Here is a 72,089-nt window from a genome sequence, read left to right as displayed (position 1 = left end):
GGCCTGCCAGATAATCAAAGATAATCACCCCATGTTAAGATCCTTAACCATGTGATCCTTAACGAATCACATCTGCCAAGACTCTTTCCATGTAAGGCAATGTTAATAGGTTCTGGGATTAGGATCTGGATATCTTTGGGGGGCTATTACTCAGCCTACTACCCTCCCCTCTGTGTGGGGACCCCCGGTCCTAGAGCTGGAGGGTCCCTCAAGCACAGTGGGCATTAAAGATTGGGCTCCTAGGAGGAGGCAGCTCCCTGGGACACGCCCACCCTCTAGTCAGGGGTGACCAAGGCCTCCACCCCACACACTGCCTGAGAGGCCCCCCGAAGCAAGGTGAACCACAGCTGCAGCTCCAGGCTGGGTAGTTTCCCGGTGAGTGGCCGAGACACATTGGCGCCACTTGATGCAAAGCCTTGAAGAACCTGGCCCTCACTCTCCCAGTCCCATGGGGTGGCTGGTAGGGAAGCAGACTCCCAGGTCCAGGAATCTGGGTCTCTCACAAGCTCCCAGGGGACTCAGGTGCTAATGAAGTCAGAGGACTATTGGGGTGTAGTTCACCTCCACTGACAAGCGAAGGGTTCCCCTGAAGATCATTGTCCTGGGGGCTGCTTGTGTTCAGAGAGGTTTCTTTCTCACCTCTGCAGGTCAGGAACTTGGGGGTCCTGTGAGCTTGGGGGTGGGGGCAGGAGGGTGAGTCTAACAGAACCTCCCCAGGACCAGGTAAGCAGCAGTGTCCACACTTTGACAGGTAAGCCTGGAAACAGAAGCATCCCCAAGAGCAGAGCCCCTGGAGCTCACCAGAGATAAGGTGGAAAGGCACCCCTAGAGACAGGGTCTGACCACTGTCCAGGTGACTTCTCCCATCCTGGGCAACCCTGTTGCTGGAAAGTGATCTTCTGAAAAGAAGGTGCATTGACCACGTTATGGCCTCGGGGGCCACCCCAAAGGATACTCAACCTTCCTTTCGGATTGCTTGCTTAGCAAGCCCAGATGCTTCCCATGGTCCCACAAATATCACTGAAGGGCCCAGCCCAGGCCACACACTTGGGACACCTTTGTGAACAAAGGAGAGAGCTCTATGGCCCCTGGAGCGAGTCTTCTAGGGGGTGGGTATTTAGGATTGAGCTCCTCTGTGTCTTCATTGGAGCAGCAGGGATGCAAACCCACCTCATGAGCAGGACAAAGCAAGGGCAGAGGACCAGGAGCGATCCCACTCATTAACTTTTGTTCCTACCTGTCCTCCCTTCCCCAGGGTGGAGTCTGCTCCCACGTGCTCAGGGGCTTGTCTGGGGCACTCTGAGTCCTAACATAATACCATGCTCCCCACCATGACCCCATCCCCAGCTGGTCCCAGGACAGCTTTCTGTCCATGAGAGAGAAATGTCTCAGAACAGGTGTCCAGAAATCCATGTGGCTTTACCACTGACTCCTGCAAGGGGCCAGCTAGGTGGCTATCCACTGCTTCTATGGGCACAGCCCCCACCCTTCCCTTACTGCCCACCTCCCAGTGCCCGTACTGGCTTCTGTCCCTGGGAGGGGAGGAGTAAGTGGAAGGAGCCTTCCCAATAGGGCACAGGCCTGGAAGCCCAAGGAGAATCTACTAGCTCAGGCTGTGGCATTCCTAGACCCCCAGCCCCAGGAGACACCACTCAGGGCATCTCCTTTCTTCCACGATCCCCCAGCACCAAATTTGTGCTATTCCTCTTTCTTTTGAGGAAATTCTCCTGTACACACTGCTTCCTTCTGCCACAAGATCCGCATGCCTGCCGAGCGCCTGCTACGCACTAGGCACTGTTCTAGGCACCGCTGATACAGCCATGAACAACCTGCACCAAAGCTCTGCCCCCGCGGGCTTGTATTCTAGCGTGGGGAGGGGGAGACAGGACACACACAGGCATGGGAGCCAGGCGGCGGAGCGAGACATGGAGAAACAAAAGGCTGGCTCCGTGGACCGTGAGCACCAGTTGCAGGAGAGGGGGCGGGCACAGGTCCCATGCAGAAGGGGACACTTGAGCAGACACCTAGGGAGGGCAAGAGAGGGAGCCATTCTGTCTGGGGAAGAGCCTTCCAGGCAGAAGGAAGGTCAAGGGCAAGACCTAGAAGGGGGTCTATTCTCAGCTATGCCCTTGAGTTACCCTCCCCCTACCTCCCCCCAACCAGCCACAGATTTAGGCCTTTGGCACCTGCTGGTTCAATCACAGTAGCCAGCCCTGGTCAGAGGGATCTGGAAGCATGCGCACAGGCGGAGGGGATGGGGAAGGGGGTGTGGCGGGACTTCAGCTGGAGCCAGGTCAAATGGGAGCTCCTTTTACCGGGAGCACAGAGACGCGGCTTTGCCTCCGGTCCTGGAACGGAGGCTGCCACGTCTCCACCCAGGGTACAAGCTGGTCTGGCTGAATGAAGCCAACACACACGCAGAAGGCGACGGGCAGGAGGGGAGAGAGGGCAGTTGGCGTGCCTGTCGTTGGCTCCTCCTCAAGCCTCCTCTCCTCTGCCCTTCCTAATCTGAGTTGGCTTCTGTATTTACATTTTTTTGTTTTCCATGTATCACGAGGTTTTGGCATCTTTGGGGGAACAAATCTTCCCGGCGGGGGAGACTGCCCCTCCTGGGGCTAGCCAATTCATGGAGATGGCAGGGGCCCAGCCCAGGGCATGCCTTTGTTATGCAAACTGCACACTAACTGTTGGGAAGCCTGTAGCTTCTCGACCAGGCCCACAAAGCCCAGGAGGCAAGGTTCATGGGCTTTGATCGTCCCAGGCCAGGTGACCCGCAAGCAGGGACCACCGCTCTAGCTTGGAACCGAACCAGCCCGTCCTAAACTGTTCACCCTCCCTGAGGGCACCCCAAGAAAAGGCTCCGGCCCAGACCTCCCCCACTCTTGTCCTCTGCCTTCTGACCACACTGGTGTCTTTTCCATGTGTCCTGCTTCCTGTCCCTAGAACCAGTGAGTACAATAAATTTTATTTTCCTGAGCCTCTCCTGGGACTCCTCTGTGGCTACCCCTGACCGACCGTCACATAAAAAAAAATCTGTGAGATGTCTGTCACTTCCCACCAGAAGTCCTTCCCTGACTCCCCGACATGGGAAACCCTTCCTTATTCCTTTAGATCTAGTTTCAGTGGCACCTTCTCTAAGAAGCCTCCTTCAAGTAGCCTCCAAGAAGGCTCCCTCTTTCCCCTGGGGTCCTGCACTCCACAACTCAGTTGTCAAAGGTCAGACTTTGGGGGCGGAAATGCTCAACACTCTGTGTCGCCCAGAGCAACACGCAGGAGCGCCAGGCAAGTCCAAGTTAGAGGAGATGCATCTGGGAGGGAGCTGGTACAGCCCTTTAGAGAAGAGTCTGGCACAATGTGGCAAGAACTTCCAAAAGGGTACGCCATTGTCCTAATACTTTCATTTCTAGGAATCTGGCCTTTGGAAGTAATCTTTAAAAATAAAAATAAATTTCTCCGTAGAAGTGCTCATCACAGTGCTATTTGTTCTAAATTTATTGTTGGTCACCAAAGGTATGCATGCATACAGAGTAGAGACATAAGAAACTATATAAGAATTATATCAAGAACAGCAGTCCTTCCATGTCAAATTTTCTAGTTGATTCTGTAGGCATTAACATTCATATCTCTAAATAGGATACTTATATTGCTACTTCTGGACTGTTTCATTTTAAGTTTTTTATTGCATTTCCACAGTGCAAGATGAAAATTTAGCTCACGTCCCTTCTTTCTCTCTCCGCAGCCCCCATGCCCACTTATAATCCCTCATCTTCCCCATATATGTGGTTTCGTTGGCATTCTGGCTAGATTGCTCTTCAGGAGTTGTATCATTATGTCTATGTAAATGGTGTTCACAGCTGAACATGTGGTGCCATAATTACTTTTCCTTTTGTAGAACAGCCTTTTGTTTGCACTAACGGTAATGACTGCCATCTATTTTTCTGTATACTCATCACTCATTTCATCTCTAAGCTTTTTTTCCACTTAGGTAAATCTCCTTTGACTGTGTAAAAAACATATTAAATGTGTTTGCATCTTGAACTTCTTGAGAGCTCTCTCCTGGAGTCTCCAGGCCCGCTCCAGTCTGTACAGGTGGCCCTGTGCCTGGCAAATGGCTTTGACCATCATCCTGGGTCCACCTCTGCTCACTCCTGGGCTGGAGCATCGTCTTAGATCCTATGTTGTTCTCTTTCCTGATTGTTTCCCTTGCGCTATCAGCACATTCTATAACAGCTTCTAGAAACCAGAAGCATGGGAGGCCTTGAATGCCTGAAAGTGTCTTTAATTTTCTCTTACACATGATCGATAACTTTGTTGGATATAGATATCTAATTTGGGGATAGATTTTCCCCCATTACTATGATGGTGTCTGCTTCCTTCCCAGAGTCATTATCAAGACAACTGAAGCCGTTCTAATTGATTGTCTTTTTTTTTTTTTTTTAACAGAATCTGTTTTTCTTCCTTCTTGTCTGGGATCTTATAAAATATGTGCTCTTATTCAGTATGCTAAAATTTCATTATGATGTATTTTGGTGTTGGTGTATTTTCATAAATTATGCAGAGCACCTGATGAAGGAGGTATGTTATTTTTCTGGCGACTCGTGTTTCTGGGAAATTTCTTCAATTATTTCTTTGGTTTCTCTTTCTCCTTTGTTTTCTCTTTCTGAAATTCCTGTTATTCCAACGTTAGACTTCTTGGGCTGGACTATGTATTTAAATTTTTTCCTTGTATTTTCCATCCCTTTGTTGAACTTTATATTTCTGGGATCAAATTTTTCTTTTCTTTTTTTTTTTTTTTTAAGATTTTATTTATTTATATGTCAGGGAGAGAGAGAACAAGTAGGGGGAGCAGCAGGCAGAGGGAGAAGCAGGCTCCGTGATGAGCAAGGAGCCCGATGTGGGACTCGATCCTAGGACCCTGGGATCAAGACCTGAGCCGAAGGCAGACGCTTCACCGACTGAGCCACCCAGGCGTCCCAAATTTTTATTTTCTAAAAGCAAGGTTTTTTTTTCTCTGAGAAATGGTTTCCCACCTTTTTAAAATATAAAATTCTGTTCTTGCATTATGGATGAGGATATTAATAATGGTTTCTTTTTTAAAGTTTTTCGTTCCATGCATGGTTTCTGCCTCCTTCAAGTTACTTGTTTGCTTGTTAGTTTTGGTATCCTGACTTAGTATAGGAAAATTTACTCGCATGTGTGGTGGTCCCTGAGTTTCCAATCACATTTAAAATGGGGAAAAGTATAATGGAGGATTATTAGTTCCAGACATGACAAAAAACAGGTATTGGATTTATCTTCCTCCCCTAGAGAACTACACACTATAGAAGAGATATGAAGTGAGCTTCGAACACAGGAAAACATGGTAGGCTCTACATCCATCCCAACCTTCTGTCTGGAAGCACCTTCTAAACCACAAACTATTGCTGAAACAAGAGCCACTGTTTTATGGGGTGGATAAATGGGAATTTGGGTTTAGAGCTGCTACCCCAGCTAGAATCTGTGGGAACAGAATAACAGAGAGGAGGGAGGTGGGCAGAGAAGGACACGTAGAAATTTGCATAGTGGTCCCTTTGAGTCTTCAGCCAAAAATTGAGCTGGCGTCCTGAGAGTAGGACTCTGTGAGGCCACTTGGAGAACAATAATTAGGAAACTGAGCTGAATTGAGATTCCTGAGGTATATAGTATTGGAAGGAATTGCAATTCCAAACAGCCAAAAGAAGAACTGGATGGGACACCACAAAGATAAACAAAACACAATACTTTCTAAAGGAAAACAACATAATCTAGTCCCACAATAATGTAGCATAACAATGTCCAGCATATTATCAAAATTTATTAGGCATCAGAAGCCCATAAAAAGAAGGAGGAAAAGTCAACAGAAGCCAACTCAAATATGACAAAGACACACTGGGATTGGCAAACAAAGTAATCACAAAAAATTCAAGGAAAAGATGGGGTCCCAGTACAGAAATGAAAATATGAAAAAGGGAAAAAGATTAAAGTTCTAAAACTAAAAAATGAAGTACCTGAAGTTAAAAATTCACAGAATGGGTTCAATAGGAAAATGAACAGTAGAGAAGAAAGGATTAGTAAACTTGAAGTAAACTTGAAGGCGGGTTAATAAAAACTACCCAAACTTCTGTACACAGAGAAAAACAAAAGAGTAGAGCTTCAGTAACCTGAAGCTAGCATTCTTAAGATGTATGTAAGTAGAGTTTTAGAAGGAGAGTTGTATTGGGGCAGACAGAGTATTTGAAGGAATAATGGCCAAATTTTTTCTAATTTTTTCCCAGTTTTATTGAGCTATAATTCATATGTAACATTGTATTAGGTTTTTAGGTGTACTACGTGATGATCTGATATATGTATATATTGCAGAATGGTCACCACAAAAGTCTAGTTAATATCTGTCACCCTACGTAGTTACAACTTTCTTCTCATCATGAGAACTTTTAAGATTTACTCTCTTAGTAACTTTCAAATGTAAGATACAGTATTGTTAACTTTAGTCACCATGCTGTACATTATATCCCCAGATATAATGCAGATATTATGCAGAGCACCTGATGAAGTGCTCTTCATCTTATAACTGGAAGTTTGTGTCTTTTGACCATATTCACCCATTTTGCCCACCCTCCACTTCTGCAATGATCAATCTGTTCTCGGTATCTCTGGGTTTGGGCTTTTTTAATATTCCAAATATAAGTGACATCATACAGTTAATCTTTCATGTTTTTTTAAAAAACCCTTTAAAAAAACTCATGTTTTTTTCCTTCTGTATATCCAAAGACCATATATTTAAAGCACATAGTTGGATCTTGCTTTATTCAGGTTGACAAGCCGTGCCTTTCATGGGAGTGTTTAGTTCATTTACATCCAGTGATATAGTGTATACATTGTATATATTGTAAATCATCTTTCTATTCACTTTCCATTTGTCCAATGTATTCTTTGTTTCTTTTTTCTTCCTTTCCTGCCTTCTTTCAGACTAGTAGTGTAATTTTTTTTGGAAGTTCTATTTTATCTCTTTTATTAGATTTTTAGCTGCATCTTTTTATTTTAAACTTTTGGTTGTTGTTCTAAAGATTACAATAGTCATCTTCAACTTATTACAGGCCACCTTGAATTACTGTTATACTTTTTCATATATAATTTAAGAAACTTAAAATAGTATACTTTTACTCTCTTCTGTACTTTATACTATTGTTATTACATTTAAAAAACTCATATATGTTGTAAACTCCACATTATATTGTTTTTGTTACTTGTTTGAAACAGTCAATTGTTTTAAAAAAATAAAGAAACTAGGAAGGAACTAGAGTGGCTAGACAAAGTAAATTTCGGGACAAGGACTATTACCAGAGATAGAGACATTTCATAATGATAAATCTTCAATTCATCAGGAAGATATAATATTTATAAATGTGTATACACTTAATAGGAGAGCTTTCAACATTTAGGAAGCAAAAACTGACGGATCTAATGGAGAATTAGACAAATCCACAATTATAGGTAGGAATTTTAACTCTCTCCCTCAGTAATTGATATAAACCAAAGTAGACCAAAAAATCAGTAAGAAATGAATGCTTTTAACATTACTGTCAACCAACTTAATCTGATATTTATAGAACACTATAGTAAACAATCTTGGAATATAAACTCTTTTCAAGTGTACATGTAACATTCATCAAAGTAGACCACTTGTTGGTCAATAAAACATATCTTACTAAATGCAAAATGATTGAAATCATACAGTACATGTTCTCTGGCCATAGTGGAACTAAATTAGAAATCAAAAACTAAAAACAATCTGGAAAATTCCTAAATATTTTAAATTGATCAGAACACTTCCAAATAATGAATGGGTCAAAGAAAGAATGTTGTGGAAAATCAGAAGGTATTTAAACTGAATGCTAGCAAAACAACCAAACCAAAACAAAAAACCAAAATATCAATATCTGTGGAATGCAGCTACAACAGAGCTTAGAAGGAAATTTGTAGCATTTGTAGGGGTTCAAGGCAGACCCCCTCCCTCCCAAATGTGCCACTTTGACGTGTGGATTATTTTGAGTTGAAGGCGCTTGAGACCCTGCAGGCTCAAAAGAAACTTTTATCCTCCTTTAATCACACAGAGTTATTAACAGAGGTAAATTTTATCTGAGTGACCCATCTGTATGGTAGGGCAAACATCTAATTACCAAAAATCTGTTCTTCTTATCATCCTGTGAAGTACATTCCTTTCCATCTAAGTCCCAGATCCCTATCCCCCTTTCCTTAGTTCAGAATGACATATATACCTCATTTTGCCTGTCTTTGGAATTTCTATGTCTACATGGATTCCCTGTATGTATGCCTATTAAGTTTGGTTTTCTCCTGTTAGTCTGACTGACACCAATTTATTTCTTAATCCAGCTGGAAGATCTTTAAGGGGACAGGAATTCTTGCTCCCGGACACTTAAAGTAGGCTACATGCCCAGCATGGAGCCCAATGCAGGGCTTGAACTCATGACCCTGAGATCAAGACCTGAGCTGAGATCAAGAGTCGGATGCCCAACAGACTGAGCTATCCAGGCATCCCTCTCCCCAACACTTTAAATTATTATATTGTACAAGAGTGAAAGTTTAAAATCAATTTTGTAAGTTTCTGCCCGCAAAAGTTAGGGGGAAAAAAAGAGCAATAATTTAGAAGGAAAAGGAGCTCATCACTGGCCCAAAAGCCAATAAAACAGCAAATATATAAACAATAGAGGAAATCAACAGATCAGCCTATGACAGAGGAGGGGTCCCAATGGCCAAATGTGGCCAAATGTGGGAACGTTTGAGAAACAAACAATGGGTTATAACCCAGATGGTCAAATAAATATCCACGAATCTGATATAAGTATTTAAATATATAAATATTTAAATATATAATTAAATGGGGGGAAGCTCTTTTTTATAGTGGTGTTCTAATTCATAAATGTAGAAGGAATGATGGAGATAGAAAGTCACTACTTGGCAAGCACCGCTCTAACAATTGTTGCAGGAAAGGAACCATTAATGGTTGCTAAAAATTAGTAATCTAGAAGTGTCCCCCAACAGGATACCCATTAATTACAAAGACAAAAATAGTTACTTTATAGTAGAGAAAATTGGCACCACCTGAACCAAGTGACCAAGGCTGACATTAGCAGTGATGAGACAGGTCGACAGCATGTACCTCTTGGTAGGGTGCATTGGGAAGGACACAGCAACTGCTTGCCCATGTAGCTTCTTGTCCACCCCACACTCCCACAGAAGTATTCATGGTTGCCAGAGATGACATCGAAGTGCCTTTGTGTATCAGTCAGGATCTGATCAGAGAAGCAGGACTTGCAGGCGATTACAGGGATTTATTGGAGGAGTTGGACCTTATGCAATGTGGCAGCTGGTTAAAGAAGCTGTGTTAACTCTTGCTTCTGTGCCTCCTGCCAGAGCCTGAAGTCAGTAGAGCAGGCAATCAGAAGAGAATGTTTAGGCGTGAAGAGGGGGAAACAAAGACAAGCTGGGACCTGTAAGCATGAACTGGAGCCTATGAGAACAGACTGGAACCCATGCTGAACTATCACAGTCTTCAAGCCTCCAGCTTTGACAATGAAAGTGACCTCCTGGAGAAGCAGGTGAGCTGAACATGAACCTGGCCCAGGAGCCTGAGAAGCCAAAGGAGGATCTGGCAGCAGCCGCTGCCTACACCAACCAAGTGAGCCAGTGGGGAAGTGTGCTGTGTGGGCCCCAACGGAGTATTGCATTAAAGAATATGTTGCCTGCTCCATGTCCACCTCCATAATTTCCTGTGAAATGTCTCTGTGGCGCATGTGGACCTGGAACTATGCAGGGACAGGAACTCTGGGAAATAGTTCTGGCTCAGCTAACCTGACACAATGCAAATCCACCACACTTCAACAGAGAGAAGCCACTGCCTTGGTTTCCCTCCAGGCACTCGGGGGTCCTGGTCTTCATGCCAATTCACAGCTTTCCGGGTCCAGGCAGTCACACAGACTGGGGGATTCACAGTAAAGAGGGCCCATCACCAATTCCCCATGCACTGCATTCCACTTGTATCTTGACTTCATATCTTCCAAGGAAACACTCTAAGGAAGGCAACCCCAGGTCATTTTTCCAGTCAGGCTTACTTCTGTGAAGAAAGGGTCCAGACCTGCTGTTAACCTTTTCTCATGAACATGTTCCCTCTTTTCGTGTTCTTTGGAAGAGTTAGTGAGATGGTTGCAATGTCTTCCTTAAATGTTTGGGACATCTCATCAGCAAAGCCATCTAGGCTTTCAGTGTTTTTGTAGGAAGGTCTTAAGTTATGCGTTAAATTGCTTTAATATTTAAACTCTTCAGATTTTCTGTCTTCCTCATTCTATTTTGCTAGGTTGCATTTTTCCCCCCAGCAATCTACCTATTATGTCTACATTTTCCAATTTATTGTCATAAACTTTTATATAACATCTGATGATATATTTAATGTTTAAGGAATATGAGATCCTGTCATTTGTGACAATGTGGACGAATTGGAGGAAATTATGCTAAGTGAAATAAGTCAGATACAGAGAGAAAAATACTGCGTGATCTCACTGATATGTGGAATCGAAAAATATCAAAAACATAGAGGAAGAGAGTAGGATATTGGTTATCAGGGACAAGGAAGTGGGGGAAATGAGGAGATATTAGTTAAAAGGTACAAAATTACAGTTATATACGATGAATGAGTCTAGAGAGCTAATGTACTGCGTGGTGTTTATAGTTAACACTGGAAAATTGCTGAAAGTAGATATCAGGCACACTCACCACACACATAAAATGGTAACCATGTGAGGAGATGTTAATGAGTTTGACTGTAGTAATCATTTCACTATGTGTATGTACATCAAAATGTCATATTGTTTACCTTAAGCACACACAATTTTTATTTCAAAAAAAGAATATGCAGTGACATTTTCTTTTTCATTACTGGTTATTTGTGTCTCCTCCCTTTTTCCCCCCTTAATCTCATTGGGAGTTTATCAATGTCATAATCTCCAAATAGCTGTATTTTGAATTTCTAAATTCTCACTATGTGTATGTTTCTTTTACATTCATGCATTTCTTGCTCCTATCAGTATAATTTCCTGTCTTCTATTTTATTTGAGCTTAATTTGCTATGTTTTGCAGTTTTAAAGTCATACTTATTTTAATTTTAGTGGGATGTCCATGTGGAGCAGAGCTTTATTGTGTAAGTTCAATCTACCATCTTTAACTAAAAAACCAGAATTATTTATGTATAAAAGTAGGAAATACATAATTACTCAGTCTTAGGCCTAACTCAAGCTCACAAATATGTTCTCCTATGTTTTCATCTAAAAGTTTTATAGTTTGCACTTTACATTTAGGTCTCTGATCCATTTTTTTGTTAATTTATGTATAAGGTGTAAGGTATATGTTGGGGTTTTTGCCTTTCCATATATATGTCCAATTTTTCCAGCAACATTTGTTAAAGGAATTATCCACTCTTCACTGAATTACCTTCACATACTTATCAAAAATTAGTTCTCCATATATGTGAGTCTAATTTCTCAACTATTCTGTTCCACTGATCTATTTCTCTATGATGTGAACATCATACAATTTTGATCAGATAGCTTTATAAAAAGTATTAAAATCAGGTAGTGTTAGTCTTCTAATTTTGTTTCTTTTTTTCAATGTTATGTTGGCTATTTTAGGTGCTTTTTAACTTTTATGTAAATTTTAGAAACAGCTTTTCAACTTCTACAAAAAAGCCTGCTAGATTTTAATTAGGATTGCATTGAATCTATAGTTTAATTTGAGGAGAATTGCTATATTAATTTGAAATAATTCATTGCTAATATACAGGAATAAAATTGACTTTTGTACTTTGATCTTGTATCCTGAAATCTTATTAAATTCATTTATTAGGGGCGCCTGGGTGGCTCAGTTGGTTAAGCGACTGCCTTCGGCTCAGGTCATGATCCTGGAGTCCCGGGATCGAGTCCCACATCGGGCTCCCTGCTCGGCAGGGAGTCTGCTTCTCCCTCTGACCCTCTGACCCTCTTCCCTCTCGTGTTCTCTATCTCATTCTCTCTCAAATAAATAAATAAAATCTTTTAAAAAAAATTCATTTATTAGTTCCAGTAGCATTTTGTAGATTCCACCAGATTTTTACATAGACCATCAAGTGGACTAAGAATCAAGAGTTTTCCTTCTTTTCCAATCTGGCTTGATTTCATTTTTTTTTTCTTGCCTTATTGAACTTGCTGGAAGCTCCCTAAAAAGAAACTGAAATTGAAAAACTAACACTTTTAATGGCAACAAAAATATGAAATTTGAATAAATAAAAGATGCATAATATCTGTACAAAGAAAATAATAATACATTGCTGAGAGAAATTTCTGAAGACCTAAATAAATGGAAACATATACCTTGTTCATGCATTGGAAGAGTCAGTATTGTTAAGATGTCAGTTTTCTCCAAGATGATCTATTCATTCAGGGCTCCAAAGGCCTAACAATGATTTCCCTTAGTCTTGCCAGATATTCCCCCAACCAGAGGGAAAGCCTCCTTACCCAGGAGCTCCCCTATCAGCTGGTCCAGCAACACTCCACCCAGTCTTCAACCTAACAAGTTCATCTCCCTGCTAGCCCATGAAAATACTCAAATAAGCCAATCACATCCTTCTCTAGGAAGCAAAGGTCACTCCACCCTCTTGTCACTACAAAGCCTGCCTCCCACAGCCCCTGCAGGTTCACTTCACTCCTGAGTGCAATCTCCACGTGGCCCTGCATGGCATATGGTGTCCTCTTCCCCTGGGCTGTGAGTGTATGGGACTAATAAATGGCTATCTCATTTGTCCAGTGTCAGTGTTGTATGTTCAGCCATCTCATACTATCCCTCCCTCAACAAAAGGTGAGTAAGAGGCAATCAGAACAAATGGCTAAAGTGAAAAAGACTGACCATACCAAGTGTTGGCAGATATGTGAAGACCCTGGAACTCTCAAAACTATTGGCAGAAATCTAAAATGGTACCATAATTTTGGAAAACAGTTTGGCAGTTTCTTAAGAAGTAAAATATGGGTGATATCACTGAAAATGATGGAGTGGGGAATTCTAGGGGGCTTATCCCTCTCTAAAAACTGAAAAACCTTGGCAAAAGTTGCCAGAAGCAAACTTATCAGAAGTCTAGAAAATAGTCAAGGATTTATAGGAAGCAAGCAAGAGCTTAAACAAAAGAAAGGCCACTGAAATGTGATAGGAGGGCTTTGTAGCTGCCAACTTACCCTTTTCCCAGTCCACACTCCCAGTGGGGTACTTGGGAGCAGAGTGGACTTTGTTCCCAAGAACTTGTGTTAGTTTTGTCCTGTCTGAGGTTTCCTGAAGGATCAATGCGAGGGGCTTGCCTTTGTTTTGCCAACTTGGAACGCTCTCAGGATGGAGATGTGGCTATACAGAAGATATTGCTCAAAGAATAAGCAGCTGTCACCTGGGGTTGGTGGGGGGCTGGTGGGGGTTGGATAACAGTTGAAGCAAAAAGTAAACAAGCCAGAAGCCTGGGAAGAAAAGCTACGGGTTGAGATACACCGGGGACTAAAGGCTTTGAAAAGCTCCCACGTGTAATGAGGGATCTAGAAAGCCTTGTGCATGCCAGGGAAGGGCATGTGCTCAGAAGAGACCTGAGAAGACCCTAAGTTTTTACTGCTTGCTTTCAGAAAAGCAGTGAGTGAAGTCTCAGGCTGAGTTGAAAATGGCCTGGTTAAGCACCAAAGGTGTGTCCCAGCAGAGAGATAACCCGCAAAGACCTGAAGGGTATTTTGTTCCTTTTTTCTTGTTTTTTTCTCTCTTGGCTCATGGTATCTCAAGAAATCCCTATCAAGGTTTCCCTATCAAGAAATCCCTATCAAGTTTTCGCTGTTACTAAGCTAAAGGAACAGAGACACTGGGGCCACACATCCCAAAGCACAGTCTTCATGGAAATTGTTTTTTTAAAAGTCACTACACAAGTAACTGCAACTCACAGCAAGCAATAACACACCCTGAGGAGATGTCAGAATCCGATTTCCAGGTTACAACAGCATAATATTTAAAATGCCCGGCATTAAACAACAACAACAAAGTATTAGGCATGCAATGAAATAAAAAGGTATGGCCTATTCACAGGGGAAAAAAAATTAACAGATGGTGTCCCTCACATGGAAATTACTAGACAAAGACTTTAACTTAACTCTCTTTACCACACTCAAAGGAAAAATAAAAACAAACCATGGACAGATGATGAAAAGAAACCAGAAAAACAATGTCTCAACAGAGAAAGAACATCAATCAGGAAATAGAAAATGTAAAGAGGAGCCAAACGGAAAATCTGAAGAAGGCTATAAACTTGTTTGTGTCCCCCCTCCCCAAATTCGTATGTTGAAATCAAATCCCCAATGTGTTAATATTTGGAGGTGGGCCTTGAAGGAAACTATTTGGAGGAGGAGGGCCCTCATGAATGGGATTAGTGTCTTTGTAAAAGAGACCCCAGGGAGTCTGTTTGCTCCTTCCACTACGAGAGGTTATAGTGAAAAATGGCAGCCCATGAACCAGAAGGAGGGCTCTCCCCAGACATCAAATCTGCCAACACCTTGATCTTGGACTTTCAGCCTCGGGATGGTGAGAAATAAATTTCTGTTGTTTATAAGCCATCTGGCCTGTGGTATTCTGTTACAGCTACCCTAATGAACTAAGAAATGAGAAGTCCAATACCTAAAATGAAAAATTCACTAGCAGGGACCAACTCAAATTTGAACTGGCAGAAGGATAATCAGAGAACTTAAAAATAGGTCAAATTAAATTATCCAGTCTCATGAGTAGAAAGAAAAAAGAATGAAGAAAAATCAACAGAGCCTAAGAAACCTATGGGACACCACTGAGTGTGCCAACATATGCAGCACAGAATCCCAGAAAAAGACAGAGAAAGGAAGAAAAAGAATATTTGAAGAAATAATGGTCAGAAACTTACCAAATTTGATAAAATACATGAAAGTACCCATCCAAGAAGCTCAGCAAGTTCCAAGTGGGATAAACTCAGAGACCTACACTGACACACATTATAATTAACCTGTTGAAAGATAAAGACAGAATCTTGAAAGCATTGTGACAACATAGGTGAACCTGGAGGACATTATGCTGAGTGAACAAGTCAGACACAGAAAGAGAAAGACTGTCTGATCTCACTCGCATGTGGAATCTAAAATAGTTGAATTCATAGAAACAGTGAGTAAAATGGTAGTTACCAGGAGCCGGGCGGAGGGGGAAATGGAGAGATGTCAAGGAGTACAGGGTTTTAGTTATGCAAGATGCACAAGTATTGGAGATCTAAGGCACAACGATGTGACTATAGTGAACAACACTTGATTGACTACTTGAAATTTGCTAAGAGGGTAGATCTTAAGTGTTCTCAACCCCCCCCCCACACACACAAACACACACAAAGTGGTAGCTATCTGAAGAGGTGGATATGTTAATTAGCTGGAATGTGGTGATTATTTTGCAACATATATCAAAGAATCAAATTGTACTTAAATTTATTATCTTAAATATAGAAAATTTTTAATTGTCAAATATAGCTCGACTTAAAAATTAATTAACTTTTAAAAGAGAGTAAAAAGACAACTGACAGAATGGGAGAAAATATTTACAAATCATGTGTCTGGTAAGGGTCTACTATCCAGCATATATAGAGTTCTTACAACTCACCAACAAAAAAGACAATCCGTTAATAAAATGGATGAAGGACTTGGATAGACATTTCTCCAAAGAAGATATACAAATGTTCAACAAACACATAAAAATAGACCCACCTTCACTCATCATCAGGGAAATGCAAATCAAAATCACAGTGAGATACCACTTCACACCCCCCAGGATGGCAATAACAACAATGAGGCTGTGGAGTTGGAACCCTTGCTGGTAGGACTATAAAATAATGCAGTCACTGTGGAAAAGTCTGGTGGTTCCTTAGTAAGTTAAACACAGAATTAGGAGATGACCCAGCTATTCCACTCCTAAGTAGACACCTAAAATAATTGAAAACAGGTACTCAAATAAATATTTGTACGTGTATTTTTATAGCAGCATTATTCATAAGAGCCCAAATGTGTCAACAATCCAAATTGCCATCAATACATGAATGGATAAACAAAAGGTGGTATATGAATACAGTTGGCCCTTGAACAACACGGATTTGAACTGCATGGGTCCATTCATATACAGTACAGTTCTGTGAATACATTTTCTCTTTCTTATGATTTTCTTAATAACATTTTTTCTGTCTTACTTTATTGTGAGAATATAGTATATAATACATCTAACATACAAAATTTGTGTTAGTCTACTGTTTAATATTATTGGTAAGATTTTTGGTCAACAATAAGCTATTAGTAGGTAAGTTTTGTGGGAGTCAAAAGTTATATATGAGTTTTTGACTGCATGGGGAGTTGAGGCCCCTAAGCCCTGAGTTGCTCAAAGGTCAACCGTACAATGAATTATTATTTGGCTAAAAAAAAGGAATGATTTGCTGATCCATGTTACAACTTGGTTGACTGGGGAAAACATGCCAGACATAAACCACACATACCATAAGATTCCACTGACATGAAATGTCTGGAGTAGGCTGATCTATAGAAACAGATTAGTGGTTGCCAGGGGTTGGGGGCAGGGAGGAACAGGGAGTGACTGTTAATGGGTAGGGGGTTTTCATTTGAGATGACAAGAAAGTTCTGGTACTAGATAGTGGGGATGGTTGAATAACAGTATAAACGTATTTACAGCATACTGAATTGTATGCATTAAAATGATTTACATGGCAAATTTCATTATGTGTATTTTACCACAATAAGAAAAAAGGTAAAATGTATATCTACCATATGATGCAGCCATTCCAATGGCCTGGGCTCAAGTCATGGTTGAGGCCTTAAGGCCATACTTAAATGGGACATGAGGGTCCAGCACCTTGTGGGTAGGGGTTGAAATCAGATCCTGGGGCAAGAATCAAGGAGGTTGGCAATGAGCTCACCTGTGCAAGCCTCTAAATGTCAGCCTTGGTGTCCTGAGAAGTCACAGGGGACATCATAGAAAGAGACAACCTGCTTAGCATGAAGGTTGGCATTTCAACTTTACACCTAAGCCAGTAACCTTAGTGAGATTACCAGCCCCTCAGAACCTCAGTGCCTTCATCTGTGAAATGGGGACAGAATAACTATTGGGGACTATGGTGAAGAAACGGTGTTGAGACATTTTACATGATGTCTTGTTCTAAGAAGGTTTTGAGGCAGTGCGGTAAATGTGTGTCAAGAACCTAGTGCCAGTGAGTTTCCTTCACCCGGTTCCCTCTCCCCTCCACAGGCCCTCCTTCCTTCCCAGATACTCTGCCTTCATGACCTCACCCCTTCTTCACCTGAGATTTCAGGAAAGGGCTTGACAATCTCACCCTAGTGGGAGAAGGCCGTCTGTGTATGAGCACAGAGTCCCAGGACTGGAGAGAGGAGCTCCTGGGAGAAATGGGAGCGGACAGGGCCTTTTCTGGAGCCCTGAAAGCGCCCCTTTGCTCCATAGAAAGCTGTAGTGCTGAGTTCTCACCTGGGCTCACAATCCATTCCCGAGGAAGTTGTATCTATGGCCAAGGCAGCGTGGTACCAGCTTGGAAACACCCCTGCCCTCCACTTCTTGGCCGGCCCAGCTGTGCCTTCCCAGAGGGCAGAGCTCACCTCTCCAAGGCCATCTACTGCCCAGGGCCCAGGCACACATGCCTCCAAGTGCGTGTAATCCCAGTGCAGTCCCCAAAGCACTGCTTGGGCCTCTAAGTTGTGACAGCTCTCAGCACTTTGCTTTCCAAGCTCTCAAGCCAAAGTATGTAAGTCAAAGGGCCAGGCCCTTGCTGTGAGAGGCTCCCCCACCCCTTCCAGATTATTTCATCAGAGTAAATTCCCAGCAGTGAGATGATTGGGCTAGAGAAGATGAACAAACACTTTTAAGGCTTTTGCTGCTTATTGCCAAATTTTCTTCCGGTGCTTGTATATTCTCACTACACCAAACGAATTTACTGGTTTCACTAGAGTGTTCTTGGCATTGATTCTTATCCTTAACTTCTCAGCATTTTTGCAAATGGCTTTATTCTTTCATTTTCAGAAGTACGAATTGCCTGTCGTAAGATTCTTATACCATAGAGAGGTCACTGGTAACCAGACATCTTTCACAAAATAACTAAATTTTTGGTCTGCCGTCATCATAGTTTTACTTAAAAAACAAATCCTGTTTTGTCCCTATATACCTCATAAGCACATTTCCCTACATAATCATAATGCTGTTATAACACTAAATGACCGAGAAGTCTTTGGTGTTCCCAAATGTATAGTCCATAGTCCCATTTCCCCATTGTCTCAAAAATAAGGCCTCTTCTCACGTATCTTGTTCAAATAGAATCCATACAAAGGCCACAGATGATATGTGGATGTTATGTTTCCTAATTCTTTTTCAATCTAGAGTGCCCCCACCTTGCCTTTCTTGCCATTGACTTGCTGCACGAGCGAGGTCAATCATCCTGTAGAGTGTCCCTCCTCCTCAATTTGTCCAGGCTGCCTTGTGGTGTCTTATCACTGGATCCTCTATCTTCTCTTCCTCCTCTAATCTGGAAGTCAGTTCTAAAGGTGTTTCCTAGGCATGCCTGGGTGGCTCAGTCGTTAAGTGTCTGTCTTCGGCTCAGGTCATGATCCCAGGGTTCTGGGATCAAGCCCCGCATCGGGCTCCCTGCTCCGCGGGAAGCCTGCTTCTCCTTCTCCCATCCCCCTGCTTGTGTTCCTTCTCTTGCTGTCACTCTCTCTGTCAAATAAATAAGTAAAATCTTAAAAAAATAAATTAAATAAAGGTGTTCCCTGGATTCAAGCTCAGTTCTTTGGCAGAAACCTCAGAGATGGGGCTGGGGGTTTCCAGCATATCCCATTTGGAGGCATAGGACATCTGGAAGCTCCTCTCTTAGTGACTCCAATATTGGTCTCTGCAAGGCAAATGTCCCATCAACATTTTGGGCATTGGCTAATGCCTATTGATTAGCAGTCAGCAAGGATCCACTCCTCAGCTTGGTGCCACAGGGGATGGCCATTTGATCATTCACTGATTAATTCTTTGCATTTGAAGATAAATGTGGAAAGAAATAAAGGAAGCCAGCATTCAGTGAGCACCTACTAATGTGCTGGCACAGTGCTCAGTGCCTAGCTGTGCTCGATTGTATTTAATCTTGGCAACATGACGAGCAAGAAAACTGATACGATCATACCAGAAATAGCATTCAGTAGCATTTGGGATGCTTCATTTTATTCAATCCTACCCTTGAGGTACACTCTGTTACTATCAAAATTGCCAGTGAGGGAATTGAGGCTCAGATGTGGTCTTCATTGGCCCAATGGCACAGAGCCAGTAAGTGGGAGGGCAGGATGTGAGCCCAGGCTTCTTGCCTTCTGCAAGGCTCCTCCTTGCAATTCAGGATGGGTCATGAATCACAGCTGGCATTGGCATTGGTTGCCTTCAAGCAGTGGTAATCAAGGAAATGGTCAGTGTGTAAGCATGCCCACCTAAGGCTTCTAGAATCCTTCTAGAAGGACTCAAACATGACCAACACTGTCTGGCTCAACAAATATTTATTGGCCACAATGTCTGCTCCTGTGAAACATAGAGGTCAGTCTGTTGGTGGCCATGCCTGTGGGCTGTCCAGTAGAGGTGGCCAGATGAGGTTCACACTGGAGATAGAGATGTGGGATCATTGGCAAGAGATAAAAGCTAAGGCAAGGCGGTGGAGGAGACAGCCATAGAGCATGTGAAGAGTAAGGGGGCAAATGGTCTTGGAGACACCCCATAAAAATGGAGGATAAATCATCTAACTCAAGGAAGGGAACTGCAAAATCTTACCCAGATCCCAAATATCCATCAGTAGGAATGAGACTATACCAGCCAGTCTGGTCATCCTGGGGAAACACATTAAGAGGATGACAGAGGGCCCTGCACTGATATATGTTCCACCCAATAAGACAGTCGATGGTGAGAAAATCAAGCTGCAAAACAATATGGACTGATTATGCTATTCATAACACACACATACAAATGCTTTATATACACTACAGGCAGACAGGTGTGTCTATAAATGCATAGAAAATATCCACAAGGAGAGTCAGCAAATCCAAACTATGTTCATCCGGGCCTGGGATTCACTGAGGGCCAAATGGTCAAGGAACCCTTGGCTTTATTGAAATAATTTCATTTGTATAAGAAAAATGTATTCATCTGTTACTTGAGTATTTAAAATTAACAGTATAAGTGAAAAGGCACTCAGAGACTTTGTGGTGGTGGCTGTTATCCAGCCTGGAGGCTGCCAAGGCTGGGGATGCTCCAGGGAAAGGCAAAATGGACGACTCCCTGGGGCCCAGCCCCTGGCTACCACCCTAGGCACTGGGGGATGCAGGAGGGGACTTGTGCCAAGCTCCTGGCATCCAGCCAGGCCTGCAGCAGGCCCTCCTGCCAGGCGGTGGGGGCTGTTGTCCTGGGCGTTCTCCCCGGTTCCCTCCTGAGGGTGGGAGAGGGACCAACAGGGAACCTGGAGGTCAGGACCCTGAGCATGTGCAGAGAATGGACTCCTGGTCCACCTGTGACACGGAGAGGTCTGGAGGTGAGGCTGATCTGGGGTGGGGCGCTTTGGTGCATCGGCCGCCATAGACAGCCTATGGTCATCCAGGCCCCCTCTGTGGTCACTCCCGCAGGTCCAGAGCCTTCCAGGTGGCAGTCAGGGGGTGAGGAGGTGCTAACATCCCCACTTCAGTCAGAACAGACCCAGATCTGGCCAAGGGGACATAGAGGCACTTCCCTCCCAAGTTATGCTCTGGACACTGAGCCCCAGCTTGGAAGGCTGTCCCAAGGCTCTGGAAGGCTGGGGACCAAGTGGAGCTGCAAGAGAGAGAGCTTCTGGAGAGAAGAGCTTCTGGAGAGAAGAGCGAGCCGGGGCATTCAGTAGCATCTTGGAACCCCTGAGAGCCTTGACACTGAAATTCCGTTTCCAGTCCGCTATGGTTTGAGTCTTGGTTTTGGGAGGCGCATCTGTTCCTTACAGTTAAAGCAGCCCATTGCTAAATTGCAGAGGGGGGCCAGCTGAACCCCATCAGCAGCCATGTGCTCTAAGATACTTGACAGCTTTGCCATGAAGAGGGAAGCAGCGGTGATATTGGAAAAAGGCCGATTGTCTTGCTTAGGTCCCCTGCCCACCACTTTCTGGTTGTGGAATGGTACAGATGTGTTCAGTGGCTGCCCCAGCCAGACCTGCCTAAGGTCACTTGGTACTCCTGGGTCTCTTTCCCCACAGTCATTCGATTATTCCAGCTATGAGCAGGGTAGGTCCAAGGTGCTGGGGACTGATTGCCTCCAGATGGAAGTGGGTGTGGAAATACATCAGCCCCCATGCTCCTCAATGGGATTCCCCAAGACGTGTGCTTCCAAGTTTCTCAGGAGGTCCTGTGGGGGACTGAGCCCCAGTGGTAACCTGCTCACTAACATGGTCCTTATGGACTTGCTTTCCTTCTCATGTCCCTTTCCTCACCATGTTTCCTGGGGACTTGCACCCAGCTAACCTACCATAGCACCCGTGTCACTACTTGCACCCAAACCCTTGTCTCAGAATCTGTTTCTGGAGAACCCAAACAAGACGGCAACATTTGGCAAGTGACTTCCCCACTCGGTGCCTCAGTATCCCCGTCTGTAAAGTGGGCACAATTGTGAGTGCTGGTTCCCCAGCATTGATTCATCCTGCTTCAGGTTACAGCTGAAGCTGTGGTCACTCCACTTTCGTCTGCCCCATGGTCAGTCTTTTTTTTTTTAAGATTTATTTATTTATTTGAGAGAGAGAGCATGAGTGGGAGGGGCAGAGGGAGAGGGAGAGAGAATCTGAAGTAGACTCCACACTGAACATGGAGGCCAATGCAGGGCTCCATTTCATGACCCTGAGATCACGACCTGAGCCGAAACCAAGAGTCAGATGCTTAACCAACAGAGCCACTCAGGTGCCCCTGCCCCGTGCTCAGTCTTAGTGCCACCTTCGATTTGGGGACTCAGGCCTGTCTTGATTGGGAGGAGAAGACCAGGCAAGGCCAACCAGAGCAGCCCTTCTGGACCGTGAATCCTGAGGGTGTAAAGAGAGGACAGATAGCCCAGTGCCCCAGCTGAGGCCACCCAGGTACCACCTCCTAGCTCCTACTTGAGCTGGCCTGGCTCCTGCTCTTGCCTGGCTTTGGTCCCCACACATCCTGCTCACTCTGAGGCTGTCCCTTAGCCTTCCCAACACCCTGTCAAGAAAGCCAGGCTCCCATGTATGGAAATTCCAACCCCAGCCCTCTGCATTTTTGGGGGTTTCCAGGAGCAACTTACATGTTTGAGCTGGAGCCTGTGTCTCTGAGTAACACTCCCTCCCCATGACTAGTGGTCCTCATGGGTACAATAGAAAGTGGAGTCATGGCTTTTGCACATCTCACTCGGGTACTATGGAGTTTATGCTTTGCTACTCCTCATGCTTGTTCGTGTCTGGTGCTCCATAGGTGGCAAGGTGTAGAACTCCCTTGTGTCCCACCCTGCACATTATAGGAGCTAAATAGGGGCATATTGAATGGCTAGGTAATTGGCAGAAGGAGTCCAGCATCCAGCTTTGGAAAAGTCTGGCTACAATTATAATTAGAATACAGAACAGTTTCATCAAACCCAAAGAATTCCCTCATGTCACCCCTTTGTAGAAACCCAGTCCCTATACTCAGCTCCTGGCCATCACTGATCTATTCTTTCTTCCTATACTTTTGTTTTTTCCAGAATGTCATGTAAATGAAACCATTAAAGTATGGAACTTCTAGAATCTGACTCCTCATTCAGCATAATGTCTTTGAGAGTCACGTCTCAATAAATTTAAAAGGATTTAAGTCATACAAATCATGTTCTGTGACCACAGGAATTAAATTAGAAATCAATGGAAGAAAGATATCTGGGAAATATCCAAATATTTGAGCACTCAACAATGCAATTCTAAATAACCAACAGGTGAAAGAATAAATCAAAGGGAAAATTAGAAAGTATTTTGGACTGAAAGAAAATGAAAACATAGCATATCAGAGCTTATGGGATGCAAGTAAAGCTGTACTAAAAGAAGACTTTAAACAGGAGAGCAAATTAAACCCAACATGAGTGGAAGAAAGGACATAATGAAAACCAAAGAGGAAATCAATAAAGTGGAAAACCAAAACCAGAAAGAACAATAGAGAAGACCAATAAAACTGACAAATGTCTGGCCACACTGAAATTTGGGAGAACGCAGCTTACCAATAACAGAAATGAGAGCGGTGACATCACTACAGATTTCTACAGATATTTGAAAAAATAATAGAAGAATATGCTGAAAAACTTTGTTCATGAATTTGAAAACCTTGATGAAATGCACAGATTTCCTTGAAAGCCACAAACTACTGTGGTTGACTCTAGAAGAAATAGATAAATAGCATTGTATTCATTAAAGAAATTGACTTTGTAGTTACAAACATTTCCCCAAAGAAAACTCCGGGCCCAGATGGTTTCACCAGGGAATTCACCCAACATTTAAGGAAGAGATAGTAACAATCTTATACAAGCTCTTCCATAACATGGAAGTGGAGACAATATTTCCCAGCCACATTCATGAGGCCAGCATTACCCTCATATGGAAACCAGGCAAAGACATTCTAAGAAAACTACAGACTAAAAATCCTGATAAAAATAGATGAAAAATGTTAAACACAAACTTAGTCAACCAAATTCAACAATGTATGAAAAGATTAATACATCATGACCAATAGGGGTTTCTCCCAAGAAGGTAGGGTTGAACTAAACATTCAAAAATCACAATGGCGGGGCGCCTTGGTGGCTCAGTTGGTTGAGCAACCCACTCTTGATTTCAGCTCAGGTCATGATCTCAGGGTTGTGATACCGAGCCCAAAGTAGGGCTCCGCGCTGGGGATGGAGCCTGCTTAAGATTCTCCCTCCCTCTCCTGCTGCCCCTCCCCCATTCTCTAGAAACAAAAAAAATCACAGTGGAACCCAGTACACGTAGTGGGTCAAATAGTGTCCCGCCCCCGATTCAAGCACTCTCAGTACTTCAGGATATGACCTTATTTGGAAATAGTCTTTGTAGATGTCATTAGTTAAGGATATTGGGATAAAATCATTGTAGGTTTAGGATGGGCCCTAAATCCAATGACTGGTATCCTTGTAAGAAGAGGAGGGGAGAGGTCACAAAGACAAACATGAAGAAGGCTATGTGAAGATGAAAGTAGGCAGAGACTGGAGTTACCTGGCCACTACCCAAGGAACACCTGGGACTACCAGAAGCTGGAAGATGCAGGAAGGATTCTCCCCTAGAGCCTTTAGAGGGGTCATGGCCCTGCTGACACTTTATTTTCAGACTTCTAGCTTCTATAACTGTGCAAGAATAAATTTCTGTGTTTTTAAGTGGTAATTTATTACACAAACCCTAGGAAACTAGTAGACCATACTAAGTAACTCAAAACAAACAAACCAAAAAACATGTGATCATCTCAATAAATGAGGAAAAAACATTCGACAAGATCCAACATCCATTCCTGATAAAAACCATCTCAGCAAACTGGGAATAGAGGGGGATCTTCCTCAGTCCAATGAACGTGGATTAAAAAACCCTCCAGCTCGCAGCACGAATGGTTGAAAGACTGAGTGCTTTCCCCTGTGATCAGGAACATGACAAGGATGTTCACTCACACCACTTCCATTCAGAATTGTACTGGAGTTTCTAGCCAGTGCAATCAGGCATGAAAAAGAAAAAAAAGTCGTTCATATTGGGACAGAAGGAGAAAAACTGACTTTATTTGCAGGTGACATAATCCCCTATGGAGAAAATCTGATGAAATCTATAAAAACAGCTACTAGAACTCATGAGTTTAGCAAGGTTCTAAATTCAAAATAAATATACAAAAATCAAATCTATTTCTATATGCTAGGATTGAAAAATCAGATATTGAAATTAAAAACAAGTCATTGACAATAGTATTATAAAGATCTGAAAAAAGTTGTAAAAGACCTGTATATTGACACTACAAAACATTCCTGAGAAATTAAAGATTATCTAAATAAAATAATGGAGAGATAGACTTTGTTCACCAGTTGGAAGACTTTATATTCTTAGGATGTCAGTTCTCCCAAAGTTGGTCTAGAGATTCAGTGCAATCTTAGTCATATTTCCAGGGGGGATCTGTTTGTGGAAATTGACAAGATGATTCTAAAATTCACATGGCAGGGGCGCCTGGGTGGCTCAGTTGGTTTGGCGTCTGCCTTCAGCTCAGGTCATGATCCTGGGGTTCTGGGATTGAGCCCCATATCAGACTCTCTGCTCCGTGAGGAGTCTGCTTCTGCTTCTCCCTCTGCCTGCCGCTCCTTCTGCTTGTGTCTCTCTCTGTCAAATAAATAAAATATTAAAAAAATAAAAAATAAAATTCACATGGAAATGCAAAGGACCTAGAATAACCAAAACAACTTTGGAACAAAGAACAAAGTTGATGGGCTATCCCTACTTGATTTCAGGATTTATTCTACAGCTACAGTAATTAAGACAGTGTGATATTGGTCTAAAGATTCCATCTTTTGGATTATTTAAAATGTTTAGTATTCCATTTTAATTAATTTATATAACTTATGTATGTATGTCTCTGCATAGACTTTTTCATGCCCACTCTAGGGATTCTGATAGGAACAATTAATTTTTCAGTCTACTGAGACTCAATATTTTAACTTCCAGGAGAATGCAGACACCTTCACCATCCACTCTTCCTTTGCTCTGTAGTTGTTTCATGTGTATCGATGTATGTTAGAAACCCCATCATACAATACTATAATTTTTACTTTTAATGTCAAACATGTTTTAAAGAACTTAAGAGGAGAATATCTTATTATATTTACTGAGATATTTACCATTTCTGTTGTTCTTCCTTTATTCCTGATTTTCCAAGTTTCCTTTCCAAGTTTTCCAAGTTTCCTCTTCTGTCTGAAGAAATTTGTCTAGCAGTTCCTTTAGTGGGCTGGCAACAAATTATCCTGGTTTCCTTTCCTCTGAGAAGGTCTTTATTTCAACTCATTTCTGAAGGATATTTTTACTGGATCTGAAATTCCGTGTTCTTCCAACAGTTTAAAAATATCATTCCATTGCTTTCTGGGTTCTATGGTTTCTGATGTAACATCTGTAATCATTTGAATTGATATTTCCCTACATATTGTGTGTCTTTTTTCTCTGGTTGCTTTAAGATATACAAATGGTCCCCAAATTATGATGGTTCAACTTAACGATTTTTCAACTTTAGAGTAGTGCAAAAATATCTATTCAGTAGAAACTGCAATTTGAAGTCTGAATTTTGATCTTTCCCTGGGCTAGTGATGTATAGTCTGATTTTTTTTTTTTTTTATGCTGGGTGGCAGCCCCAAGCTCCAGCTCCCCGTCATCCATATGATCACAAAGGCAAATGACCAATGTAACTACAACTATACTGTACCCATACAACCATTGTGTTTTACACTTTCAGCACAATATTCAATAAGTTATACAAGATATTCAACACTTTATTAATAAAATGGGTTTTGTGTTGTATGATTTTGCCCGACTGTAGGCTAGTGTAAGGGTTCTGAGCATGTTTAAGTTAGGCCAGGCTAGGCTATGATGTTCAGTAGGCTAGGCATATTAAAAGTATTTTCAGGGGCCCCTGGGTGGCTCCATTGGTTGAGCATCTGACTCTTGATTTTGGCTCAAGTCATGGTCTCAGGGTCTAGGGATCGAGCCCCACATGAGGCTCCATATTCAGCATGGAGTCTGCTTGTCTCTCTCCTTCTGCTCCTCTCTCTTAAATAAATAAATAAATAAATAAATAAATAAATAAATAAATAAAATATTTTTTAAAAAAAGAAAGAATTTTCAACTTAATGCTATTTTCAGCTTACAATGGGTTTCTCAGTACATAACCCCATCATAAGTTGAGGAAGATCTATGTTTGTCTTCAATTTTCATCAGTTTGATTGATGTATCTGGACATGGATTTCTTTGAGTTTATCCTATTTGAGATTTGCACAGCTTCTTGAATCTGTAAATTTAGGTTTTACTTTGATTTGGTGGGGGGCAAAACTGGGGAATTTTCAGCCATTATGTTTCAAGTATTTTTTTCTATATCTTATCCCATTCTTTCCCTTCTCCTTTCAAGACTTTGATGACTTGATGTTAGACCTTTTTGGTATTACCCAACAAGTTCTTGAGGCTCTGTTCATTTTTTCTACAGTTTTTTTTCCCTCTCTGTTGTTCATTTTGGATAAATTTTATTAAATTATCGTCGGGTTCAGTGACTCCCTTTCTAGTCAGGGGAATTTATTTTGTATTTTCCAAATCTAAAATTTCCACTTAGTCCTATTTAGTATCTGATATTTGTTTACTGGGACTTTCTATCTTGCTGTCCATTTCAAGAGTTGTTTACCTTTTTTTCCTGGAGCATGAATATAACAGTTGCATTACAGTCTTCTCAGAATAGTATCCATATCATCCCTGGGTTGGCATCTGTTGATTGCCTTTTCCCTTGTGAGATGATGTCAATATTTTCCCACTTCTTCGTATGTCAAGCAATTTTGTTTTTTCTCCTGGACGTTCTGGACATTACATTTTGGGACTCTAGGTCTTGTTTAGATCCTGTACAGAATGTTCATTTTTTAAAATCTGTGTGTTTTAGCAGGCAACCTGTTTCCTGAGGGTTGTGGTTCTAATCTCAGTTCAGTTTTCAAAGCCTTTGCAGAGGTATTTATATCCGTCCTGTGTATGCATTACCCAGTGGCTAATTTGGGACCTGAATGGTGGTCCACCCTATAGTTCAGAGCTCAAAGGCATTGATTTGCTACTTAGGGTCAGATCCATGCATGCAGACACAGCTCAGAGGTGAGTCCAGGAGTTTATAACCAATTTTATTTTGAGCTTTTTATCCTAAGCAATCTCCCCAACACTTTTCTGCTTCTACTCCCACCTTGCACACTACCTGGGTTTCTAACTAGAGCACTGGGACTGTAGTTTTCCTGCTCTGTCATGTACTTCCTGTAACTGTGTCTGCCTCTGGGACCAAGCAGTGAGAGCATAGAGAAAACAAAAGCCATGGGTATTAGCCCTACACTCTTGAGCCCACATTTCCTTTAGTCAGAAAAGGAACTCAGAGTTTTAGGTACCTTCCCAGCAGCCACTGCTGCTCTACCTCTGAGGATTGCCTGGGGTAGGGGTATGGGCAAGACAGGAAAAAAATAGATTTCCTTCACTCTCTATTGGTGTTAGACCCTGTTAGTTTTACTCCCACAAGTTCCTGAGGCTCTGCCCATTTTTTCTACATTTTTTTCTCTCTGTTGTTCTGTTGGGATAAACTTTATTGAATTATCATCAGGTTCAGTGACTCCTTTTCTAGTCAGGGAATTTCTTTAATCCACCCTTCAAATCAAGGGTTTCTCTTAGAGCTGTTTTTATTCACACCAGTGCATACATCTGGGTTTCAGCCTGACTTGAGTCTAGGCCAGGTAATACCAAAGGAAAAATGGGAAACTCATGGTGGTTCAGTTGTATATAGAGGTATGTTCTCATTCCCGATTCATCTGCTCTAGTTTTTTAAAAAGTAGACTTTTTTTTTTTTTTTTGAGCAGCTTTAGATTCACAGCAAAATTGAAGGGAAAGTACAGAGAGTTCCCATATATTCCCTGTCTGACCAGTACCACACCCTCCCCATTATCAAGAGTCCACACCAGAGTGGTACATTTGTTGCAATCAATGAACCTACACTGGCATGTCATTATCACCCAAAGTCCATAGTTTACATGAGGATTCACTCTTGGTGTTGTACATTTAAGGGTTGTTGGGTGTTTTATTTTGACAAATGTATGATATGTATCCACCATTATATATCATACAGAATAGTGTTACTGTCCTAAAAATTTTCTGTGATCCTCCTATTCATCCCTCCTCATCCCCCCCAAACTCTTAGTTACCACTAATCTTTGTACCATCTCCATAGTTTTGCCTTTTCCAGAATGTCACATAGTTGGAATCGTACAGCATATAGTCTTCTCAGATTGGCTTTTTTTTCTTAGCAATATGAATTAAGGTTTCTCCATGTCTTTCATGGCTTGATAACTCATTTCTTTTGATCACTGAATAATATTCCATTGTATAGAGGCACCATGCATTTAGTCATTTATTTACTGAAGGACATCATGGTTGCTTCCAAATTTGCAAATTCTGAATAAAGCTCCTATAAATGTCCATGTGCAGGTTTTTGTGTATATTTTCAACCCTTTGGGTAAATACCAAGGAATGTGGTTGCTGGATTGTATGGTAAGACTACGTTTAGTTTTGTTAGAAATTGCCAAACTCTCTTCCAATGTGGCTGTACCATTTTGCATTCTCACCACCAATGAATGAGAGTCCCTGTTGCTCTATATCCTGACCAGCATTTGGTGTTGGTGGTGTTTTGGATTTTGGCCATTCTAATATGTGTCTAATGGTATCTTACTGTTTTTTTAATTTCTTTTTCCCTGATGACATGTGATGTGGAGCATCTTTTCATATGCTTATTTGCCATCTGTTTATCTTCTTTAGCAAGGTGTCTATTCAGGTATTTTTTTTTTTTTTTTTTTGAAGGTGTTTTGTTTTGTTTTGTTTTGTTTTGTTTAAGTAAAGTCTGTCTCTAATGTGGGGCTCAAACTCACAACCCCAAGGTAAAGAGTTGCATGCTCCACCAACTGAGCCAGCCAAGTACTCCCTGTTCAGGTCTTTTGACTATTTTTAAAATTGGGTTGTTCATTTTCTTACTGTTGAGTTTTAAGAGTTTTTTGGATAACAGTGCTTTATTTCTTTTGCAAATATTTCTTCCAGTCTGTGACTTTTCTTCTCATTCTCCCTACAGTGTCTTTCACAGGACCAAAGCTTTTAATTTTAATAAAGTCCAGTTTATCAATTATTTCTTTCAGGGATTATGTCTCTGGTGTTGCATCTAAAAAGTTATTGCCGTATCCAAAGTCATCTAGATTTTCTCCTATGCTACCTTCTAGGATTTTTATAGTTTTGCATTTTACATTTAGATCATTTTTATAGTTTTGCATTTTACATTTAGATCTATGACTCATTTTGAGTTAATTTTTGTAAAGGGTGTAGGGTCTGTGCTTAGATCCATTTTTATTGCATGTAGATGTCCAGTTGTTCCAAAACCATTTGTTGAAAAGCTATTGTTTCTCCACTGTATTACTTTTACTTCTTTGTCAAAGATCTGTTGACTGTATTTCTGTGGGTCTATTTAAGGGCTTTCTATATTGTTCCAGTGATCTATTTGTCTATTTGTTCACTAATGCCACACTGTCTTCATTACTGTATCTTTTTTTAAAAAAGATTTTATTTATTTGAGAGAGAGCATGTGAAGAGAGCATGAGCAGGGGGAGGGGCAAAGGGAGAAGCAGGCTCCCCACTGAGCAGGGAGCCTGATGGTGGGGGTGCTCAACCCCAGGACCCCAGGATCATGACCTGAGCTGAAGTCGGACACTTAACTGACTGAGCCACCCAGGCACCCCTTGATTACTGTATTTTTATAGTAAGTCTTGAAATAGAGTACTGACAGTGTTCCAACTTTTTATCTCTTCCAATATGATGTTGGATATACTGGGTCTTCTTGCTTCTCACGTAAACTTTAGAATGAGCTTGTTGATGCTAACAAAATAACTAGCTGGGATTTTGGTTCGGATTGCATTAAACCTATAGATCAAGTTGGGAAGAACTGCCATCTTGAAAATATTGTCTTCCTATCCCCTAGCATGGACTATCTTTCCATTTATTTAGTTCTTTGGTTTCTTTCATCAGAGTTTTGTACTTTTCCTTATGGAGATCCTGTACATATTTTGTTAGATTATACCTAAGTATTTCATTTTGGGGAAGTGTAATGTAAGTGGTATTGTGTTTTTAATTTCAAATTGCACTTGTTCTTTACAGGTATATAGGAAAGTGATTGACTTTTGTATATTAACCTGGTGTATTACAATCTTCCTTTAATTACTTATTAGTTCCAGGAGTATTTTTGTCAGTTCTTTTGGATTTTCTATATAACATAATCATGTCATCTGTGAATAAAGACAATTTTATTTTTTCCTTATCAATCTGTGTACCCTTTATTTCCTTTTCTTGCCTTATTGCATTAGCTAGGACTTCTGCTATGATGTTGAAAGGCAGTGTTGAGAGGGAACATCCTTACCTTATTCCTGATCTTAATGGAAAAGTTTCGAGTTCCCCACCATAAAGTATGGTATTGGCTATAGGTTTTTTTGTATATATTCTTCATCTAGTTGAGGAAGTTCCCCCTCTAGTCCTAGTTAACTGAGAGTTTTTATCATGAATAGGTGGTGGATTTTGTCATACCCTTTTCCTGCATCCATTGATATGATATTTCTTTTTTTTTTCATTTTCACTACAGTTTGCATTATACATTTACAGCTAATCCAAATTCACTTTCAAGTAACACTATGCCTCTTCATGGATAGTATAAATACCTAACAAAAATAAAATATTCCTAATTCCTCCCTCCAATCCCTTGTATAATTGCTGTCATTCATTTTGCTTATCCTTGAATACATTGTTGCTATTCTGATTTTGAACAAATTATTATCTGTTAGATCAGTTAAGAATAAGAAAAGTAAAAGTTTTTAATTTACCTTTACTTATTTCTTCTCTAATGCTCTTCCTTTCTTATATAGATGTGAATTTCTGATCTATATCATTTTCCTTTTTTTCTGAAGCACTTATTTTAACATTTCATTTTGGGGCTTTTTTGGCAGTTTTCTACCTTTATTTGACAATCAGTGTTTAATTCCCATCTATGTTAACTGTTGTATATTTTTGAAAATGGTGACAAGTACATAGGTAACCAATGTATAGAGCTTGTTTGGTGAGTTTTCATCATCCTCATTACCTTTTCTAAACAACTACACATGGATACAGAATGGGACGTTCCTTATTCCTTTGGCCCAGACAGCTTTGTTGAGCATGGTGTCAATGTGTACATCTGGAGTTTCCATCTCCTTCATGGCAAATTTCCAGATCTCTTTGAGTGCACGGGGAGCACACTTCTTGAAACCCACTCCATGGACGTGCTTATGAATATTGATGGTGTATTCCCTGGTCATTACCTCGCTGATGGCAGAACAGTCCTTCTTCTTGCCACCTTTCGTTAAGGGAGCCACGGGAAGCCAGGTGACAAGGAGCTTAGAGCAGAGTGGGACAAGTGCAAGTCAAGTCCTCTCTTTCCAGCTCAGCCTCACACTGCCCCTCTTTGGGCACTTCCAGGTGCCAGGCCCCTGAGGTCCCAGGTCCAGACCTGGGCAACAAATTCTCCTTGGCAACAAATTCTCCATATTTTTGTTTGTCCCAGAAAGTCTTTATTTCACTTTCACTTTTGGAAGATTATCTTGAAGAATATAAAATTCTAGATGGGTGGGTTTTTTTTTTCTCAACACTTTAAATATTTCACCCTACTCTTCTTGCTTGCATGGTTTCTAGGAAGTCAGATGTAAATTTTATCTTTAACTATAGGTAAAGTGTTTTTTCCTCTGGTTTCTCTCAAGATATTTTCTTTATCTTTGATTTTCTGCAGTGTGAATAGTAAAAGTGTAGTTTTTTGTTTGACATTTTTCCTGCTATGTGTTTCCTGAGCTTCCTGGACCTACAATTGTTTCTGACATTAATTTAGGGGAATTTGTAGTCATTGCTGCTTCAAATCTTTCTCTCATTCCATTTGCTCTTTCCGTTCCTTCTGATAGTCCTGATAAACATATGTGACATATTTTGTGGTTGTATCACCATTTTGGGATTTTGTATTTCACTTTTTTTTCAGCCTTTTTTTCTCTTTGTTTTTCAGTTTTGGAAGTTTCTGCTGACGTTTCATCAAGCTCAGAGATTCTTCAGTCATGTCAAGTCTACAAATGAGCTCATCGGGTATTTTTCATTTTTGGTATAGAGATTTTCATCTCTGGCATTTCTTTTTAGTTCTTTTTTAGGATTTCCATCTCCCTACTTACATCTATTATATGTTGTATATTTTGACTCTATAGAGTCCTTAGCATACTAATCATAATTGCTCTAAATTCTCAGTCTGATAATTCCAATATCCCTGCATATCTGAGTCTGATGATTGTTCTTTCTCTTCAAAATGTGGTTTTTTGGCCTTTAAGTATGCTTTGTAATTTTTTGTTGAAAGCGGGATATGATGTGCTGTGTAAAAAGAACTCCAGTAAATGGACCATCAGCGATTTGGTAGTAAAGTGTGAGGGGGAAAATATTCTACAGTCTTGTAGCTAGGTCCCAGTCTTTTAGTGAGCCTGGGCCCCTGGACTGTAAACTACAGAAGTACCTCTCAGGTTTTCACACTGCTGGGTGGGACAGGATGGATAGAAGGGATTGGAATCGGGTTTTTTCCCTTCCCTAGGGAGACAGCTAGTGGGGGGCTGCTGGTAGGCATTTTCCTTCCCCCGGTCAGTCAGACCCTGCTAAAACTCCATTGGGTTAGGCTTTGGCGAAACAGTTTCTCTTGAGGACAGGACTCTCTTTTTTTTTTTTTTTAAAGATTTATTTATTTATTTATTTGAGAGAGAGAGCACGAGAGGGAAGAGGGTCAGAGGGAGAGGCAGACGCCCCACGGAGCAGGGAGCCCGACGTGGGACTCGATCCCGGGACTCCAGGATCATGACCTGAGCCGAAGGCAGTCGCCTAACCGACTGAGCCACCCAGGCGCCCCAAGGACGGGACTCTTAAAGCATGGAATGCACCGGTGTATTTCAGAAAGGATCCTTTTCCCTGTCTCTATGGGCAGCACAAGGGGATTTTCTCTGATGGTTACTGTGAGGACCTGCTGGCATTCCTGGGGGTAAAACTCACTCACAAGAGTCGGGGGGGGTCCCCCTGACTGGGTCCTTCTGGAATTTTTAACTCTCAGACTTGTCCACACCAAGCTTCCAATTGGTGGGTTGCAGGTCAAGTTTTTCTACTCCCGCAATGGTTCCTAGGGATATTTCTGTTCCCCTCTTTCCACTCTGTTAACTTGTGATTCTCTATATCCATCTGTGTGTCCATTTCGGAAACAGTGATTTGCCCTATTAAGTCACGGCTCTGACAGATCTAAGAAGAGTTATTGATTTTTCAGTTTGCTTAGCTTTTTATTTATTAGGGTGGAGTGATGATTTCCAAGGTCCTTATATGGCAGACTGGAAACTGGACATCTCATTTATTTTTCAGAGTTCCCAGATAGCTTTTCCACACATTCTGTCCAAGGGTCTCAACTGCATTTAGTGGGACAGATAGGAACTCTACCTTTTGGAACAAAATGCAGTAAATATATGGTTGAAGATAAAACTGAGAGGATATTTAACAAAATCTTACAAGTTATTTCTGGGTAGGACAATTTGGAAGGGTTTCTTACTCACTTTTTGGTCATTTCCAACTTTTCTCTAATGCACATTATTACATAATTAGAAAAAGAAATTATGAAACACTCTTAAAATAACCCAGGCATGGTGAACTCACATTTGGTGGTCAGAATAATTTCTAAGGCATATGTTGTGCACTATATGGACAGATGGAGAGTTCGCATGAAATGCTGCTTGGGGAGAAAGGCACAGCCTAAACAATGTGAGCATTCTCATTCCAGGCCTGGACGCCACATCTGCTCATGTAGAAGGAAGAGAACAGATGCTAGTCCATAGTCTTTCAAACAACAGGGCCCTGGAGGTCTGTTTATTTTACTTTTTATTGTCTATTTTATATTGCCTAAACATTCTATTAAAATAAAAATGTAAAGAACAAACAAAAGAGTCATTGTCATTGCTCTGAGGAGTCCTCAACCCTCACCCCACTCCTTGGCCCTGAAGACACACAGAGCACTTGATTGGTGGCCCACAAAAAGGTGTGTCCAGGTTCCTGGAACCTGTGACTGTTACCTCATTTGGAAACAAGAGTCTTTGCAGATGTAATTAAGTTAAGAACCACGAGATGAGGAGATTGTTCTGGATTACCTGAATGGGCCCTAAATCCAATGACAAGCGACCTTGTAAGAGACACAGGGCAGAGGAGACAGAGTTGAAGGAGAAGGTGATGTGAACATGAAGGTAGATATGGGAGTGGCGTGGGCTCAAGTGAAGAAGATGGCAACCACCAGAAGTTAGAAGGGGCAAAGGAGAGATTCTCCTCTGGAAACTCAGGAGGGAGTGTGGCCCTGCCGATACCTTGGTTTTGGACTTCCAGCCTCAGGACGGGGAGAGAATAAATTTCTGTTGTGTGAGGCCATCAAATCTGTGGCAATTTGTTACAGCAGCCCTAGGAAACGAATATAGCTTCAGAGAGGCCAGACTGCTGACAGGTCATCCTGCCCAGGCCGGCTCAGTCCAGATGCCAGACCTCAGGCAGACGGATGAAAAGTCAGTTACAACCCAATGTGTGCAGGCAGAAGCCCTAGCAGAAGACTTATAAAGAGGGAGGAACCCAGTGTCCTCTAAGAAGGGATTCTCAGGATGCCTGTGGAGCTACCCTAGTGAAGTATCTCTGAATGAAATAGTGAAGGCTGCTCAGTGTTACAGCCTCGGGCAAATGTGGGCTTCAGTCAGCATAGCAGAGGGCATGCTGCAACAACAAAGAACCCTCAGCTCTTAGTGAACTGTAACATCAAAGGTTGACTTCTTCCTCATGTGACATGTTTATAACGGTTATGAACGGGTTCTGCTCCCTATGTCCTATCTCCATGACCCAGGCTGAAGAAGCAGCCTCCATTTGAAACATGAATAGTCACCAGGGCAGACAGAAAGAGAGCTTTGGCAGATCCTGCACAAGCCATTAAAACACACCAACTCATTTGTCTAATTCATGAGTCATTCAAACCCACCCAAACAAGGAGTTCAGGAAGTGTGATCCTATCATCCATCCAGAAAGGGGGGGAGCTAAAACTATTTAGCAAACAACGTTAATGACTAGCACACTTTCTGTGAGTCCAAACAGCCCCTCATTCCACTGATTTTTCAGTGATCACTGCCCGCTACAGGGCCTGGCTGAGGTTATGTTCAATTACTGTTGAATAAAAGGAGGAAGGGAAGGGGGAAGGAAGGGAAGGAGGGAGGAAAGATAAAGTTCTTGGTGTGTAGAAAGTGTTCAAGACAGTTCTTCTAAACCAGCACTGAAAATGGAACACAGTAGGAGCACTATAAACATTAAATTGACATTCATTTTTTGTTTCTCCTAGTTTTGACTTACAGTTTTTTGTCAAATCCAAGCCTAGAGCAAGACATAGCCCAGGACAGGGCAGCCTGAATGCCTGAGGTCAGGAGCGAAGTTGTTGCTGGTGGAGCTGATCCGAGCAGACCACAGTCTACTTGGTGGTAGGTTTGGTGCCAGGGCTGCTCTTCACTGCCCTGTCTTTAGGGCTGTGTCCCAATGACCCAGAACATGCCCAATCCCACACCCTATCATTTCTGTCCACTTGTTCTGCTTTGGCAAGCTGTATCTGGGCTAATATCTGCGCTCTGCTTCTAATCAGCCCATTGAGATAACAACACAAACCTGGGACTTTTCTTTCATTTCAGGCTTTCCCTTGAATCAAAAGAAAATCAATGTCAAGTTATGACTTGTTGTATGCAAGTGTCAGAAACCCCATTCAAATGGTTTGGAGACTAGAGTACAGATGGTCTCAGGTATGGCTGGATCCAGCAAGGTAACCCAATGCTCCATTTTTCAGCTTGGCTTTCCTCTGCTAAACCTCGTTGTCAGACTGCCTGTTCCCCACCGCACAGCCCTGGCCTGAGAGCCCAGGCCAGTGCTAGGAATATCGTAAGGGTTCAATAAATACTTGTGGAATGAATAAATGAATAAATGGATGATAAGCCTAGCACTCCAGGTTTACATCCTCTTAGCTTAGCAACTCCAGGAAAAAGAGAGTAACTCCTTCCAAACCAAAGTCCTCAGGGATGACTGTAATTAGTCTGGCCTGGGTTTGGGTCATATATTTGTCAGAGTGGGCTAGACTTTGCTGTGGTAACATGTAAATCCTCAAATCTCTTACTGCTTACTCACATCACAATCCAATGTGTTTGGGACGTGGAGGCTTTGCTCCAAGTAGTCACCAACGTGTCCAGGCTCCTCCCATTTTGTGATCATTTTCAGTGCAAAGCTTCAGTCAGGGAAAGGAAAAAGAATATTCCACATAGAAGACATGTTAAGTTACAGACCTGAAAGTGGCATGCATCACTTCTGCCCATATTCTACTGGCCAAGGCGGGTGCAGAAGGAGAATAAAGTACTTTGTAAAATGGTAGTATTGTAGCTTGCTGTGGGTTTTATGACTCTCTGGGCTAATCACCGAGGCCAGGAAGTCTCACTGCTCTGATTGGCCAGGCCAGGGTTGCACACACACCCCTAAAGCTGGGGGAAGTGGGTCAGCCCTTCAAACTTCTTTTGCTGGCTGTGGGAGAGGCCTGCTTCCCTGGGGAGGAACCAGGGTGCTATCACCAGAAGGGGCGATGGGTGCTGGGCAAGCAGAGTTAATGCTGACCTGTAACACCTGGTTATTGCTTCTTGACCCTCCTCCCAGGACCAGCAGACTACTGAGCATCCTCTGCAGGGTCAGGCTGGCAAAGGTGTCCAGAACAACTTTGATCTTAACGTAAATTACTCTCAAATAACTTTTAGAAACTTGTGGTCCCTCAAAATCTAATTTAGTGAGAATATTCAAGCCTTGTTTTTTATAACAGACTCTGGACAGATAAAAAGCTTTAAAGTAAATACTTAGAGAATCATATGTATCTTAATACGTTTTAGAAACTGATTCTAAAACTCATGCATATTACTTGTAGAAAACTTGGAAAAAAAAGAAAAATATTAGCTTTATGCTACAAATGATTCCCCAAATCTCAGTGGCTTACAGCAACAAAGGTTTATTTCTCCCTCATGTTTTATACTAGCTGTGGATCAGCCAGGCTCTGTTCTGTGTCTCCACTCCAAGACACAGGCTGCAGAATCAGCCCCCTTGGGATGTGTTGTTCTCGTAGCAAGGAAAATGGAACTGGCTGAACCTACAATGAGTTTTTAAAGCTTCGGCTCCAACATCGTGTATATCACTTCTGCCCATATCCTGTTGTCTGAGCACGTCGATGGCCAAGCCCAATGTCTGTGGAGCAGGATAATATGCTCCCTTCAGAGGGAGGCCCTCTGAGTCACAGGCAATGGGCAGAGAGGTCTCACCGGAAGGGGAGAGCAAAAATGAGAAACAAAACAGTATCTACAACAAGCATGAAAAAATAAAATATAATTACCACAATTCCATCAACCCAGAGATAACCACTGTCACTCTCTTGGTGGATTTCTTTCAGGATATGCTCCTAAGCATGTGTGAACTAACATTCCTGTCTAATGGCCATTTACATAAGTCACTCAAAATAGTGAAATAAAAGCACTCAAACCCAGGTACTCTAACAATCGGTATATCAAACCCCAACTAAAGGATTCGGTCAGCCTCCCCCAGCCAAACCCAAACTCCCAAACCAGACCAGTTAATTGATTTGGCTGGAGAACCAGATTAATTGGCACCACACTGGTGGAGTGCCTAATGTATGTCAGATAATGGTATTGGCTGACTGAATCATGTTGATTGGATTACGTAAATTGAGTCCAACTGACTTCATTTGTACAATATTGTAACTTAAAAGAAATATAAACAATAAAGGACAAACTGGTGGTTACCAGAGAGGAGGTGGGGGGTGGGGAGGGTGAATAGGTGATGGGGATTAAGAGTATACTTACCATGATGAGCACAAGGTGATGTATGGAATTCTTGAATCACCATATTGTACACCTGAAACTAATATAACAGTGTATGTTAACTCTACTGGAATCAAAATAAAAAAACTTAAAAAAAAAGAAATATATGTTTGGTAATTCAGATGACCAAAACATATTTGTCCATGGTTCCTGGCTCACAGCTCTCAAAACCCTCTGAAGTGTTTGAGTGATAAAAGCAATGGGAACATATTTTGTTACACTGGGTCACCTGTCCTCCATTCTTGAAAACACTTCACTGCCATAAAGGTGAAATGGGTATTTTGGTTTCAAGCTCCTTTCCACCACAACTGGGTTTATGTTAATAAGGTGACTTTGGAAAGCATCTAAGGGTGGGGCTGGTTGCCAAGGGAACCAAACATGAATAGAAGGTTAGAACTTTCAGTCCCACCCCCTGATTTCCACGGAGGAGAGAGGGGCTGGAGGTTGAATAGGTCACCAAAGGACAATGATTCAATCAATTATACATATGAAATGAAGCCTCCATAAAAACCCAGAACGTGGGGGTCCAGAGAATTTCCAGGTTGGTAAACCAGAACGCTTCCATGTGCCACCATGCTGGTGGGAACAGAAGTGCTGTTGTGGGGGTATCTCACCCTCTGTATCTCTTTATTTGGCTGTTGGCTCATCTCCTTTAATATCCTTTGTAATAAATCAGTAACCTAGTGAGTACATGAGTTTCCTGAGTTCTGTGAGCCACTCTAGCAAATTGATTGAACCCAAGGACTGGGTTGTGGGAATCTCTAATTTATGCCAGTCAGTCAAAAATACAGAATCCCTCTACTTGGGATTGGCATCTGAAGTGGAAGGCAGTCTTATAAGACTGAGCCCTCAACCCATAGAATCTGATGCTGTCTCCAAGTTCATAGTGTCAGAATTGAGTTGAATTGTAGGACACCCTGCAGCTGTTGGAGAATAGCATGGTGGTGGGGAAAACACCCGCCCTCCATATGCTAGAAATGGAACCAAATCTTAATATATAAGTGTGAATGTTTTATGAAAGTCTTTTTTATTTTAAATTTATTGATTAAAGATTTTTGCGGGTATTGCTAAAACTTTACAAGCATAATTTTAATGACCACACAAAGGTTTATTGTGTGGCTATATCATAAATACTCACCCCAAGTCTCGAACATTTTTAATGCTGCCAATTTGCACTGTTTAAGTAACTGCTGCAACCTACGTATATTCATAAAATATTATCTTAATACAAAAGTAACTCATTTTCATCACAGAATATGCAGATAAAGAAAAGAAGTAAATTTCCCTGCAATTCTACTCCCTAGAGATTAATCATAGGGCTATACCTAAGTATATACACTTATTTCTAAAGAACAGTGGGATCATTTAAAATATATACAGTTGTATGATTTTCTGATTTGTTCTCATGCTCGAGACTCATAGAGGGGAAATTGACAGGACAAAGGGAATGACCATGCTTAAGTCTCTTGCCGTCTCAAAACGTTGTGTTGACGTGCACCCCCTCCCACCGTGTCTCTGTGTGCCCTCACCCCACTACAGTAATTGTGCTGTGATTGTTACTTGCTTCCATCTTGCTGGCAGAGACCTTGGCCTGAATCCCAGGGACAGCCCAAGTAGACATTGTGTCTAGGTGGCAGGCCAGCCCCCAAAAGGCAGAGTGCTTTGGGACTGTGTCAGCCTCTGCCATGCTATCCTGTTTTGGTAACAACTCTGGCTCAGTTTCCCTTCTCTGAAAGGGCAGTGGCTACTGGCTGCTGCCACCTTTGATTTTTGTCTCAACCTGCAGCTCACCTCATGGGACTGCTGGACATAGTGATTGCTCCTAAAACATTGAACATGGCAACAGTGATGGATATCTCTGAGGTTAGGCTGCAAGAGACAGTGACTCTATCTTGCTCGTACGCACTCTCTTGCTGGTCCTGTCTCGCTTGCTCCCTTTGGTGAAAACAGCTTCTCTGTAGTGAGCTGCTCTATGGAGAGGTCGATGTGCTAAGCAGTTGAGGATGGCTTTGGGCCAACAGCCATTGAGGAACTGAGGCCCTCAGTCTAAGAGTCCTCACGTTCTGCCAACAACCATGTGCATGAGCATGGAGGTGGAGCCTTCTCCGGTTGAGCCTTCAGACACCTTGATTCTGCTTCATAAGTGACCCCCAGCTAAGCCACACTTGATTCTTGACCCGCAATAACTATGGGATAATACATAGGTGTTGTTTTAAGCCACTGAACTGTGGGCTGATTTGTTACACAGCAACAGATAACTAAGAAGAACTCCTACTACTCAGTGAGTATAAAATGCTTGTTTTTCTTCTTTTTTTTTTTTTTAAGGAAAATACCTTCTAATAGTAAAAGTGTTGAGCAGCATTGCTCTAGATGAGAGTTACAAAATGATAAACCACAAGCTAAAATTAGCTTGCAGATTTTGCTTTTTGGTCCCCCCTTACCCCCGCCTTTTGTATGGAGGGGAGGTATCTACACAGTGTTTAAAAAACATTTTGAGTCAGCATTTAAAACTTGGTAGATTTCACATGCACATCACTGACCTCTCTGGACAGATTGGAAGCCAGGCAGCTGTGGTCCTCATTCCTGCCCGGTGACTGACAGTTGAAACTGAAGCAGCACTGTGCTTTGCTGGGGCATGGAGGAGACTGTCGTAAAATGCACGACTCCTTGCTGTCCCCATTTCTCAGGCCAAGTGTCAGCGGCAATTTATCACTGCATTTCCACTGGTTTGTTTTTTTTTTAAGATTTTATTTATTTATTTACTTATTTGAGGAGAGAGAGAGAGATAGCATGAGCAGGGGGAGGGGCAGAGGGACAAGCAGACTCCCTGCTGAGTGTGGAGCCCGATGCAGGGCTGGATGCGGGGCTCGATGCCAGGACCCAGAGATCATGACCAGAGCTGAAGGCAGATGTTTAACCGACTGAGCCGCCCGGGAGCCCCTGCATTTCCACCATTTCTTATGGTAGAGTAAGAGGGAGTTAAGAGAATGTTAAGATACAGGATAATATTGTTTTCACATCTTCATCAAAGGGACGTAAAGGTGAAGAGGGCCAGCAGTTGAAACCGAGCACAGTGAATGTCTCATGTCTGCTCCATGTGACATCTGCCGAGGCCAGATGTCCAGAATGTTTTCCTCACTCATCTGCTGGTGCTGCAGTTTGAATGGGTCCAACTGCCACAGACTATAAGTATGACGGCAGCTGAGCCAGACTGCGGGTCAGCACTCCAGTCCGGGGAATACAGCTTATCGCCTCTCAGGGGTGGGCCGGATGCGGAATTGACTTGACTTGCCCATCAGGTCATGCGTGAGTCAGCCCCTCACTTCTTGTCCCCTGCCAGGGACAGGGCCCAGCCTGATCTGGGATGTTCTAGGAGGAGGGCGCCTCTGAAGAAGCCGGGGGTGAATGAATGCTGACTCCAGTTAGGGAGGCAAAGAGTAGAACTAAAGGTCAATGTGAAACCCCACCACCAGTCAGGAGGGGGGATGGGGTCTATGGGGAAAAGCCAGCAACAGACTGAAGCCCTAGAGGTGGTAATTCTGGCCACCATTGCTGAGGCCCACTTCATGTGCCAGCCATGGGCAGGAGTGTTATATGATCTCCCTCTAACCTGCTATTTTGGGGGGGGGTTCTCAAGACCATCTTCGAGTTGGAGGATTCACCAGAACTCACAACACTCAATGCTAGGTTATATTTATGGTTAAAGTTTATTAGAGGAAAGGACACAGAGCAAAAGCAATAGGAAAAAGATATGTATTGGGCGAGGTCCGGAAAGTTCAGGAAATGTCCTGAAAGGTCAGGCACAGACTCCCAAGCCCTGCCCTCATAGGGGCCACACAGGACACACTATTCTCTGCAGCAGAGAACTACAGGGACACACATGAAATGTCTGTCCAGAGAAGCCTACTCAAGTCCCAGGATCTCAGGGTCTTCCAGATGGCTGGTCACATAGGCACATCCTGCTATAGTAACCAAATCTCAGGGTCCCAAGGGTGAAACTAGATGTATCAGCAATCTTGATGTTTGCAGGAAACAATCCTGACAAGTCCCGAGAAGCTGCTACTTCTCAGCAATGCCCCATTGATCTGGGGATACACAACGTCGCCCATCAGTAGCAAAAAGATTCTGAGGGTCGCAATCTCAGGAACTGGCCAAGCATCAATCTTGGTTCCAGGCTCCCGGACATGAATGATGGGCAACCAGACCTACTGCGTTATTTCTTTCCTCCCGGCCTTATAACGAGCTTGCACGTGGGCATTACTAACCTATTTATAGATGAGGAAACCATGGCTCAGGGATACAAAGTGACAGGTCGGGGCAGGGACTCAGAATCCACGACTGTGGAGGAGGGAAGGCGCACACTGATTAAAAGCAAGGACTCAAAGCGGTGCTTGGGTGGCTCAGGGGTTTGAGTGTCCGACTCTTGGTTTAAGCTCAGGTCCTGGTCTCAGGGTCATGAGCTCGAGCCCCACGTTAGGGTCTACGCTCACCGTGGAGTCTGCTTGAGATTCTCTCTCCTTCTCCCTCTGCCCCTCCTCTCTCTCTCAAATGAAATCTTAAAAAAAAAAAAGGCAAAGACTCCGAGGCCTGATAGGTCTGTATCCTAGTGTTGGTTCTGCCACTAAATTCCAGTATTGTCACAAGCAATTTCACCTGTATAACAAAAATAAAATAATGGTCTCGGAAGACTGTTCTAGGAATGCGTGAAATAATACCGCGGTTAGCATGGCTTGTGGCGCACTGGGAGCAATGCGTGAATATGAGCTCTCGGGAGTTCTGTGGCCATGAGGAGGTGGAATGGCTCACCTGATTCCAGCCAGAAGCACAAACACAGCTCTAGGGAAAAGAGGTGCAAGAGATGCGCCTTTACTCCAAGGGACTGCCTCAGATGGGCCAGGCGGCATCGGGGCCTTTGGGCTCCCCAGGGGAGCAGCAGATGGGAAAGACCTGGAAAAGTAATGGTGGCAGGTTTCTTGAGACAGGTGCAGGCTGTGGGGCCCGTCTCCGGCATGCTAGCCTCTGAAAGGGTTCCATGGGGCAGCTTGTGAGGGGCAAACAGCCTGATGGAGCTCAGCCTGCATGTGTAGTGTCTGGGCCCGGGGAACCCCGGCTCCCCCGGCAGCATGTTCTCTGCACAGGGGAGGAATTAATCCCCAAGGTCTACAGACTGTTGTGAGGCCCCGACCTGAGCTTTGAAAGTCTCCACTGGGGGCAAGACTCCGACAAGGTCCTCCCTGCCTCATGCACCAAGCCCGGGCCAGCGGCAGTGCGGACCAGCCTGGGTTGCGGCCACCATCAAGCCTTCAGGGAGGCAGCCAGCCTGGGGAGAGGTGCAGGGGTCGGTGGCGAACGCATAGCCTGGCTGGCCGTGGCAGGTTCCCACCCGGCTTGGCCCCCTTTGGGAAGTCACCGCAAGTCTCCGGAAGATCTCAGTTTCTCAACTGGACACAACAGGGTAGTGAGGGTCACGTGATTTAGCGCGCACGCCGGCCGCCCGCGCGTGCCAGATACATGGGATCTGAGCCTCACGGATCATCTGAGCTTTTCCAGCTCCTTGCCAGCCTGCTAACATCAGAAGACAGAAGGTCCTCTTTAAAGCTGGGAGAGGGCTACGTCCTGACCCCACGTGACCCGCAGCCCCGCCCACAGGAGCTGGGCACCAGCCCTGCGTTCCTACCGAGGGCCTCCTTCCCCACTCCGGTTGGCGGCAGGCCCAGCTACTCGTTTCCCGGGGCAGACAGCTGTGTCTGGGCCTGCCGACTTCATGGCACAGGCCTCCAGGGGACGCTGCCCAGAAGTGCCAGGCACGCCCCACCAGACCGACGCGTCCCCTGGCTGGGTTCTGAGCTCTAGCCCCGGCTCCAGCGTGTCCCAGCTGTGGCCCCAAGCAGGGGCCATTGCCAGTCCTGCACGGGGAAGGCCTCTTCCTGCCAGCCATCTGTGGACATGTACAGGAGGACTAGGGGTGGGGTGAGGGGCGACAACAGAGGCCCAGAGTGGGGGCTGCATGCACCGCTGGGACTCAGCCTTCTCCTTCAGGTCCAGGCACGGAACTTGAAGCCACATCAGGGCCTGACCCCTGGGGACCAGAGAGATGTTGGCCACCTGCCACCTGGTGGCTGGGAGCACTTGGAAATTACAGACGGGGGGAGGGGGTACGGATGGCTGGGGGAGCTCTGCGGGTCTGGGGATTCCAGAACTCACATGGAGCAGGGATGCCTCGGCAGGCAGGCCTTTGTAACTGCTAAGACCGTTGGGCCTCAGGGGCCTCCAGGAGGGGGTAGGGGACATCTCAGGAAGCCCTGTCTGCCATCCCTGTGTGTTCTCCTTGCTATGGGAGGGTTGGGGGTGAGAAACCAGGACTGCTGGGCTGCTCTGAATCTGTGTGGCTCCCGTGGCAGCTCTGGGAGGCAGAATGCAGGAAACCTGGGGCTGGTGGGTCAACAGTCCTCTCTGGTCCCTGCACTTGGCTTCCCTCCTCCGCGCAGCCCTCCCTGGCCTCCCTGCCTGGAGTCCTTTTCCTTTGCTTTCTTTGGCAAGTTACATCAGGACACATTTGCAAAGCTTCCTCCTCCCAGAAGCTTGTTCTGACCCAGGGCAGAAGAAATCCATCTTTCTGCTGGCTGTCCTCAGGGCCTTGGACTTGGCCCCATTATCCTATTGTGATGGGATAGTCACATGGCCCTGTTCCCCACCAGTCCCTGAGAGCTGGGGCCAAGGGCCACTTTCTGTGTCCCTGGAACCCGGGCCAAGGCCTGGCACAGAGAGGTGCCTGGTGCCTCCATGGTTCGTGGGGCGGGGCCGGGGCGGCCCATGTGCCTGTGGTTCTTGCGCAAGCCCTAGGCCCAGCCCCCGAAGCGCGTGCCCCATGGCGTCAGGGCCTGTGTGCAGCAGGCCCTGGGGACGGGAGGAGTCTGCATGACCTCAGAGGGGTGTGTGCGGGGACGAGCGTAAAGTCATGCTTGTTTATGAGGCTCTGACACAGCACCCGTCATTTCCTATCTGCCAGGCCACACAGCTCTTTCCCTACTCAGCCAGCCTCTGACTTATCCTTGGGCATCACACGCTGTCACTCCTGCAGCCCATTTCAGCAGGGATGACAGGGTCTGAGCTGTTGGTCTGCAGTTTGGATAATGAGCATCAGGAAAGCGCTCTGGCCTCGGGATGACAGACCCTCCCAGCAGCTCTCTACTTGGGCCTGTAGAGGGCATGAGCTATGAGGTGCCCAGCTGCAGCTTGGCATCTCTGTGAGGAGCATGGAGTCAGCAGGGCGGGGGGCCCAGGTGGGAGCTCCTGGAAAGGAATGACCACAGGGATGGAGAAGGGGATGGCCAGCCCTGTGCCCTATTCTGTCTTACTGCCCCTGGACCTCCCAGAAAAGGATCTGCAGGGTCCAGAGATAGAGTCCCAAGAAAGGGGTACTGGGGAAGAGTCATAAGGGTCTCAGAAAGAGAGAGGGAGAGAAGGACCCACATGGCTCAGGTGGGGACAAAGGGCTGGCAGGGGCCAGCACCAGGGATGAGGGGGAGCAAGCAGGCCCTGGAGTTTCTTTTGAGAATGGGAGGGATCTTCAATTTCACTTCATCCCCCAAGTCCTGGTCCCTGAGGCAAATGCCCTCATAGTCCAGACGATGGAGAGAGATACAGACCTCATAGACCAGGGTGCCTGCCTTCCCTAAAGGTATTCATGTTCATGAATGTTAGAACTGATGTATTCCGAGCTTGCCTTTGTTCGCTGGTATGTGGGTCGGGGCATGGAGGCTGTGAGGACAGGGCTGCCCTTGAGAAGGATTATGAGGAGGTTGGAGTCGATAATGCCAAGGGAGAAGATTTGGGTGAAGAGTAATTAACCTGTCTGCTACAATTTTACACTCCGTTGTCTTGGGACCGTCTTATTTCTGTTCTGGAAGCTGTCCATTGTGGCCCTAACTTATAAATAAAAGTGATGTTTCTATTAAAAAAAAAAAACCCACCACCTTGCTGGCCAAAATGGAAACATGCATAAACACACAAACTCACACTTATACATGTGCACATATGCACACACGCACAATGCATGTGCACACGCTCTGTCCCATTTGGCACAGTTACCTGGTGGTTTCTGGCAAGAAGTCTGACAGGTCCTCACAACTTGAGAGTGAGTTCTTTTGTCTGCAAGGGTCAGAAACTAGGTCAAGCCATGAGGAAAAACAAGAAATTTATTGTAAAGAGAGCATGGGGAGGGGTAGTCTAGCTATTCTCTGGCTCCTGCTTTCTTATTATTTCCTTATCGAGGTAGGGTTTCCATAGAGTAAAATGCACACATCTTAAGTACACAGGTGGTAGGCTTTTATCTGTGCCTATACCCACATAACCTCCACCCAGATGAACATAAAGAACATTTCCATCACCCCAGAAAGTCCTCTTGTGCCCCACCCCAGTCAGTTAAACCCACAGCTCCCCAGAGATGACCCCTGTTCTGATTTCTATCATTATACATTACTTTCAATTGTTCTGAAACTTCACATACATTGAATCATACTGTGTAAACCTTCTTATACAACACTGTGTAAACTTACTGTTTGGTTTCTCTTTGGTAAATGCCTGGATTTACCTAAGATTGCTGGCTCATAAAGTAGCAGTATGTTCAACTTTATCAGAAACTGACAAGCAGTTCCAAAGCAGCGGGACCACTTTACTCTCCCACCAGCAATGCGGGTAAATTCCACTCACCCCTTCTCTTCGTCAACACTTGGTATTATCAGTCTTCTAAATTTTGCCACATAAGGGGGTGGGTAGTAGTATGTTCACTGTGATTTTAATTTGTGTTTTCCTGATGACTAGTGAAGCTAATCACCCTTTCCTATGCTTATCGGTCATTTGGATATCCTCTTTTGTGATGTGCCTTTCAACTTTTTTTCCAGTTTTGTGTGTGTGTTGTGTTTTATCATTTTCCTTTTTGATGAGTAGGAGCTCTTTATATGTTCTAGCTCTTCTATATATTTCTCTGTCAGGTATTTGTACTATGAATATTTTCTCCCAGCCTGTAGCTTCCCTTTTTGCTTTCTTGATGGTGTTTGTGGGTAAGCAAATTTTTCAATTTTACTGAAGTCAAATTTCTCACTTTTTTCTCTTATGATTAATGGCTTTTTACATCCTGTTTAAAAAATGTTTGTTTACTCTGAGATCACGAAGATATTTTCCTGTTTTCTTCTGGAAACCTTATTGTTTTATCTTTCACATTTGGGTCTAGGATTCATTTCAAAATAATTTTTCTGTATGGTGTAAGGTAAGGGATCAAGGTTCCCTGTTTCATATGGATTTCCAGTTGATCCAGCTCCATTTACTGAAAATATCTTCCTTTCGCTCCTAAATTGCACTGGAGACTTCATGGAAAATCATGTGACTACATGTGTGTGAAACTATTTCTGGATTCTGGATCCTTTCCACTGATCTGTGTGTCTGTCCTTATTGTGGCTTTATAATAATCTTGATTCACATGGTGTAAATTCTCCAGCCAAGTTTGTCTTGGCTTTTTATATTTCCAAATATATTTTAGAATCAGCTTTGTGGACCTCTATAAAGAAAGCTTGCTGGAATTTTCATATGAATAGCACTGAACCTATAGACCAATTTAAGGAGAATTGACATCTTAACCATATTGAGCGTTAACAATCCATGAACATGGTATACCTCTCCATTATTTAGATTTTTATTAATTTCCTTCAGCAATGTTTTATAGTTTGTAGTGTAGAGATCATAGACATCTCTCATTAAAATTAAAATTTTTGATTCTATTGTATATAGTACTTTTATACCACTTTGGTGTCTTGGAATGGTAATTCTCATAGGTTCCTCTCTCTCTCTCTCAACTATTGTGTACATATTCAAAACCACAGTCTTCCTAGGTATAATCTCCTTTGATTCTGGGGACCAACAACCTGATCCCATTACCAAGCACAATATACTCCTTTCCCAAGCAGAAGACATCAGATGCAAGGTTTTTTTTCACAGGAAGGAAGGATCATGTGTGGCAGCTACTGTGACCGACATGTCACAGTTCTGTCAGGGAGTGCTGCCCGCCTCCCACCACCTCCAAAAGATATATCTGCCTGGAACCTTAGAATGGGGCCTTAATTGAAATAAAAGCTTTAGCATATGTAATTAAGGTAAAGCTCTTGAGACGACATCATCCTAGATTAGGATGGGCCCAAAATCTAACGGCAGGTGTCCTTACAAAAGACAGAGAAAGAGAAGAGACCCAGAGAGACTTAGAGGGGAGAAAGTGTGAAGATGGAGGCAGAGATTGGAGTGATGTATCCACAAGCCAAACAACACCAAGGATTGCCCCACAGCTACCAGAAGCTGGAAGAGGCATGGGATGGATTCTCCTTCACAGCCACCAAAAGAAACCAGCTCTGCTGACACCTTGATTTCAGACTTCTGCCTTCCAGAATCATGAGAGAATACATTTCTGTTGTTGTAAGTCTTCCAGATTGTGTTAATTTGTTACAACAGCCCTAGGAAATGAATACAGATAGAGATATGTAATAGCCGCCCTAAACTGATGGATGGTTATAGCTAGAGCACTTCCTTGAGTAAAACAGCTGCCCTGCAGAACGTGCAGGCGTAAGCACCCCTCACTCTCACACCACACCTTTCCCCTCATGTTGTGGGGACTTGCCCTGAACTGCAATGGGGCCAGCCTCAGGCTGGGATTCATGTACTAGAAAATGGGGGGGCTCTGCCAGTTCCTTTGCTGTTCTGTACCATGTTCTTCCAGCCCCCAGGATTGGACAGGTGGGAGGGGAGAGGTACTGTTTTAACTTAGGGTTGATTTCTTCTAGATTGGGCAGATACCCAAATGCTAATTCTTTCCCTGGCTGAGCACCTCTGGGGTTCCCTCAGCAACCGATGACAGGGACCCTTTGGAACCTCCTTACACTGGCAACGCTTTCTTAGTTAGCTGTGAAAGACACTTTCTCTGTTCCTGATCTGGAAGTTCACTTTGCAGCTACCCCCTTGGGTCTTGGCAATTCAAGGCCAGCCACCTTCCAGAGATCCAGTGGCCATGGGAACCTCACTCATCTTGCTGTGCCAAACTGTAAATACAAGCCATTCCCAACATGTTGTTTTCGTTAAAGTGACTTTAAAATAAGACTTAACATCTGGTAGGTCAATTCCCCCTAACCGTTTTATTTTAATAATTTCCTTGTATACTTTCTCTTTGCTATAAACTTTTAAATCCTTTGTCCAGCTCCCTATCTTTCATCCCATCTCCTTCCCCCATTCCCCCAAAGCCAAAACACATTAAATTTATATTCTAACTTGGGGAAAAATTACATTTTTATGGCATTACATTTTCCCCATCCAGAATTTAAATTTTCTCTATTTGTTAAATGTTTGAGACTTTCCATTCAATTTCATAGGTTTTCTCGTATAGGTTCTGTATTTTTCTTTTAAAAATTACTTCTGAGATTTTATACTTATTGTGAATGCATTCTTCTTGTTTTTATGTCTAGCTGTTTTCGAGAAAAAAAACGGTTATTTCTTATCTATCATATTTTCAGCTGCCTTAAATTATCTTATTTTCAGCTGCCTTAAATTCTCTTATCAATCCTGATAGTCTGTTTCCAAGACTGTCTTGGCTTTTCTGGATGTACGATAATTTTATTTGCAAATAAAGATAATTCTGTCTTTTTTTCTCACATGTAACCATTAACCTATTTTTTTCTTGCATTATTTCTTTAGCTAGAACCTCTAAAATAGTCTTCACTTTAATGGTGATGGCAGGCATATACTTTTTGCTGGTAATTTTAATGAAAATGGTTTCAACCAAGCAGTAATTAGTATATTTGCCTTTGATTTTAATAAATATGTTTGTCTTAGTTAACATTTTTTTCTATTCTTATTTCATTTGGAATTTTTAATAGGAATGATTGCAAAATTGTATTAAATGCCTTGTCACATTTCTTGATACAACCACATGATTTTTTACCTTTATGTAAATGTTCTCAGATCTTGAATAACTTTCCATTTTTGGAACAAGCCCTATTTTATCACTATATATATATATGTCTCACTATATATATAATCACTACTATATATAAATTACATATTATATATAAATCATACATATATATAAATCACTATTATATATATATCATGTATATGTATATAATTATATATATGTAAGAATTGGTTTCAATTTTCTATCATCTGGCCATAAACTAACTATAATCGTAAAAATTAAGTAAAAAGAAAATGGACATATAAATTGAATTCTATTTGTATACCATTGCCTTTGGGAGGCTATACAGTGTAGTGGTTAGGGCACAGACTTAGGAACCAGCCTTGCTGAATTTAAATACCAGCTCCACTACCTAATATGCCCGGATGAGAAGCTACATTTCCCAGCCACACCTGCAGATGGAGGTGGCCAATGAATTGTGGGTGGATGTCTGTGTGGGCCTCTGAGAAAGCCTGCCCTTTCATAGTTCTGTTCCTTACCTTTCCTCCTGCTTCTATCTAGACACTGGGTGTGATGACTGGAGGCCCAGCAGCCATCTTGTGACCTTGAGGGTGAATGCTACATGCTGAGAATGGTGGAGCAGGAAGGTGAAAGGACCTGGTCCTGGTGACACCACCCCAACTGTAGCCCCCGTAGGCCCAGACTGCTTGTACACGAGACAGAAATGTATTTCTGCCTTGTTTAAGCCACTGTCATTTCTTCTCTCAGCTGAGAGAAGTAACAAAGCAGCCAGTTCACCTAACTGCAAGAACAGAAGGGGGCTTGTGGAAACTTATAGGCAATAAGCCACCACACCCAGCCCCTCAATGCAGAGGAGTCCTGGGCCTGTGCTATCTAGCCATGTAGCCCACATGAGAATGAATGAAGCCTCAGCCTGCTGTTCTGGAAGCCCCCAGGCTACCCAAGACACCTACTTATCTTTACACCATACATCCCAAACCTAGCCTTCTTGAGACCAAAAAGCCATGGATGTCTTCAAATACATCAAGACCCAACTCCCCTGTGTTCAAATCCCTGCTTTCTAACCCCTCAGCCAAGACCAGGGGGCAACCTGCAAAGTTGGGCCTCATTTCAAAGAGGTGGCTATCTCCACCAGGGACACAGTTACCCAGAGTCGGAGGCCCTGCCCTGAGGACATTTGACCACCTGCAGCCAGAGCTGCTGGGCTCAGGAAGCTCAGCACATGTCAGAACAGGGATTGCCTCACGTGTGCCCTTCACATTTCCTATGTCTAAGGTTTGGTGTTCAAAACCACTGGGCAGACACTTTTTCCCCAACGTCTGAGGGTCTGGGGGCTTCCATATCCTCTTCCAACCCTAGATGCCTCATAGACACTGTTGGTTGGGAGTTTGTCCCAATCTACACTCTCGCAGAGACACCACTCCCTTCCTGTGAGGACACTGACTCTCACCCAAGAAGTGTCTTCTCCCCTGCCTGGTATTTTTCAGCAGCACAGGCCTGCCCTCCACTTCTAGAAAGAGCTTCCCTTCCATCCAGCTTCCTGCACACCCCACTTCCCACCATGGCCCATGTTTGCCTCCCAGTTCAGGAGGGCAGGATTCTCTCAGGAACCTTTGGAATGCTCATGGCATAAAATCATGTCAAACCGACCTAAAGAGCAAAGGTAATGTAGTGGATCGTGTACCTGTAAAGCCCAGGAGTGGACCTCAGTTGAGGCTTGCTCTAGCCTCGCAGACAGTATCACCAAGAACCCAACTCTTTTATCTCTGCTCTTCCTTCCATGGTGATGGCATCCTCCAGGTAACCCCAGTGTCTCCAGACTCTTCTCTCGTGTTCACGACACAGATATGCCAGTTCTAAACTCCTATCTTTTCCCCACAGAGGTCTCTTTTAGAGTTCCCACAATAAAGAGGGGAAGGGTTGCACTCCAAGAAATCTCAGCAAACCGCTCACATTGCAGTTGCCCTGGGAACTCGATGAAATACTCTTAATAGCACCTTTCCTGGGGTGAGAGTCATCCTGGCTTTCCTTCGCTGACCTTGCAAACGGGGAAGAGCAAGTGATGTGGGCACCAAGGGTATGTAGCCGCTGTTCCCGCTCCAGAACCCGGGTGCCCACTCCTGCTCCCTGGCCTCAGGCTACAAAGGTGGGAAGGCCTTGAGGACATGGAGTTCCCTGGCATGGGTGGGTAGGACCGACATTGGAGGGGTGAGGTTCCCACTCACAGGCCAGTTGGCCCAAAGGAGTCCTGGGCCGGGAGAGGAGGCTACAGAAGGCACTATGAGGGGAATACTTGTGGGCCTGATGGTCATAGACATGGAGGGCATTCCAGAGTAGTCCCTGAAGGAAGGGTGAGGGATGGAGTTCTGCACAAAGGGCACAACATGAAAAGGAGGGATGCAGGGGCAGGGACCAGCAGCAGAGACAAGGCGGCTGGGCCCATCCAAGGGCCACATATGAAAGAAAAGATAGTGTCGCAGGGGAGGAGTGCACAGGGAAGGGCTCAGGGCACAGCCCCAGCTCCAGTGGACATATCTGGATCTTTCTCCATGTCGGGAGGCTGTGTGCGGACCACGTGGCCCCTCCGGCATCATTTTCCTCCTTCCCAAGGGGCCTGTCTCTCTCCCCCACCCCTGCCCGCCATAGCTCCCACCGCCCTGCTTGGTCCTGCTGCTCAGCTGTGCACCAGGAAAGTCTGGAAGTCATTAGTGGTGAGCAGGACCCTCCTGCTGTCTGCACCCAGCTGGGAAAGCAAACAGAGCTGGGGGTGGGAAGCATGAAATGGTCCCCAGTCCCGGGGCCAGGGTGGAGCAGGAGGGGGCTCTGGGGTGATGTGCAGATTTAGGGGATGTGGGCATCCTTGCCTAGGAGAGAGAGACCTGAGCCAGCCTCTGCAAGGGTGGGCAGTAGGGCAGGCATGGACAAGGACACCCACGGCTCACGTGACCCCAGCTCTGTGCAGTAGGCACGGCCATCCTCCTCTCTCGGGGGAGGGCAAAGACTCAGAGAGGTCAGGGGGCCTCCCCAGCGGGACCTGGGAATGGATGGAGCAGCCTCTGCTGGCCTTCCTGAAACCCCCCTCTGGCCACTGGGGGAAGGCACCCACTGAGAGGATGCAGTGGAGAGGTCAGCAGGGGTGCGATGCAGAGGGCCAGGCCAGGAAGGGACCTGGGGAGGAACGCTGAGGGCTGGCCCACGGGGTACAGACCCTCTCACTGCCCTGAGAAACAGCACTGCTTGAACTTCCTTGCTGCACAAGAAAGGCAAATGGTCTGGTTGCCAAACTGAGCTCGGGTTTAAGAGAATATGCGGGGATGGGGCAGGAGGGAGGCCCTGACCGGGCTGCTAGAGGGCCAGCCCGGGGCAGGTGCCTTTGTACTCAGGACTAACTAAATTGTCAGCACCACCTGGGGTACCGTTAGCTCATTTTACAGACAGGAAGTTATGACTAGAAAACCAGGTCACCTGTGCGAGATCATAAGCTGGGGACTCCAGCGGCAGGGCCCTAGGCCTCAGGCTCCCCAGTCCTGGGAATGAAGGCGGGGGGAGCAGTGCAGGTGTGTTCCCGCAGAACCCCCTCTGAGAACCCTGCAGTGAGGACCTCAGCCTGCAGGGTGGCAGAGTGGACGCCTTTATCCCAGCATAGGAAGCCCCACTCCCTCCCACCTCCCTCCCCCCACCCCCAGGGTGCTGGCTGATTTCTCCAGCACATTCTTGGCAGCATCTTGTTCCAGTCCCCAGAGGCAGACCTTTCCCAGTGCCTTCCTGTTCAAGTTCACGGGCACGGGACGCAGACTCGAGTTGAAAGGAGCAGGTGGGCGAACTTGGCTGAACAAAATTTCTTTTCTTCCTCCACAAGAAGAGTGAAGGCCAGACCTTGGGCTCCTCACCAGTGCGGGGAGGGGTTTGGCCCAGTCAAATTCTCAACAGGGAAAAAAAGAGCTCAGCATTCTCAGAGGCTGGCCTCCATTTCAGGGACTCTGAGTTCCAAGTTTCAAACTCGTCTCTGCGTTCATCTTAGAATTTTTGGCAAGGGCTGGTGTCAGGTTTCCAGGACAGGAGGCCTCACACGTGTCACCAAGATGGCTCCAGGGTTCTCTGAGCTACTTCCCTCGCTCTTGCAGAGATTGCCCTGAGGACAGAAACACAGGAAGCAGAAACTGGTGTTCCTCTGAAAAAGAGCTTTTTAAAGTACTTGCTGAATTTATTCTTTATTGTATTGCTTTAATTGATGGCCGTGAATCATGCTTTCACAAAACATAAATGCAAAACGGTTATTTTAAAAGATAAGTCCCCGATTGGGTTATTTGGAGATTTGCCTGAGACAGAATATGGAGAAACCATTTGGAAGTATCTTCAAGTCTAAATAGAATCTGCCCTTTTTTCCATTGTGAGAAAAATAAAAGAAGCAAGACTCAGTTCTTGAGAATTCTTCCGTCCAACAACAGAGAACCTGCTACAGACAGACAGAGACAGGAGCCATTAGACTTGGCAGCCGACCAGATTCTGAAGGTCCTGGGTTCGGGTCCCCACCCCTATCCATGGGGCTTTTGGGGGGTGGTGGTCCTGGGACCCATTCCCCCATTCCATCCCCACACGCTGTCCAGTCACGTATTTACTGAGCAGCTACGACATGTCAGACACTGTTCTAGAATCCGGGATCACAGTAGGGGACAAAACAGACAAAAATTTCTCCCCCCCACAGAGCTGACATTCTCATGAGGGAGATGGACAAGGCACACATACGCAGGATGTCACTTGCCTGACAGGAGCTCTGCTCTGAGGACAGCTGGAGTCGGGAAGAAGGGAGGGACACCTCGTCGGGACGTGGGCGGGGCGCTGCATCATGAAGCATGATGTTCAGGGGAAAGTTCATTGAGAAAGTGACAGAAAAGCAAAGATCTGAAGAAACGAGAGAGGAGACCGCAGGATTCTGAGGGAGGAGGGTGCCAGGCAGAAAGAACAGAATATTCCAGAAACATTCAGGGGACTAGCCATTCTGTGGGGGGGGGCAGTGAAGTGATGGGGTGGGAAGTGGCAGAAAGTGGAGGGAGGGGGCTAAGAGCCGAGGAGGTATACGAACCACCTGAAGCGCGTTTCTGTCCAAAAGAGGTATGTCCACGTCCCAGGACCTGTGAACGAGACCTTATTTGTAAAAAGAGCCTTTGCTGACGTGATGAATTGAGGATCTCAAGATGGCATTGAGGGTATCCAGGTGGACCCTCAATGCAATTACAAGTGTCCTTATAACAGACACACTGAAGGGAGACGTGAACACAGAGGCAGAGAGGGAATGACACGGCCACCAGCCAAGGTCATGGGAGCCACCAGGTGCTAGGAGAGGGGGGGAAGGATCCCACCCAAAGGCCTTCAACAGAGAGCGGGGTCCCGCCGACTCCTTGATTTCAGACTTCTTACCTCCAGAACCGTGTGTTGTCTCCTGTTCTGTGGTGATTCGTTAAGGCCACCACAGGAAACACATGCAGCACAGCAGGGAGCAGGCGTGGAAATGGGGAGACCAGCATGGGGGGGCGCTCCAAAACACAGCGACCCACTGACTCCCAGGTCCATCGGGCCTGCCTCTACCCAGAGTTTGCCGTGCTTACGCACCACCTGGGTGTTGTTTTAATGTCTCTCCTTGTTTTAATATCAGTAAACTCATTTAAAAATGCAATGTTAGATCACTAAGTTAAACACAAAACGAAATCCATTTTCCATACATAGAAGGTAAACTTGACTGCCCGCATCTGGACAGGCAGGGCCCTTGCCGGGGTGTGGGGTGGGGAGAATCATGGGGAGGAAGCACGGGAACCAGCCTGGGGTCTGGGTCCAACCACAGAGGGGACCCCTGGGAATCAACGGTCTGAACTGGTATGAGCTTCTCCCTTGGACAAGGTACAAGCCAGGAATGAACCCAGTTTTACTGGTTTTTTTTTTTTTTAGATGTCCAGGTAGAGCGTGAAGTGCACCAATATTTAGTTACAGATTGATTTTGCTTGGCATGGTTTTCAAATCATGTGCACACATGAGTCTGACTTGAATTTTTTAAGACACGGGGAACATGCAAAGGAATGATCCCATGGGCACACTCTTGTCCCCAAATTACTGGTGGCCCCGCCGGCTTGGGTGGGGTTGGGCTCTGCCTCAGGCCCGGTGTTGGAGGAAAGGGTTTCAGTCGTAGAATGGGGGTGGGGAGGTTGCAGGTTCAGAAACTTACCAGGTGCCCGTTGTAGGAGACCGGAATCTCCAGCCATGAACTCAGACGTGCAAGGAATGAATGCCAGTGACTTCAGTGTGTCCCGAAGAGCCACTCCACGCCCTGTTTTGTGCCCCAGGTGCCTAGCCTGTAGGGTAAATCATAAACCAACAGGCCTTCTCCAACAAGGAGGTCAAGGTATTTCTTCCCAAGGTCCCCTCCCTGCAGGGTCATCTAGGGCTGGCTACGTTCCTTTACCAGAGGCCATGCATGGTTCCTGGCTCCTGATTGGTGGCCCCTCCACAAAGCCCCTTCCTTCTGATAATGGCCTCACCTCTGCCACCAAAAGGCAGAGGGGTGGTGGTATCACCTGGCTGTCACCAGCTGGGGCACTGCACCATCCCTCATGGGTTTCCGACCCCCTCTCCACACCTCCACGGAGCTCCTTTAGGAATGTGCTTCGGGAAACCTACCCTCAGAATGGTCTCTGGGATCCTGTCATTCAGCTATTTGAGGAACACACTGATCACTCCCTCCTGGCCAGGAGAAAAGGGGACACAGGATATCTGGCATTCAGGGGCGTCATGATTCCCCAAAGGAAGCCAGTGGTGGCATGTCCCAAGTACAGGTGGAGGGCAAGGCATTGGAGCATCAAGTGGCTGTGACACCCAGTTGCTATAGCAACCACCACCCGAGGAATAGTGCGGACGCTGAGCATCATTTGTCAAAACATGGCCGGGTCCATGGACTGGTGCCACCCACGGACTGCTTGTTGCTGGTCAGAGATGAGATAGGCTCAGATATTTGGAAGCGTTTGCAGCATTTTGGTCCAGCTACGACATCCAAGTACATGCAAGCATGTGACCAGTGTTCTTACAGCCCGGGGGAGAAGGGCCCATCCGGACGTTGTCAGAGTTGCTCGTGCTGTGAGCGCATCCTTGGCGTGTCACCAGGTGTGGGGAGTTACGATTATAGTCTTTGCTCTAACCTGAAAGTATTTAAAATGTGGAATCCACTTCTCTCTTTGAAAGGTAATTTAAGTTCTCTAACCTATAGAATTAATTGTTGGGACTACTACTAATGAGGAATTGGAGATGCACTTTTTAAATTTTTTATTTAAATTCAATTTAGTTCGCATGTAGTGAATTATTAGTTTCAGAAGTAGAGTTTAGTGATTCATCAGTTTATATAATACCCAGTGCTCATCACATCATGTGCCCTCCTTTAAAAAAAAAAGATTGTATTTATTCATTTGAGAAACAGAGATACAGAGAGAGAGCATTAGTAGGGGAAGAGGCAGAGGCAGAGGGAGAAGCAGGCTCCCCGCCAAGCCAGGAGCCCGATGCGGGGCTCGATTGCAGGACCCTGGGATCATGACCTGAGCTGAAGGCAGACGCTTAACCATCTGAGCCGCCCAGGTGCCCCTCAGGTGCCTCCTTAATGCCCATCCCCCAGTTACCCCATCCCCCCACCCACCACCCCTCCAGCAACCCTCAGTTTGTTCCCTAGAGTTAAGAGTCTCTTATGATTTGTCTCCCTCTCTGTTTTCATCTTATTTTATTTTTCCTTCCCTTCCCCTAGGTTCCTCTGTTTTGTTTCTTTAAAAACATTACTTGCTCCACTTTAGACAAGAGTTTAAAATGAGTATCCTGAGACTCATTTTGAAATTTCTACACTCATTTCTGTCAACATACCTCCGTGTGAGACTAGTTTCTCTACCACTAAAATTACTAAATTTAATAGCCCTGGTCAATTCAATGTATCTAATAAATTAACAAGCAAGAAGCCAGTCCATTAAAACTTCAAAAATGGGAATCATCATTGGGCTTCTTTTTGTTTATTTACAGTTGCAGAATGATGAAATGTTATTACTATAATTATGATTCTTTTTTTTTAAGATTTTATTTAATCATTTGAGAGAGAGAGAGCACAAGCAGGGGGAGAGACACAGAGAGATGGACAAGCAGGCTCCCCCCTGAGCTGGGAGCCCAATGCGGGACTCGATCCCAGGACCCGGAGATCTTGACCTGAGCCGAAGGCAGATGCTTAACCAACTGAGCCACCCAGGCGCCCCAGTGATTCTTTATGTTAATCATCTATATATACTTTCAGTGAAATACACAGCTTTTGTCATTTTAATAGTTTTTTCCCATGCTGTTTATTCTAATTATATTTATTGAAAAGTAATTTTATATGTATTGAATCTAATACTCTGTCTTGTTTTTTTTTCATTTATTTTTTAAAGTAAATCATTTTTATTGTATTTTACATAAGTATCAGTCTGCAGTGGATTGAAAATGTCTTCAAAAGACCTTTCCCCACAGACGGTTTGAGAACATTTGAGAAGGCATACCTAGGGCCAGGGAGAAGTTTCGAGCTAAGAACAGCCATCTGGGAATGCAGGTGGAGGCTCTGGAGGTCTTGAAGGTTCTTTTCATCTCCTGAGAAGCAGGGCAGGTGTGGTGGCAGGCCCCAGCCAGGGCATGACTGTGTGGGGCCCAGAATTGCAGTGACAAAGGTTCGGCCCTGCTGGCTTCAGTGACACACGGTGACACACAGGGGAGAGGGGGCCCCTGACACATGAAACAGGGACACCAGACAGACACAAATGAGACAGAACTCTGAATCCCCAAATGTGCCTATACCCCCCTTGACCAGAGGCGGCCCAACCTGGGAAGTAGAGCTCTCTGCGCAAAAGCCTCTCTTTGTGCCTGGCCATACCTGTCTCCCTCAGTACCTGTAGCCCTCAGGACCACGGGGCCTTTGGGGAGTCACAGCCCACCACAACCATTCAGAGAGGTGCAGAGCCCGAGGTTGGAGGGGAGAGCCCTACTGAGACACGTTCCTGACAGAGGGTAGGAGGGAAACCATAGGAAACTCCGGGACCCCCACATCAGCAAAGTTTCTAAGGGTCCAGGAAGCTCGGCTCCAAAGTGGAGGCAAGTTTCTACACCTTATGCCACCTGCCAGGAAAAAGAGAAGCAAAACCATTGGATTTTGGAGCCAACATATAGCACCTTTGAGCTCCTATTCTGACCCACTTCCTGAGTAGCCTGTGGTTGTGAGCAGGGCCTGGAGCAGGAGTCTTCCCCAGCACAGATGCCAGGGTCCCGGAGGAAAGTCATGCCCTCTTCTGCCAACACAATTCTCCACGTGAAACTTGCAGCTGGGCCATGGGACAGCCTGCACACCTTGACCCTGGGGCAGCAAGTGGTACTGCATGACCCAAAAGGCCCATCAGGAACTGGGTGTTGTCTGCACCAACAAATCACAAAATTGTATGTGCAGAACAGCCTTCCATCTTAAAAATGGAAATGGTAAGCCAGCAAGTCTGGAAGGTAGAGTGTAGGATGAACAGGAAGTTAGGGTTCCTGCTACACCTGCCCCCGCCACCTCAGTGCTTCTGCCCCAACCACTGCGGGCTCCTTGGGAGATCGCCCTCACAACTAGTTAACAGAGTTCAAGGCCCTGCTCCATGCATGGGCTCCACAGCAAGCCAGAGGTGACTGGTTGCCCCCTACATTCCCCTCCCCCAGCTCTCAGAGAAAGAACATGGCGAAGGGAAATCTTCCCCGCGGGCAGAACTTCAGGGGACTTACTTACCTGGTTATCCACTCTCTGCGGAAGGAAGTATGGTGGAGGCACAAACACTCGGATTCATGGGCAGTGGCTAACGGGTTGGCTGGCTGGAAAGAGCCTGAAGAGAAGAAGGTTGGAAATTTGGGGGCCAGGTGGTCTGGGTCATTTGAGATGGGCCCAGAGGGTGATGACATCTGGGTCCTGCGTGAACACCTACCCGAGGGCATCCACAGTGGAGGCCACGTTCAGTAATCAAACGGACAAGTTAACCCACCTGTGCCTGTCAGCCAGCTTCTCTCCCACCTCTCACATGCTTCTTTGAAGGGCTATGTAATGTGGCCATGGTGACAGAGATGGAGGCTGTGCATGGACTCAGGAGCACAGACTTTGCTGCTCCAAGGCCGATCTGGCCACTGTCACTCTTGAGTGGTCAACCTGCCAACAGCTCGAGCCAGTGCCAAATCCCCAGGATGGCACGGTTCTTTGGGGGGGATCGGCCAGCCATTTCTTGGCCAGTTCTTTATGTTGGACCCCTGCCACTATGGAAGAATTGCTCTGTCCTCCCTGGAATGATGCACACCCCAAATGCATCTTCACCTTCCCTGTCTGTAGAGCTTCTAGCAGCCCTACCATCAATAGACTCAGAGACCACCTTATCTACTGCATGGTATCCCACACAACATGGCCTCCAACCAACAGATGCATTTTACACCGAAGGTGTGCCAGTGGGCTCCCCCATGCCCATCACTAAGAAGCAGCTGGCTTGTGGGAGTGGTGGAAAAGCCTGCCCAAAGGCTCCATTAGGACACCATCTGGGGGAATCAGCAGTGGAAATGTGAGGGTTCCCCTTTGACCACTTCACTGACACCTTCCTAAAGAAGCCTTGCAATCCCTCCCGGTCACCTTAGACCCTGTGGGAGCTTACAGGTCCCGGCATTCAGGGAGGAATACAATTATGGTTTCTCCTACTGGAAGCTGAGAGTGCCCCCTGCCACGTGGGCTCTCCATTCACTGAACCAATAGGCGGATAGAAGGGGTCACTGTACTGGGCAGGGAATGGACCCCCATTACGAGAAAGAAATTGGATTGTTGTAGGCAGTGGGAGAAAGAAGGACTCCATGTGAACCTAGGGCATTCCCTAGGGTGCCTCCTCATATCCCTGGCTAGTACTAGTCGATGGAAAGCACACAACCAATAAAGATGGGCTCACTAAGAAAGGATTCAGATGCTGTAGGAGTAAAGATCTGGAAAAGAATCACCAGATACAGAATGCTGCCTGGTCAAGGCGCTGGCAGAGGGTAAGGGGAATGCAGAATGCGCAGTGAAAGAAGGAGCCCCAGTTGTCAACACAGGTCTCCTGAACAGCACAAAACAAGGCAATCAGTTTTTTTCTCCACTGTCCCAGCCCACAGTTGTTTTCCTGTTATCACACACGAAAAACCCTGGTGGTAGTAAGCATTTTAGGCTTCCAGTAGGACCAATCGAGGAACCAAATTCACCCCCACTATAATGCTATAGCTGGGGGGTTGGCAAACTCTGGCCCATGGACCAAATCCATAAAGCCACCTGTTTTTGTAAAGAAGGTACTATTGGGGCCCAGCCACACTCAGTGTCACTTTATCTGGTGATTCTTTCCAGACCTTTGGCTATTGCAGCAAAGTCAAATTACAACAAGCAGGAACTGACTCAAAAAGATGCACGCACCCCCATGTTCACTGCAGCAGTATTTATAAGACGCAGAAGCAGCCTATATGTCCATCAGTGGGTGAATGGATAACAATTTGGTATATATACAATGGAATATTATTCAGCTCTAAAAAAGAAGGGAATCTTACCATTTGCAACAATGTGGATGGACGTTGAAGGCGTTATGCTAAGCGAAATAAGTCAGACAGAGAAAGACAAATATAGTATGAAGTCACCATACGTGGAATCTAAAACCAAAAATAAAAGCAAAAAACCAAACTCATAGACACAGCACAGGTGGATGATTGCCAGAGGTGGGGGTGGGGTGGGAGAAAAAGGTAAAGGGGGTCAAAAGGTAGAAACTTCCAGTTGTAAAATAAATAAGTTCTGGGAATACAACGTAGAGCATGGTTACTATAGTTAATGATACTGTATCGTGTATTTGACAGTTGCTAAGAGAGTAGATCTTAAAAGTTTTCATTATGAGAAAAAAAATTGTAACTACACCTGGTGACAGGTGTTAACTAGATTTATTGTGATGATTATTTCACAATATAGATATGCATTGAATATCATTATTTTGTACACCTGAAGCTTATCTAATGTTATATGTCAATTATGTCTCAGTTAAGAAAAGAAAGAAAAAGTTGGCCAATCCCTGCTATTACTATTGGAAATTACTGGGCCCCCTGTGGAGACACAAAGTTTTCCTTGAATGAATGGATGCTGAGAGCAAAAAGGGGTGGGGTATTTGAGATAGCTTCCATTTGCCCCTGCAGACCCACTCCAACCACCTTCATCCTTATCCTGTACCTGTTCGGGCCACCTCAAGGGCTCTCTGCTCCTCCGACTTCCAGCAATGAGAAGCATTTCGCAGGAGACTGGCAGGAGAGAGGAGAGTGAGATCAGGGTCAGCCTCCCACAGCCAAAGGTCATAGCTCCTCTCGGATGATCTTCTCCACATGGCCCTTCCAGTCTCAGAGTTCCAGAAGCTTCTCCCTCCCCTTAACCCCATGAAGCCCAGACACAGTCATGGGTCTCTGCTGTAATTAGCACCAGAGTCTTGCCTGCCATTTCCCTCCACCCTGCCCATACTTTCACGAAGGATCCTTCTACGAAAATCTCCTCCAACTACCCAATTTGAAGGTATCATCTTATCCTGCAGGAACCATGGACTGGTACAAAATATAACTTGGCTTATTTTTTTCTATAACTAAACTTAATTAGAATCCACCAGGTTTGGGTTCAATTTTAGTAGTTTTCTGGTAATCTCCATTAAATCAAGCTTTCACACTCACCTGTATCACAGACACCTGCCCCTGCCTTCCCTGGGGTTGTATGGAAATAGAGTGACCCTATGATCGACTTATGGGGCAGATAGTCCCAAGTCGACACCTGTTGTCTCAGGATCATTATTAATAGTGCCCCTTTCACTCCCAGAGTCCCAGTTTAGATAGTATGTGCTTTGGTGACCTTGTATAGAAGGTGCTGGGTCTGCCTAGGGCACAATCTTTTTCTTTGTCCAGACTCTCCAGCTGGCATCAGCCACGCTCTGCCTTATCTACTGTGGTTCCTGAGATTTCGATCCTTGCAGTTTCCAGTGGCATCCTCCTCCTCCCTCCTAACAGCAGAGCCTTCCTTGTTCTCTTTCTCTCAGCTTCTTCTGCCTCCTGTTCTAGGCACTTGGGACATTATCAGTGAACAAAACAGGAAGGAGGGGAAAAAAGGCCCTGCTTGCAAGGATTTTTCTTCTTTCTGATATTCTAAACAATGTTTTCAAGGCTATGAACTTTCCTCTGAATACCACTTTGTATGCACTCCTCAAGTTTTCGTGTGGATGTTCTTAAACAGTGTCAATTCTAATCCCTCTTCTGCTCTAGGATTATTTAGAAGGGTTTTGCTTTTTATTTTCAAGATTTTTTTTTTTTTTTTTTTTACTATGCTTTTGTTGTACTGGTATTCCATGCGTGTTCCCTACACCTTCTCTTATTTAGTCCTTACAACAGCTCATCCAGCTAGGGTACCATTCCCATTTTACATATGCAAAAACAGAAGTCTGGAAAGGGCAAGAGGGATAGAGTAGAGATTCAATCCTAACCCAACAGGCTGGAAGAAGCACCCTCTCCCCTGTCCTGAGAGGAACAGGCTCTCTGCTGAAAGAGCCTGCTGGGCATCTGTTCTCAGCCCTGTCCTGAGTTTTGCATCTTCTCAGTGGGTTGCAGCTGAGGGACGATGCTATCCAGTTAGGGATGTGCAGTCTCTCTCTCCCAGGCTGAGAAGCCACCCCTTAGATCCCAGCAGCAGCCCAGGGTCTGCTCTCTGTGCAGCAGAGGGAGAAAGATGCCAGCAGGGAAACTATCTATGGCCTTGCTCAGTCAGCCTTGTTGTCCCAAAGGCAAGGTGGGGTGACCAAAGCCAGGGAGCACTGGGCAAGTGCTGGGTGTCAGGCAAGTAGCCAGGACCATTAGGTGGCCAATTTGCAAAAGGGGCAGTGGGGAGAAGAGCTTTTCCGAGGGGTGACACGAGCCAGTCCTGTGTGGCAATTTGGGACTTGGGGAAGGCTTCCAGGCTGAGGGAACAACAAGGGCCTGGAAGAGGGGACAAGTGACTTCTTGTGCTCACCAGAGAATGGAGCTCATACCTCTGAGCATGGCACCCAAAGTCTTTCATATTATCTCCTGGTCTCCTACTTGCTCTTTGTTGACACACATGGGCGCGCACACACACACACACACACACACACACACACACACACACACACACCTGCCCAGAAAATGCTGGGCCCTTCTGATAACATCCTGAACCAACATGGGCCATGTGTAGGTTTTGGGGTTAATGGAGCATGTGCCAACCCTGGGAGGTCGCCCCACCTGAAGGTCCCAGCCCCGCCGGATGAATGCATGATGCACCGGGCCTCTCTGGCCCCTCTCCCCATCTGTCCAATGGGCGGATTGGCCCAGAAGGCCCCAGAGTCCCCATAGCCTGTCGCAGTCTGACTCACTCTGCAAACAAGTAACACACAGCTCATTTTCTTCATCTGCTGATGACAAGATGATCTCGAAAAATCCTGTTATGCTGGGAAGGGTGACAGAAAGGCCATCTGGGCAACACCCGTCCCTAAGGCCAATGATCATTCACTTCCCAGCTGTGTTTTTAGGAGAAAATAATTAAGGGTCTGAATACTGCCAAGAGGGTGGCTTTGTGGCTGTCCTTGGCGGTGACCCCACGGCAGAGTCCCCCACTGATTAAGCTCCCTTGTCCTGGCTGGAGCCCCACCTGCGGGTCCTTGTCACAGCCACTTAACCTCAGCTAATGGGGCCCCAGCAATCCCTCTCCGTGGATGGTCCCTGCCCCTCCCTGAGCTGCAGTTCTCAGACCCTCTGTGGCCTCCCCTGCCTCCCCCACCTCCACTGTCCTCTGAGCACCTAGCCTGTGCTATGCCGTTTGCAGAGGGCATCCTCCTCTGTTCTCATAACTGCCTGGGAGCTGGGCTTTCTCAGCCCCATTTCGCAGATGAGGCTCTGGGAGGCGAAGGTGCTTGCAGGGTCACAGGCCAGCAAGACGGGGCACCAGGACTTGGATTCCTCAATATTTCCATTCCCCCTGCACCTCTTCAGATCCAGGTCCTCAGCTCAAAGCCCTGCATCCAGCGCAGTCCCTCCCTCAGTTCCAGACTCACATCTGTGGTGGACGGGGGGAGGGGGGGCTCGGATGTGTCCACAGGCAGCTCAGATCCAACAGGACCCAATCAGTCATCCCTAACGCCCTCAGCCTGCTGCCATCTTGGTTCCAAAGACCAGCAAATGGCTCTCCTGCTGGCCCCAGACCTGGATACTGAGGGCCATGCTGTGGCTCCCTTCCTCCCCACTGCCCCTCACTCATGGCTCCGGAGCTCCGCCCGTGCAACCTCCCAGAGCTCCCTGCTATTGCCAGGCCTGCACCCAAGCCCACCCACCCAGTCTCCTCCTGCCTCAGAGATCTTTGTAGAGTGAAAAGCCCACCAGGTCACTTCTGCTTAAGGACAACCACTGTGCCTCCAACCACAGAACTCGGGTTCTGGCTGGGTGGGGTCCCCACATGCTTCTCTTCTGCCTGATCCCTGTCCTACCCATGTACGATAGACAAAGGGTTTTACAGCCCATTAGCCATGACTTTAGTCAGGTAACATCAGCTCAGACTTTACTTGGGGATGTCACCCCCACCCCCACGGGGGGTGTGTAACCTAGACCGATGATGACATATACAGCGATTAGCTCAGGGATGCAAGACTCCTGGACAAGCTGAGGAAATCCCAGGGCTTCTGCTGGAAACCTCTGGGGAAGGAAGAGCCCCACTGGAGTTGTTGAGTCAGTAAGACATAAGCCTGGGGCTGCCAGGGGCCAGCAGGTAAGGGAAGCTGACCTGGAGCCAAAGCAGAGCTGAGAGATGGAACACAAGCTCTGAGCACCTGGATCCAGCTGCACCTGGACCTAACCCTGCAATATGGAGTTACGTGAACCAGTAAAGTCCGTTTTTGACTTGCACCAGTTTAAATTTTTTTTCTCCCTATTACACACCATCCAGACCAGTTCTGGGAAGAGTGGGTGGCTGCCTTTGGCTGTTCTTTGCATCATGGCCGGCCCAGGAAGTGCCCAAGGGCGAAAGGAATTCTACCCCTGGTGGGAGAGAGGGCCATGCAGGAAGTTTCTGAGCGGTTCCCCATCCTTGCCTTTGGTGTTGCTGCATTCCTTCCCGATCCTCTCAAGAAAGGGACAAGAAGGTTCCCCTCTTGCCAAAGAGAAGCAATGAGAAAGGAAGGTTCTCCCTGCTTCTGTAGCCTCTCCCAGTCTGAGCCCACCTATGACCCTCGGGCACTCAGTGAGTACGATGGATGGGTGTGGCCTTGGACCACCCAGCATCTTCTTTTTTTCCCATCTGAGGACCCTCCCTTGACCTCTCATTCCAGGTGGTTCTCAGCTCCCAGAACTGGCCCCCTGACTGGGGAAGGGAGCTCACTTCTCCACCTTCCCTGGGGTGCTTCATTGTATAAATGTGGCCACCAGACAGGCCCCCTGTCTGAGGCCCAAGACTACGGGGAGGTGGGGTACGTGGGGCACAGCACCATGAGGATGCTGTTTGAGCCCCTGGATCTACTTTTTGGGAACAGAACATTTCCTTTCTTTTCTTGCTTAAGTTGATGTATTAGCTCAGGCACCATAACAAAATAACCAGGTGATTCAAACAAGAGACATTCATTTCTCACAGCTCTGCAGCCTTCGGTTCTTTGGGTTCTTGGTGGGGCTCCTCTTCCTGGCACGTAGACTTTCTTGCTGTGTCTTCACATGGCCTTCCCTCGGTGCCTGGGCGCAGAGAGAGAGAAATCTCTCTTCCTCTTCTTGTAAGGACACACATCCCAACAACAGCATCCCACCCCCATGACCTCATCTGAATGTAGTCACCTCCCAAAGGCCTCACCTCCAAATACCATTACACTGGGAGTTAGGGTTTCGACACATGAATTCTGAGGGGTCACAAACATTCAGTCAAACAGCCAGTTCAAAGTGCGTTCCTGCTCCTTGAACCGAGCAGAGGCCTGAGGCCATAACCATGTGTCCCTCCAGGCCGGCCTCATGGCTGGGGTCAGGTTCAGGCGACAGAAGGCAGAAGACGGGCCCGGCCAGAGTCCTGTGCCCGGTGGAGATCTTGAAAGTCTTATCACAGTGGGGCTGTTGAGGCGTCCCCGTCACAGGATCTCAGGGACATCTTTGACTGCCAATGAGAGATCACAGTGTCCCATCCAGAATGACGGTCACTGGGCCAGCTGTGAAAGGTAACCTGGCATACAGAGTGGCCAGCATCCCTGAAACGGGCAGTCACCATGCCCTGCCTGTGTGTTTAGGGTTGGTGGGTGTCAAGACAGGGTTAGCATATTCCTTCCAGGAAAGATTCTGCGCTTGCTCGTTATCAGTATCCCTGCCATGACCCCATTCATGCACACTGACACGCCAGGATGGACAGCCAAGAGTCTGGATGTTGGCCTGTTTTCAGTTATTTTTGCTCTCCAACATCTGCAGACACACGAGAAGATCCAAAGTAGTTCACTCCATAGACTGAGATTGGTCAGCTTCATGACGTGGGACAGTTTGCATCCCTAGAGGACACAGAGCGCCTTGTTCTCCCTGCCCTGGCTCCTTCGCCAAGGAGCGGGCCAGCCAGGAGGGCTGTGCCAAGAGACCAGACCTGCATGTGCCTCCATAGCCTTTGGCCTCACGGGGCCGGCTGGGACCTGAGTCCCAGGCCTGCCACCGGTCACTTTGCAGGTAGGACAGGAGGCCCCTGTTCTTCCTGGGCTAGGATGGGCCCCTCTGCTTCCTAGAGCATGAATGCCCTTTGGACAAGAAGCCTTTCCTGCCAGGCTTGGAGGCTCTTGATTTCTTTTTTTATGGGAAGATGATGATCGAACTGGGGCGCCTGGGTGGCTCAGTCAGTTAAGCGTCTGCCTTCGGCTCAGGTCATGATCCCAGGGTCCTGGGATCAAGTCCCGCATTGGGCTCCTTGCTCAGCTGGGAGTCTGCTTCTCCCTCTGCCCCTCCCCCTGCTCATGCTCTCTCTCTCTCTCTCTCTCTCTCTCTCTCTCTGATAAAATAAAAAAATAAAATCTTAAAAAAAAAAAGAAAGACAGTATCCTCAAACTCTTTGTGGTGATGGATGTACAAATCTAAGAATAGACTTAAAACCATTGACTTGAGCACTGTAAATGGCTGAATTATATGGTAAGTGAATTCTATCTCAACAAAGCTATTACATATAAAACCAAATAACACAGCCTATACACACCCTGTGCCTTCCCCCAAGTCTCAGAGTTGCACAAGCATTTCCTGGTGGGTATGTTTCACACTTCATGACACCAGGCCCCTGTTGACACGTATCGACACATTTCTCTCTGGAAGGCTGTACTCATTGATGCTTTCTCAGACACTGTATGATAGCCTGCTCTCCTCAATTTTCTGGAAGAGGAGAATGCTTTGCTCAAGGCCATATACCCCAAGGCTGCAGAGAGTCAGAGTGCAAACCTGACCAGCCCAGCTCTGGGCCCGAGGCTTGCTCTCCGGTCTCCACGCCTCCTGCCTGCTCTGGGCCCTAGGACTGCTGCTTTACCAGCAGCACGTGGCCCGCACACAGCCTCCTGCCTGCTCAGAGCCTTGCAGGGTGTAAAAATACTTGCTAGTATCAGACCATCGCACATGGGGGAGGGAGGTTGTGTATGTTTTCACGGATTCTAAATTTAAAAGTCTTAGAGACATACCAGCCAAAGGCAATGGGTAAATGCTGTCGGTATCCCGATTTAAACCCACAAGCAAAAAAAATAAAAATAAAAAATAAACCGATAAGCTATAAAAAGACATTTTTGAGACAATCATGGAATATTGACTATACCCCAATGAATATCAATATTAAAGATGAGGTGAGTGTTAGATAACATAATATATTACTATTAATTTTATTTGGTGTGATACTGGTATTACAGTCTTAAGAGCCTTACACATCATGAATTATTAAGGAATCAAATCATATCAGGGCTTATTCCCACAAAACAAAAGCTGGAGAGATAGTTGAGACTAAATCAGTTACACGTGAGTAATTGTTGAATCTGGGTGATGGGTATGTGGGGATTCATTAGACTATTTTTGAAATTTTTCAAAACAATAAAAAGTGTGCGTGTATGTGTGCGTGTGTATACATACTTGCCAAGATCACAGAGATTTTTCCAAAGATAATATTTCTAAGGAAGTTAAAAACTGCACTCTCTGGTTGCCACTGACAAGAAAAGAAAGATGGTTTTTGTAGACAGGTCCAATTATTCCAGAAGATGTGTAAGACTTTCATGGGTCCGCAGAATGGGGAAGCCCCGTCAGCTGTGAGACCCCCTACCTCCTCACGCTCCACCGAAAGTGAAAGTCACGATAATGATCAGCTCTCACGTCCCAGAAACAGGTGGTGGTGCTACCTGCCTCCCAAGAGTTCACAAAGATCAGTGCTTGGAGGACCCGGTCCCAGGAAGGACTCACCTCCACAGCGCACTGCCCAGGAAGGTAATGACCACCAACTCAGTGACTGGGCAGGGGCTTGGTGGTAGGGGAGGGCAAACAGTGCATCAGTCCCCGAGGGCAAGGGTCAACCTCACCAGGTAAGCCGGGGGGGCCCCCACCCCATCAAGGACAGAATGCGGGAGAAATTCAGGCATGCATGCCTTCAGGCTGGGCTGGAGCCAACGTGGATCTGCTTTCCTCTGTTTTATCTACACTCTTGAATTCTCCCCACTGGGGTCAAGCCAGCACGCAAGGAACACCCCAGTCCTATATTCTAATTCCTAAGTGACTTCACTGGAAAGAAAACTCCTTTTTTCCGATGGGTCCTGCAATTCTCCTCCGGTGACATGCACTGGTTCTTATCAGTCCGATTTAGGTCCCTTGGCCAGGCCAGACCCAACCCCTGTGTTCCGAGGATGGTGCCCTCATTTTGTCTAGGCCTGGGCCAGGCACCCGCCCCAGCAGCCGGGAGGGAAGCCAGCCACATGGGACCCAGCAGGCTGAGAGGAGAGAAGGAGTGATTCCACAGAGGAATCCAGGGTGTTGTCCCCAGAGGGGAGGAAAACAGGCCCAAATGTCCCCCCTACCCACTGGTCACTCCAGAAGTCATAGCCACCCACGAGCCTAGTGAACACCCAGGCAGACCCTCCTTGAAGCCTCCTTCCTGTCCCAGCAGGGTCCAGAAGGTTCTCATGTCTCCACTGCCTCAACGAACATGGAAACCAGGCCGCCACAGGAAGAAAGAATGGCTTCGGGTTTGCTCTGGGGCCCAGACCCTTGCATGGGATGCCCTCTACTGCCCTCTGTGCATGGGCCACCCAGAAGCGCACCCTCTCCACTGTCTGATGCAGTGGGACACCGGAAGAGTCCTGGACCCCAAACCTTCACTCTCTGTCCCTGCCCTAGGCTCCAAGAATCATAGCCAAACACCACTGCTAGCCTGGACAACTTGGAGGGGACATGGGCCACCACCCTCAGAGAGCCCCTCCTCCACCCAGCCCAAGAACCTGCAGGACATGAGCAGTGGTATGGAGCAGTCCACTCAGCTGCCTACGGGGCCAGGCAGGAAACCAAGGCTGCACCCAGCCTAGGAGGGAGGACGGGGAGATCGTGAAGGGCAAGCCCCTCTAAGGACACAGCCGCACTCAGCTCTGGGCAACCAGAATTGTCAAAATTGCCAGCTCTTCTAACTGGTCAGAGAAACTGGAGGCTCAGCACACAGACCAGGCCCTTCTTAATCTCGTCTCAGCCGACAAGAGGGTGAGAAAGCAAGAATGCAGTATCAGAGTCTCCGCCGAAATCCATGGCAGTCAGAGTGACCAGCCGCCCCAATTTGCCCAGGACCGAGGTGTTCCCGGGGAGGTGGGAACCTCAGTCCTAAAGCCAGGACAGTCCCAGTAAGTCAGACAGCTAGTCTCCTTGGGTTACACCCTCAGACGGGATGACAGAGCATTTCCGGAAGGCAACGTGCAAGGCTAAGGCAACCAGCCGGACTGGGCCAGCTTGAGCAGTGCTCAGCCAGAGCATAACTACTCAGAAACCTGAGGGGCAGGACCCAGACAGGACAGTGTGGGAGAGGCCACCAGACTGAACCTGAAGCCTCAGGGAGAAGATTTATATCTTGACTGCA

At 45.5% G+C, this 72,089-nt stretch overlaps 2 long non-coding RNA genes across 2 annotated transcripts; both read right to left on the bottom strand.

The window, feature by feature from the left end:
* Positions 1 to 12,121: 12,121 nt before the first annotated feature.
* On the bottom strand, positions 12,122 to 15,109 carry LOC141371622 (uncharacterized). The gene is made up of 2 exons (XR_012376711.1): positions 15,011 to 15,109; positions 12,122 to 12,283 (listed from the first exon to the last, which is right to left on the bottom strand). It is a non-coding gene; the product is annotated as an uncharacterized lncRNA (long non-coding RNA).
* Positions 15,110 to 34,417: 19,308 nt separating this feature from the next.
* LOC141371621 (uncharacterized) lies at positions 34,418 to 39,300 on the bottom strand. Its single transcript, XR_012376710.1, has 4 exons — positions 39,188 to 39,300; positions 38,941 to 38,998; positions 37,217 to 37,313; positions 34,418 to 34,471 (listed from the first exon to the last, which is right to left on the bottom strand). It is a non-coding gene; the product is annotated as an uncharacterized lncRNA (long non-coding RNA).
* Positions 39,301 to 72,089: the final 32,789 nt, after the last annotated feature.

This window comes from Callorhinus ursinus, unplaced genomic scaffold (assembly GCF_003265705.2).
Source record: "Callorhinus ursinus isolate GAN/ISIS: 27379988/994484 unplaced genomic scaffold, GSC_fseal_2.0 scaffold81, whole genome shotgun sequence".
Lineage (NCBI taxonomy): Eukaryota > Metazoa > Chordata > Mammalia > Carnivora > Otariidae > Callorhinus > Callorhinus ursinus.
Note: the sequence above shows the minus strand (reverse complement) of the source record. Positions and strands in the feature narration are given on the sequence as shown.